General features: G+C 42.2%; 2 protein-coding genes and 1 non-coding gene across 4 annotated transcripts; 2 read left to right on the top strand and 1 right to left on the bottom strand.

Annotated features, from left to right (window-relative positions):
- Positions 1–14,656: 14,656 nt before the first annotated feature.
- On the top strand, positions 14,657–27,206 carry MFAP5 (microfibril associated protein 5). Of its 2 annotated transcripts, XM_036077528.2 has the most exons (10): positions 14,657–14,871; positions 15,403–15,469; positions 16,432–16,467; positions 19,514–19,558; positions 19,874–19,906; positions 20,517–20,552; positions 22,418–22,447; positions 23,149–23,236; positions 23,822–23,895; positions 25,332–27,206. In XM_036077528.2, exons 2-10 carry the CDS (start codon positions 15,412–15,414, stop codon positions 25,442–25,444), a joined length of 513 nt encoding a protein of 170 aa, XP_035933421.1. In that variant the 5' UTR covers positions 14,657–14,871; positions 15,403–15,411; the 3' UTR covers positions 25,445–27,206. The 2 variants fall into 2 exon arrangements, with proteins under 2 accessions (XP_035933421.1, XP_077931690.1); XM_078075564.1 differs by lacking the exon at positions 22,418–22,447.
- Positions 27,207–46,923: 19,717 nt separating this feature from the next.
- Positions 46,924–55,674, top strand: AICDA (activation induced cytidine deaminase). Its single transcript, XM_036077519.2, has 5 exons — positions 46,924–46,997; positions 52,365–52,512; positions 54,012–54,282; positions 54,519–54,634; positions 55,035–55,674. The coding sequence occupies exons 1-5, from the start codon at positions 46,954–46,956 to the stop codon at positions 55,086–55,088; spliced, it is 633 nt and encodes a 210-aa protein (XP_035933412.2). The 5' UTR covers positions 46,924–46,953; the 3' UTR covers positions 55,089–55,674.
- Positions 49,182–49,281, bottom strand: LOC118526320 (U6 spliceosomal RNA). The gene has a single exon (XR_004912551.2). It is a non-coding gene; the product is annotated as a U6 spliceosomal RNA (small nuclear RNA).
- Positions 55,675–71,211: the final 15,537 nt, after the last annotated feature.

Below are 71,211 nucleotides of genomic sequence, written 5' to 3'. Positions count from 1 at the left end.
TGTCCTAAAATAAAATTACTGTTCCAAGATGAAAAATGTAAGATGGGATAAAGCTGAACGGATACAGAAAATTGCAGAAAGTCTGTGGGAAAAGAACATTAAGAAAGGACTTTTACCTGTGGTCAAGCCAAGATCAGAATGGATTTATTTAAGTTAAAAAAGAAAAGGACATTTTTTTTTGTTTTTTTTTTTTTAAAGATTGTATTTATTTGACAGAGATAGCGAGAGCAGGGACACAAGCAGGGGGAGTGGGAGAGGGAGAAACAGGCTCCCCTAGGAGCAGGGAGCCCGATGCAGAGCTCGATCCCAGGACCCTGGGATCATGACTTGTGCCGAAGGCAGACGCTTAACGACTGAGCCACCCAGGCGCCCCGAAAAGGATAGTTTTAATATCAAAAGTACACTGCCGCAAAATTAGAATTGTTTCCTTTCTGTTAAAAATACATTTTCTTAGATTTTTGGTCTGCTCTTAATAAACTGTGAACAAAGGTTTTTCTTTATTTTAATAAATTTTGTCTTTAGCAGGTCTTTGATTACTTAAAAAAATATTGTCTTCTCTCCTAGAAAAACTAGGGTTTTTACAACCATGTAATTTTTATTTTATTTTTATGTTTTACAGTCATCTCTTACACACAACATGGGGCTTGATCTCCAATCCCAAAATCATGCTCTACTAAGTGAACCAGCCAGGCACTCCTGTCCTAAACTTTAATACATTTGAATGACAACCTGTCAGGCCTGTTGACTCATATGCCAGACTGGGGACCCCTGTCAAGGCACCCAATACTGTAAAGGTATGGAAGGTGCAAGAAACAGCCATTGTCCCAACTCTCACCATGGATCAATGTGCTATACTGCTGAGAACACCAGGTCTCATCATGCCTGAGAAAGGAATTATCTACTGGAATTTGCAATGGGACATCCCACTGGGATGAGTGAGTTACTTTGCATCCCTAGATAAAGGGGAACTACTCAATCTCTACAGGGAATCCCATTGTCCTGCTACAAAACCAGATCTGTAGAAACCTATAGCTAATATCATACTTAATAGTGAGATACTATTTCCCACTATAATCATAACAAGGCAAGGATATCTCAACTCGTCACTGCTTTTCAACATGCTGGAAGTTTAGCTATTGCAATAAGGTAAGAATAGCAAAGATGATGTGTATGCATTGAGAATGAAGAAATAAAATTGTCTTTATTTGCAGATGACATGATCATCTATGTAGAAAATGTTAAAGAATTGAACAAAAAAACCCTCCTGGACCTAATAAGGGATCACAGCAAGGTTGCAGAATACAAATTATAAAAAATTCATTTTTCCATATACCAGCAATGAACAACTGGAATTTGAAATTAAAAAAATACCATTTATAGGGTGCCTGGATGGCCCAGTAGGTTGGGAATCCAACTTGTGGTTTCGCTCAGGTGATGAACTCAGGGTGGTGAGATGGAGCCCTGAGTCGGGCTCTGCACTCAGTGTGGAGTCTGCTTGAGATTCTCTCTGCCCCTCACCCTGCTCACAAGCTCTCAAATAAACAAATCTAAAAAAATTTAATTATAGCCTGAAAGGAAAAGCTCCTGTTTCTTCTCTATTCACAACACTTCTGACAAATGTGTAGGGTTATTTAACTCAATTCTGAAACTCCAGCTGGGCATCCTACAGTTCAATTTGACACTGTCCACCTGGAGTTAAGGTCAGGTCCCACAAGTCAGGGGATCAATCCCACGGACGACTCCTATCTATCAACTGACATCCTGCCTCCTGTACTTCTAACAACTATAAATCAGGAGTCCGTCCTTGAGTTCAATAATTTGCTAGAATGGCTCACAGAACTCAAGAAAGTGCTTTCCTTATTACCGCCCACTTATTAATAAAGACTACAACTCAGGAGCAGCTAAATGGTAAGAATGCGTAAGGCAAGGTATGAGGAACGAGTGCAGAGTGATGAGGGAGCAGAAGGCTAGCTGAAGACAAAGCACAAAGTGACACCCCCCACACTCCTGGGTGGGGTATGTGAGACATTTTTCCAGGAATCTCCCAACGACCTCCCCCTCTTGCTAGAGGGGAAACATCCTTAATTTGACAATGGCAAGGCCTCCAGTATCTTGTAGGTATCTTGTAGGTGGGTCGTCTTTAGCATATGAAAGTTCTTTTGAAACCTCCCTTTTCCTTACTTCCCCCAACTCCACTCAAGATCCCGGTGCAGCAACCCTTTCTGCCCACGGGTCCTTTCCCCATGCTTTAATAAACCACCATTCTGCACCAAAGACGTCTCAAGAATTCTTTCTTGGTGGGACGCCTGGGTGCCTCAGTCAGTTAAGTGTCTGCCTTTGGCTCAGGTCATGATCCCAGGGTCCCGGGATCAAGTCCCGCATCGGGTTCCCTACTCAGTGGGGAGCCTGCCGCTCCCCCTGTTTGTGCTCTCTCTCTCTGACAAATAAATAAAAAAATCTTAAAAAAAAAAAAAGAATTCTTTCTTGGTCGTCCGCTCCGGACCTCACCCCACTGACCCTCACCTATATTCCAAAACCACATCAAGAGCTTCCATGTGATCCCAGGCTACACCGGCTTCTCAGCACTTGAATGTGTTCAACACAGCAGCTCTCCAAATCCAGTTGGTTAGAGTTTTTTATGGAGGTTTCATTACATGGGGGTAGTTAATTAAATCACTGGCCATTAGCAGTTACTGCTTCCCTGGAGGCAGGACTCAAAGTTCCAGCCCTCTGATCACATGGCTTGTTCCCCAGCAACCAGCACCCATCTTGAGGCCATCTATCCTGGAGCCCCCAACCACCAAGTCATCTCATTAGCATACAAAAAGACATGAATCAATTAGAAGGGTTTTAGGAACGGTGAGGAGGTAAGACCAGATATATATTACTTATGATGTCACAACACCCAACAAAATGAAATACTTATATATATAAATCTGAGAAAACTTACTATAAAGCTACAGGAATCAAGACAGTGTAGCATTGGCAAAAGAATAGACAAATACATCAAAGGAACAGAATTGAGAGCTCAGAAATAGACCCACATATAGTCAGCTGATCTTTGGCAAAGGATCAAAGGCAATACAATGGATCAAAGACAGTCTTCAACAAATCATGCTGAACTACTGGACCTCCACATGCCAAAAAAAAAAAAAAAAATTCTAGGAATCTAGATACAGAACTCACAGCCTTCTCATGACCTCAGGGTCATGAGTTCAAGTACCCATGTTGGGCATAAAGCTTATTTAAAAAAATAGGCAGAGCATTTTTAGGGCAGTGAACCGGTATATTCTAATGGTGGATACATGTCATGATACACTTGTCATAACCCACAGAACTTAAAACAGCCAAAGTGAACCCTAAGGTAAACTCTGGGCTTTGGGTGATAACGATGGGTCTATGTAGAGTCAGTGATATGGTTTTAGAAGATAGGTGAGGTTCGGTGGGGTGAGGTCCGGAGCTGATGACCAAGAAAGGATTCTTGAGACATCTTTATTACAAAATGGTGGTTTTATTAAAGCTTGGGGAAAGGACCCCTGGGCAGAAGAAGTTACTGCACCAGGGCTGTAAGGGGGGGGACCGATTATATACTTGGGAGTTGGGGGAGGTAAGGAAAAAGGTGGTTCCAAAAGAACTTTTATATGCTAAAGAGGACCTACAAGATAACGCTAAAGTGGACAAATTAAGATTGTTTTCTCCTCTAGCAAGGTATTTACATTAAAATAGCTGAGAGATTCCTGGAAGAATGTCACACATAATCCCACCCAGGACTGTGTGTGTGTATGTGTGTTGGGGGGGGTTTGCAGGGTGTCAGCTTATACTTTGTCTTCAGCTAGCCCTGTACACCCTTCATCAGTTGTAACAAATGCACCGCTCCGATAGTGGATGAGGATGTGAGCGTGGGGAGCAAAGGGTATATAGGAATTTTCTGTACTTTTCACTTAATTTTTGTTGTGAACATAATAATGCTCAAGTCTGTTAGAGAAAGAAAGAAAAGCAGTGGGCTTAAGATGAATCATGCTTCTCCAGGCATTTGAGAATTACTTTGGGTAGAATTAGCTGGGTTCATGGTGATCTTGCTCTTCAAACATGTCAGTCATTTAAGAGATTCTACCTTATTTGCACCCAATAACTAACCATTCCGCCATCCCTTTTTTTAAAGTAAGCTCTAGGCCCTACGGGACTTGAACCCACGACCCTAGAGATTAGGAGTCACATGCTCTACTGACTGAGCTGGCCAAGCATCCTCACTGCTCTACCATCTGAAGCAGTCATTGCTACTGATAAAAATGGGTCAAATCACTTGTTTCTTCCCATGTGAAGGAATAAAGTTCAGGATCACTTCTCTTTCCCACTAAATTGATTCCTTGAATGCAGGAACTGTGACTGATTCATCTTTTTTTTTTTTTTAAAGTAATTTCTACACCCAACGTGGGGCTCCAACTCATGACCCCAAGATCAAGAGTCACACACTCTACTGACTGAGCCAGCCAGGTGTCCCTGATTCATCTTTTTGTAATTACCAGTACTTAGTGAAGTGGCTGGCATTGAGAAACCAATCAGAATATAAATGAAGTACACGTCTGAGTCATTAGAAATCTTCCATCTCGGGGCGCCTGGGTGGCTCAGATGGTTAAGCGTCTGCCTTCGGCTCAGGTCATGATCTCAGGGTCCTAGGATCGAGTCCCGCATCTGGCCCCCTGCTCAGCGGGGAGCCTGCTTCTCCCTCTGCCTCTCTCTCTCTGTGTCTCTTATGAATAAATAAATAAAATCTTAAAAAAAAAAAGAAATCTTCCATCTCATTAAGCATAGCTCTAGAGTCGTCCTACATGAATATCAACAGACAGCTGGAAAAGTAAATGGGTCACAAGAAAAACCAACTGCCTAGCTGGCCTAAAGAAGTTATTTGCTGCCCTCTTGTGATCAGTTTTAGGAAATACAGCCTCTCCCCTTCACACTCGACACTTCCTTCTGATGCACAGAATGTTGAGTCTCTAGGCTGGTTTTGGGCATACAACAGTAAACAATCTGTCCACATTGAGCCACTCATTGTCGTGGAGACACTCTGGAAAACAGTCCATAGAGGTATTACCCAACCTGAGTTAAAAAGGTTGAGTAGCAATTAGCCAGCTGCACATAAAGATTGTGGGAAAGTAAGGATTATGGTTGGAGGTATGGCAAATAGAATGTAGCACGTACAATGGCTTAGATGCAAGAGAGTGCTTGCAGTTTTTCAGAAGTGCAAGTAATTCAGTATAGGTGGTAAGCAAGGTGCAAATGTCCTAGATACCGTGGGTTGGTTGGAGCACTGGTGATGAGAGATAAAAATATATTTTATTTATTTATTCGAGAGAGCAGAGGGAGACAGAGAGAGCACAAGCTGGGGTGGGGGTGGGGGAGGAGGGGCAGAGGCAGAGTGAATATCAGAGTCCTCGCTGAGCAAGGAGCCCAACCCAGGGCTCAGTCCCAGGACCAGGAGATCAGGACCTGAGCCGAAGGCAGATGCTTAACAGACTGAGCCACCCAGGCGCCCTGAGTGATAAAAATATAAATAGCCATATGTATGCATACTACGAATTCCATCCATACCCTAAGGATGAGGAACCTTTAAGGTCTTTAAGCCAAAAAGTGACTTAATCTGACCAGTGCTAGAAATAGGACTCTTGGGGCTTTGTGTTAGGAACAAGGGTGGAGAAACACTGAAACTGGGAGCAATGTCTGGGCTGAACTCAAGTGGTGATGGAAATAATGGACAGAATGGAAGGATTTGAAAGATGAAGGAATAAGATCTGTAGAATTTTGATGACCAAGGGTGTGTGGGGAGGACTCAGGGTTGAGGGAAAAGAGCAAGGGAGCCTGAGCATGACTGGCCATATTTCAATTTAGTAGCTGGGCAGATAATGGCAGCACAGTCCTAGGGTGGGATAGAGATGAGACGGTGCAGGGAAGAAGGTGACTCCACTTTAGACACTAACACATCATAATTTAGCTTAACATTTTTTAACATTTAAACATAATTTAACTTAACATTTATACCAACCTCCTTCTTGTGCACCTTCCTGCATTCCAGGGTGGACAACTAAAAACTACATACCCTAGACTCTCCTACAGCTGAAGTTGGGATGTTACTTAGGTTCCAGCAACCATGTGCCCTAGTAGAAGACTTGGAGTCAAAACCAAAATAAGTGAGGCAGAGCCAGGGTGGTTCTAGACCCTGAGTGGTGACATCTCAGTTTAGAAGGTACCCTTGTGGTGGTAGGAGCAGCAGTAGAGTCTCTTGGTGGTCCCTCCTGAAAGCTCAGCCAAAGTCTGCTCTTCAGCTTTCTCTCTTGCTCAGGTAAAGTCTGAATGACTCAGGGTGCCTGTCGGACGTCATCCAAATAGAGATATGCTGTTGGACATTCAGCTGTAGAGCTCAGAAGAGAGAGGTAGATGAGAGTGAGGTGTGGATCTGGGAGCATAAGTCTATAGATGGAAAATACAGACACGGGCGTGAAATGTGACCACTGAGGGATAGAGTGTAATAACGAGAGAGGACCGGGGCAAGCACCTTGACAACTACCAGTGTTTAAGCATGAACAGAAGAAAAAGAAATGTGAAAGAACACTGAATGAGGCAAACAGGGACAAAGGGATGAGATGTCAGAGACGCCAAAGGAAGAGAATATTTCAACAAGGAGGACTGGTCAACAGTGCCTAATGCTGCAGAAAACAAGAAAATGAGAGTGAAGTTCCTCTATAATACTGAGCTTCAAAAGAGGGCCTTGCGGGACAGCTGTCTTCAGCACTGTGAAGAGAAGTGAATGAGGTTTCCAGGAAAGAGCAAAATACAAATGTCACCCGAAGGCACTTACCTAGGCTGTTGGAAAGATTCACTGTAACCTCAGAGGCACTGTGGTAGATTAAAGATGGCTACGCATTTTCTGCCACTCCTCCCATGAAGAGGGAGTCTACTGCTCCTCCCCCAAAACTGGAGCTGACGCTGGAGACTTGTTTTGACCAATAGAATATGGGGGAGGGATGCTGGGTAACTGAGGCTGAGCCTTAACTGAGATCTGCTTCTTCCTTTGTTTCTTGGAATGCTCCATCTCAAACCATGGCTATGCTGTCGAAACCCAAATGAGTCAACGCTACATGGAGAACTGTTGCCGGCAACCGCGTCACAGATTCCTGTGGGCAGCTAGTACCAGCTAGCTGTTAGAGTGAGGCCATTCTGGATCTTGCGGCCAACACCACGTAAAGCAGAATTACTGCCTGACCGACACACCACATCAGGGAGAATAGTAAATTGTTGTTTTTAATCACTAAGTTTTGGCATGGTTTGTTAAACAGCACTACTAAGGGACCTGGGGAGAAGATCTTCAAGTGGAAAGATATCAACGGTTCATGATAATCAACTGGTATGCAGTGTTTGAATGCGTGGCATTGCACTCCCGCCCATCACCATCTTCCAGAAAGCTCTAAGAGCCCCCTTCACTCTTCTACCAGAAAATTTACAGGCCACCTGGCTGGCTCAGTCATAGAGCCTGCAGCTCTAGATCTCAGGGTTGTGAGTTCAAACCCCACATCGGGTGTGGAGCCTACTTATGAGGAGTTCCAACTTTAATGACCATCCAATCCATCATTGTTTCCAGAAATATATCAACGTTCAGTCACTAAAGAAGTCTAATCTGCAAAGAAAACATTTCCATAGCTTTCCTTAAGAAATGTAAGCAAACTAATGGCAAAATATTGCCCATTATTTCTACTATATTTCAAATGTCTATAAAAGAATGGCAGGAGTATAGGAAGTTCTCCATGTTTGTTGAATAAATATTTTATTTATTTATTAAAGATGTTTTTGAGTAATCTCTACACTTAAAGTGAGGCTTGAACTTGAAACCCCAACATCAAGAGTCTCACACTCGGGGCACCTGGGTGGCTCAGTTGGTTAAGCCACCAACTCTTGGCTGCGCTCAGGTCATGATCTCAGGGCAGTGAGATGGAGCCCCATCTGGGGCTCAGGGCAGAGTCTGCTTGGGATTCTCTTCTCTCCCTCTGCTCCTCCCCCAACCCACACCTGCTCGGGCCCGAACCCTCTCTCTCTCAAGTAAATAAATGAATCTTTACAAAAAAGTCATACAAATCCACCGACTGAACCACCCAGGCAAAGTGAATAAGTTTATTTTAATTACTTGTGGTCATTTATGCAGGAAGTCACTCCAACATATAAGCTAAACGCAAAAATAAATTCATTTTTACTGTGTCCTAATATTTGTGGAGGTGGTACATACAAATTTACCAAAATCTTCAATAGCACATTTAGAAATTTTTAAGTTCCTCTTCAGGTAAAATTACTTAAATTCCTTTAGTTCTTTCTTGCAAGCCAGATTTTCTAATTGTTCACTTTTTTCTTAAGATTTTATTTCAAAGACAGAGAGGGAGAGGCAGACTCCCCACTGATGAGGGAGCCTGACACAGGGCTTGATCCCACGATCACAGGATCATGACCTGATCCGAATGCAGAAGCTTAACTGACTGCGACACCCAGGTACCCCTAACGTTTTAAAGTAATCTCCACACTCAGCGTAGGGCTCAAACTCACACCCCTGCGATCAAGCATCAGACTGAGCCAGGCAGGTGCCTCAAACTGTTTGATTCTTTTTTTATGGTCTACATTTCAAGTAAATTGTACTGCTAAATTATATAAATTCATAGTGAATATTAAAGGATAATTCTGTTTTCCACATGAGTTCTCTCTCTCGCATCCTCTGCTTCCCTCTCCTTTTTTTCCTTCTTACTATCTGCATCTTTCCCTTCTCTTCTGTCCCCTCTCCATATCTGTTTCCTTTCATCTCTCTTTTCTCTACGCTTTCCTATGAATGCGCTAATTTCTAAAGGAGCATAATCATACTTTTTTTTTTAAAGATTTTATTTATTTATTGGACAGAGAGAGACACAGTGAGAGAGGTAACACAAGCAAGGGGAGTGGGAGAGGCAGAAGCAGGCTTCCCGCCAAGCAGGGAGCCTGATGTGGGGCTTGATCCCAGGACCCTGGGATCATGACCTGAGCCGAAGGCAGACACCTAATGACTGAGCCACCCAGGTGCCCCATAATCATACTTTTTAACACAGTGTCTAGCATATGGTCAATGTTCCATAAACATTAGTCATTACTATTAACTAGTAAGTATTAATAGCTAACGCATAATAATAGCTAATTTAGTCTTTCATATAATTGTAGCAATATTATAAGACATTATTATATACTATATACAGTTAGAAATATATAAATGTTGGGGCGCCTGAGTGGCTCAGTTGGTTAAGCGACTGCCTTCGGCTCAGGTCATGATCCCAGGGTCCGGGGATCGAGCCCCGCATCGGGCTTCCTGCTCGGCCATCCCTCTCCCACTCCCCCCTGCTTGTGTTCCCTCTCACGCTCGCTCTCTCTCTGTCAATTAAATAAATACATAAAATCTTTGGAAAAAAAAAGAAATATATAAATGTTATTTTATTATATAATAAATGAAATAGTTATGTATTATAGGATAGCACATATTACTTATCTATTTAGCAGCTTAAAGCAGCAAAAATCTATTTTCCAAGTTTATGTTGATTAGGAATGCAAGTACAGTTTAGCTGCGTACCTCTGGCTCAGGGTCTCACAAGGCTATCGTCAAGACGTTGGCTGGAGCTGTAGTCTTCTCAAGGCCCAACTGAGGGAAGATCTACTTCCAAGTTCATTCACATGGCTTTTTGCAGTCCTGAGGTTGCTGACTGTTGGCTAGGACATGCCTTCTTTCACATGAGCATTACTATAGAGTAGCTCAGAGCATGGCAGCTGGCTTTGTTCAGAGCAAACAGCAAGCAAGAGATCAAAAGAGAGCACTAAAGCTAGAAGCCAGTCTTTGTAATCTCATCTGGGAAGATACACGCCATGCCTTTGCTGCATTCTATTTGTTAGTGGTCCCTAAATCCAGCCCACACTCAAGGGGGTAAAGAACAGGAAGTGGGGATACGGGGAGGGAGGGGGTCCTGCAGGCTGCCTAGCACACACAATCTATAAAAATATAAATATGTATCATATAAATCTACCGAACTTACTAGCTATTGTTATTATATGCACTGAACTTTCCCATTTTTTCCCCCGTATCTGCAAAGTACAGACTTTCTGTTTTGTTTGTTTTCTGGAGATGGAGACTTCCTGCCCATTAATGAATATCTAGTATTTATCCTATTTTGTTTATAGCCAGTTTCATCAGTTATTTAAATTTTGTTGTTGTTGTGGGTTTCAGGAACCTTAACAGAATCCTGAACTGGGATGAAGCATTTTTCATCATTTTACATTTGCGTGGTCAGTAGAGTGTGGGTGTACTATGCAAGACCACCAGTGCGATCAGATTTGCCCAAACCAAAATGATGGGACAGAAGCACTAATTATTGTAGATATCAATTACATGTATTACATGCACTGACTTTACAGCCTTCCTGCCAAGATTCCTTTGTTTCTAGAATAACTGTTGCCCAATTTCTGGGCCTTTTTCCTTTTGCTCTAATTCCCTTCAGATCACTTCAATACAATGGCTTTTTGTTCCACTTACTACACTTCTTGTATATGCTCAAACTACTTTCTTCTCTAGAATTCTATCCTCTACTTCTTTACACCTGACTCAGTTTTTGAAACTTTTAAAAAAAAGATTTTATTTGAGAGAGAGCGCGCGCATGAGCAGAGGGAGGGGCAGAGGGAGAGGGAGAAGCAGACTCCTGGGGGAGCAGGGAGCCCAATGTGGCCTCGATGCAGGGCTTGATCCCAGGACCCTGGGATCTTGACCTGAGCCGAAGGCAGATAACTAACCGACTGAGCCACCCAGGCGCCCCAGTTTTTGAAAGTTTCTACGTGGAAACTGCAAGTTACAATTTTAAGTCATCATCTCAACTCAATTCGAATGACCAAATTTTGACTTTTTAGTGCTAATCATAATATTAGCCAGAGATGAGTAAGACCTCACCTCTGCAATCAAGGAACTTGGTCTAATCGGGAATAGAGACATGCAAATGAGCATAATAGAGTTGATGACATGATTATAAAAATAAAAAGGTAGCTCAGTAGAGAGAATGATAAGCTCTTTAGAAGCAGGGGGGGCACCTGGCTGGCTCAATCAGTAGAGCATGTGGCTCGATCTCGGGGTGGTGAGTTCAAGCCCCACCATTGGGTGCAGAGCATACTTTAAAACAAAACAAAAACGGGGGCACCTGGGTGACTCAGTTGGTTAAGCATCTGCCTTGGGCTCAGGTTGTGATCCCAGGGTCCTGGGATCGAGTCCCGCTTTGGGCTCCCCTGCTCAGTGGGGAGCCTGCTTCTCCCCCTCCCTCTGCGGCTCCCCCCACCAATGTCCCCGCTCATGCTCCAATTCTCTCTCTGAAATAAAATATTTAAAAAAACAAAAACAAAAAACAAAAAAAAAGAAAAAGAAAAAAAACTCTTAGAAGCAGAGGAGACCAGGAAAGGTTTGTGGGAAGAGACAGCATCTAACCTGGGTTTTTTTTTTTTTTTAAGATTTTATTTATTTATTTGACAGAGACAGACACAGTGAGAGAGGGAACACAAGCAGTGGGAGTGAGAGAGGGAGAAGCAGGCTTCCTGCAGAGCATGGAGCCCGATGTGGGGCTCGATCCCAGGACCCTGGGATCATGACCTGAGCTGAAGGCAGATGCTTAACGACCGAGCCACCCAGGCGCCCCTCTAACCTGGGTTTTGATGTACCTATGAGCATTTATTTACTGGAATTGGGAAAAGATGTGTCAGAAAGGAAGGAACACAAAGTACAAACTACAGAGGCATGAAGGGAGATACAGCAAGTCTGGGCTACTAAGAAGTGGGAAGTTGTCCGATGACATATGTTTGCTAGCTTCTAACTCCTACACTGAGTCCATCTTTTAACTTTGGCTGTTACTAGTTTATTGCTTCATTCCTCTACACACACAGCTCTCTGCCTTTTCTCCTTCCCCACCTCGTATAATCCTCCTCCCTTCTTGCTTTCCTTTTATGGGAATTTTTTTTTTCGCGTTTAGACCCTGGATTTAATTTAGTTAGATTGGACTGGAGTAATAACATTTCTGTACATTTGCCCAGAGGCCTTCAGCTAATGGGTGTATTCTTTACAGGCCAATAAACAGACGAATAGGACCTGTGAGCCAGTGCTGTCTTGCATGTCTGCCTCCCTTCTGTTTCCTTGCACTTTATACCCATCTTCCATTGACTGGAGACCTTTTGGAAAACTAAAAATTTTCCTAGGTAACTCAAACATTTCCTTGCGTGCACTAAGCGGCTTCTGCACCTGCCAGTTGGTTTCATGGAGGATCTTCCCGTTGCCGGAGAACCTGCTCTCTACCTACCCACAGGAGATCAGCCTGTGTTGGATGCGGGCACGCACCGCTGCCCCGAGAGTACCTTCCCCAGTGTCAGTGAGAACCTCAGAAAATTACAGTCTCAGGGCTCTGGGTGGCTGTTGCTCATTTCTGACCACTGCTGCTGATCGTGACGCCATGTACTTCAATGATAAACTGATGTCGGAATAGAGAGGCTGACCAAATCACCTTGAGAAAAGGAAATCTGAGGTTCTCCAAACCTGAGGTTCCAAGCCTAGGCTCTGAAAACAAGTGGGGAACAAGGCTAGAATAAAGGGGGGACCATAGCCACAAGGAAGAAAAAAATTCAGACTACTTTAAAACCAACTGCATTCTTGGGTGCCTGGGTGGCTCAGTTGGTTAAGCGACTGCCTTCGGCTCAGGTCATGATCCTGGAGTCCCAGGATCGAGTCCCGCATCGGGCTCCCCGCTCAGCGGGGAGTCTGCTTCTCCCTCTGACCCTCATGATCTCTCTATCTCATTCTCTCTCTCAAATAAATAAATAAAATCTTTAAAAAAAAAAAAAATAAAACCAACTGCATTCTTGAATGCCTATAAGCCCAGCACGAACGGATGACGGTTTCTGCTCTCACCAGTGCTTGCTGGATTTCCTCTCCTTTCCTTCTAAGCTGCTGCTGCCTGCCTGCCTGCCTTCTCCCTCTGCCTTACTCTGAACATTCTGTTCCATTTTCACTGCCCAGCTTCAGACTCCCTCCTAGGACCCCAGGAGAGCACCCCCTCCTACTGCCTGGGGAGGCTTTCCTACGCTATGGTCTCGAGCTGGGCCAGCGCGTTGAGGTCATTGCTCTCCCTGCCAAATGATTGGCCTGAGTTCAGTTTGTCCATCTGCCTGAGCTTCATGGAAAACATGATTGTTGTTCTAAGCTCTCTATTCTATGTCCTGCCTTAGCTCTGCTTTGCATCTGGCTTTTGTTTCTTTCCCCACCCCCACCTCCCTGCCTTTCCTTTCCCTGACTCTCACCAGACTAGAATCACATCTGTTTTCCACCTCTGCACTCTCGCTGCAGAGCAGATGGGCGAAGAGCAAGTTCTCGGCCAGGCAGATGAGAAAGAGCTGGGTTTGGTACTCAGCTTTGTTCTAGAGACTGACCAGAACCCATGGATCTTAGAGATGGAACATGTATTGATCGCTCCTTGGGCAGAGCCAAAGGTGCTGTTTCCTTATTTCTGATTATGTCCATTGCTCTCCCTTCCTCCCAGCTAACTAGCTTCCTTCCTTCCTCTCTTTCCCTCCTTCCCTTCTTTTTCTTACTCTTTTTCCTTTTCTAGTCTGTACTCTATTAAACATGATCTGCTCTGTCTACCTGTATTCTCCTCTAATTTAGCTCCTCAGGGAGTTATACAATGTAGACTCAAGGAGCTAACAGAGAACGTGAAACTTACACACCAGTAAATGCACATCAGGTCAATGATTCCTCAGATTTGCGTTTCTGTAATTTAAATTTATTCCCTTCAAAGTGGAAATATTTTTACCAGTCTAACCACTAGGTTTCAGTGAGTAAGAGCAAATACAAAGACTTTAAAACTCCTGGATCAGAGAAAGTGTTATCTACATATTACATGATGTGGGGGAAAGTACTGTTGGAAAATAACGCAAGCAAGGTGAGCTTGGCTCCCAATTTTCTTTAGACTTCTAATGGCATTTTGTCCTGAACATTCCAGAAACCAAGATTCTGAGCATAAACCTAAATAAAGCCAAAAGACAGAAGAAGGCTGACATGTCTTCTCACAGAGCTCCTCCACATTTCAAAAGGATTCAGAGGGTACTATATTTTTCAACTTTTTCTAACAGCCAAGCCTCCTCTTGGACAAAATTCATGTGGTGTCTGTGTGTCTCTGAATATGGAATAAATAGGATTGGGAGGAGGGGGACCACATTCTTAAAGAAATCCTCAAGAAAGAGGAAAAAAGAGAGACAAATACAGGGATATAAAGGAATTTGTTGGTGTTGAAGAGACAAATGTCGAAAAAGTGAGAGAAGATGGAAGAATGATTCAAACTTGGAAGATGGCCACAGAAGGGGCAGACTGTCCAAAGATGAGATGGAGCTATTTAGGTAAGAAGGAACCCAAGGCAGAGGTGGGCTGGGGGCTGGGGCCATTTTCCAAGAGGGAAAAGAAGCTCATGGAAGAAAGGCGTTTGTGAGCGGGAGCCAGGCCTCCCAGGGAATAGCAGTATCACTCACTGGTGTGGTCATAACCTTTGGAATGAGGGTGTGAGTGACTGCAAATCCCCAGCCCCTTCTCATTCCCGCCTCATCACACTCCTCTAGCCTTGCTTTCTCTCTCGCTCTCTCCCGCTCTCCCTCATCTCGTTGTTTCAGAGTACGGCCAAATTTGAAGTCCTTCCCAGGGAGTGGCCCTGTTCATCCTATTCTCCAGCCAAAGTAGAAACAGCGTGAGAAGGAGAGAGGCACATTCGGCAGCCAAAGGACTCGGTGGAAAGAGCAGAGGAAAAATACACAGTGAGTTCTCTGATTGTACAAAACCCTAGACAGACAGAGTGTGTGTGTGTGTGAGTGTGTGTATGTGTATGTGTGTGTATGTGTGTGTGTTGAAACTGAAAGCCAGAGGGGGGCAATGGGGAATGTCACTGACCTGGAATTGAGCGAATATCCCATTTATCCATGAAATTAGACAGACAAGACACCACCAAGATAAGCAGAGGAAATTAAAAGGCCAGATATCAAAAAGGAAGATCAGACACTGGGGGTGAAAGTGGCCACAGAATAGGGGCAAACACGCACCATTTAGACTATATAGTTTCCTCTGAATTGGCAGAAAAAAGGAATGCGAATGAGAGTAACGGTGAGGGATCAAAAAGAAGTGAATCTGAAGGAGAAATAAATGTTGGGTGAAAAGAGAAAAGGGCTGGCGTCACACGGGGGACCAGGAAAAGCCCTGGACAGACGAAGAGACAGGGGCCCTACAGGTATGCGTGCTTGGACTTCAATGCTGATGTGTCCCGAGCATTACAGCCTCCACTCTCCCAACAGCCGTTAGATATGCTGCTCTTGGGACCCAGGGTGCTGCTGTTCCTGACCGCACTCATCCTCCCCTCCGGTGAGTCCCGACCTTTCATCTTTCCTCCCTACGGTGCCTGCTCCTGGGTGCGCATGGCCGTGGATGTTACTGGAGGGCGGGATGCGGAAGGGGACCAGGAGCAGAGGTGCTTGCTACGGAGTTCTAGAATCGCTATTAAAGGACAGATTTGTGTCTGAAAAGCAAGGGCTGGGATGAGACCATCAGACTCGGGAAGTAACCGGAGAGTTATGAATATAAGATCCACACAAATAAATGCCTATTAACCCCAAACGAGGGTCACACACACATAAATGTACGAGCAAACAGAGGACAGAGAAGCTGATACACAAATGCCTTCTCAACCATATGGAGACAGCTAGTAAGAAACTGGACCAAATGCAATGCATGACAGGGAACAGTGGGACTATATACACTCACACCTACCCCACACTAGCTCCGGCATACACACAAATGTATTCACAGGCACACAAACCTGTGCCAAGCTATACGCTCAAGAAAAGCCATCACAGATGTCACAGAACGGAGCTGAAAGCCTCGCCACAGAAAGTGAATCTCGGGACTTCGAAGAAATCCTGCTCTATTTTCTCATTCTGCCAGATACACACTGTGAGAAAATCGTGTTGTGCCTTGTTCGGAGTGTGGCTAGTACGATGGCTGTGGGGCTGGGACGGGACACATTAGAAGGCTGCTGGGCCCTACAGCTGAACAGGACCCCACTCCTTCTGCTAGGGGATGAGGGGGAAAGGGCATCCCGAGGCGGGGCTTGGCAAAGCAGGGCTTTATTCTCAGGAACTCATTTTTCCTGAGTGTCTCCATGTCAGCACTAATGGTCTGAGTAATTTTGTATTGGATTATATAGAAAGAAAACGCAGAAAAATAAAGTACAACCATTTTCCCATCATTTTCTGGTTCATCCTATAAGAGCTTTGTGGCGTGTACAGCTGGAGTCATTTATCCCTCTTCTCTGTCCTTTGGTACAGACTGGACCCCACTAGGAGTCGGTGGTCAACGAGGAGGTAGGTAAACCTTTGGAGCTGGGCTCTTCTGTGGTTTTTTTAAAAATATATATTTAAGTAATCTCTACCCCCAATGTGGGGCTCGAACTCAAGACCCCATGATTCAAGAGTCATATGCTCTTCCAACTGAGACAGCCAGGCGCCCTCTCTGCTGGGGTTATCAAGATAATGTAGATGGTCAGAGTTAAAGAATACTGATGAATGGCCAGAGTTAAAGAATACTGATGAATGGCCAGAGTTAAAGAATCTGTAATATAACAGAGAGACACATTGCCAAAGTGTGGAAAACAGGATCTAACTCACCAGTTTCCACAATCCTATTATCCTGTTCACAAAATCTTCTTACTTTTTAACAACTGAAATACCTTGCCCCAAACCTCCTCTATGGCCATCTCTTATTTCCACTCTCCTATATACGGTTCTTATCTCACTCAGAAAATGCCACTAATCCTAACAGCTTTTTCCTATCCATGTAACAATGGAGAAGCTAACATGCAGACAGAATAAAAAGTCATCTCAGTACTGCAGCGAAATTCTGGCACTAAATGGACAGAACCCAAAAGTTTTGGCTTCCAAGCAGCCACTTCCTCCAGCTCAATGATGGAAACTCCAATCAAACATCTCCACTCTGCCTCCAGACATTCAACATTATTACAATTCATCTCTTACTTTTCCCAACCCTTGAGAGCACAGCAGTATGTAACCCACTAATGGACCATAAAATCAAATTAGCAGATCACAATGGTTAATTTTTAATGAATTAGTACAGACTAAAATAAAAATGGAGTACACTGCAAGTACACTGCAAGAGTAAAGCATTATCTTTTTAAACTTGTTTCAATTTTCTATGTGTGCATTGGGGCACAATGTAATTTCTTGCTGTGCATCCTGGTACAGAAGATAAAAATATAGAAACACAAATTTTTTTTTTTTAATCTGCTGTGGCTAAAGTGGTCTGAATCCCGAACTTTCTGAATCCACATCAGAGTTCAGCATTAGCAAAAAAATTTTTGCATTCGTTTCTCTAGGCTGGTTAAGGTCTAGTCCTTGTCTACAAGTTTGGGATGGTTTCCTAGCAGAAATATGATATTAAAATGACTACTTAAGGGGTGTCTGAGTGGCTCAGTCAGTTAAGCGTCTGCCTTTGGCTCAGGTCATGATCTCGGGGTCCTGGGATAGAGCCCCGCATGGGGCTCTCTGCTCAGCAGGGGAGCCTGCTTCTCCCTCTGCCCCCCACCCCCGCTTGTGCGCACACTCTGGGGTGCCCTCTCTCTAATAAATAAAATCTTAAAAAGAAATTGCCTACTTAAGATTTCTTTTCAGAGAAGATGAATCCTAGATAAGCATTTATACAGTGGTAGCTCATGGAAAAGGTGGATAATCTGAGGAATATACCGAAAACCAGTACTCTATCCAGAAATTCTGAGGTGACAGCAAGGACTCACTCTCAACCCCTCTGCTCTGCCCCTGGAGCACTTGTATTTCTGTACTGGAATGCAACTAGGGAGGAAGGGAACTGGAGGCACTGGGCTACACCCTGGAGAGGTTCCACGCCCCTCTTAACGGTTTTTGGAATGACTCGGGCTAGTGGTTTTTCAAACGTCCTGGGGGATGGGAACAGACTTGGATTTCTTTTACCAAAATTTCTTCTGAAATGCGAAAGCTAAATCTGATGACTTTCTACCTGGAATTTTTTTTTTTAAAAGAGGGTGATGTAAGCAGTTAGCAGGGGAAATTGCTTCAGCATATATTATTTGCGTTTTGCCTCTGCCACAATGATCCATAGCTCTGGCATGCTGTATAAAAATGCTATTTTCTCCAGACTAAACATGGCATTTAGACGCTGAAGTTTAAGGAAAAATTCAAAGCAAACTGAATTTGCTGACCCCTGGTGGGCGAACCAGATTATGACGATAAGTCATCTACAACAAAGGATAATTATAGATAGGATATTTATTAAATATTTAGATGTGAACACTGCATTGTTATTTTGCTTTTTAAAGCTGAGACAATTTGTTTCAGGTAGTGCTGTTATTTATAGTTTCAGATACAGTTTTCTTAGTGTATCTTAATAGATTCCACCTTAAGCCCTGGACCATTTATTTTTATTTCTCCTCCTGCCTTTACTTTCCAATGATCAACTACAAGGTATTCTCTACAAACATCCCCTCCCCTCTTCTCACCTCACTTCTGAGCATCAGAAAATCATCAACATCACCTTTGGTGAATATACTTTCATGTAAGCATATCAGCAAACTGATATCCAATTATTTCAAACCTGTCATTATCGAAATCAGTGTCTTTGGTAAAGACAGTTTTCACTTAAAATAAGTATTGCAAAGAAGTCATCAATCCATTGTACTTCCAACAAGCTGTATGACCTTGGGTAAATTATTTACTTGTCTGGTGCTCAATTGTATCATCTGTAAAAAACAGATTTTTTAAATAGTGCCTGGCATATAGTAAACCCAAATTAGCTATTATAGTATTATCTGGTAGGACAATGAAATATGTTATTCTTCTATTCCTAAACTTAAAAGTCTAACTGAGGAAGGGGATGCCTGTGGAGGATTATCTGATGGGCATATACGTAAAGGAGACAAAGGGAAAAGGATATTCTAGGCTAGGACAGTATGGGTATATTCATGGAAGTGGGAAACTGTGACATTGGGTTGTGGGGAAAGGACTCGGGTTGGGAAGCAAACAATGAAAACCAATTGTGGGATACTTGCTACGTGTTGGCAACTGTGATAGACAGGTTTCACTCACTGGGAGTACAAGAATGGGAGGGGGACAGAGAATGCTCAAAAAATATGTTTCCTGGGGTGCCTGGGCAGCTCAGTTGGTTAAGCGTCTGCCTTCAGCTCAGGTCATGGTCCGGGGATCCTGGGATCGAGCCCCAGATAAAAAGGTCCCTGCTCGGCAAGGAGTCTGCTTCTCCATCTCCCTCTGCCCCTCCCCCTGCTCTGGTTTTCTCTCTCATAAATGAATAAATAAAATCTTTTAAAAATTATTAAAAATGTTTTCTGCTTTTTTTTTTATTCAGATGATGTGACTCCAGTGACTCCAGAAGCATTCACAGAAGATCCTAGTAAGCTACCCTTTTTATTTCTTCGTTTTCAAACTGGGAATAGGATTGAGATGTCTGTACAAAGATAAATGAGGAGCAGAGAGACGTTAGTGGGCACTCTGAGCTCATGCAGACCCTAGCGTCTCGGATAGCACTGATGCTGTGAACATGTTTTCTCTCCCACTTCCTTCCTGAAAGTCCCCTACATGGGCCCAAGAGGCCATATCCTTTCACTTCAATCTTTCTTGCCTCCTTTTAGATCATCCCTTTATCCTGCTTCCCTTTCCCACTTTTTCTGCCTGTGTTTTTTTTATTCTTTGTGTTGTATCTTTGCAGATCTGGTAAACGAGCCCTCTACAGATGAAACAGGTAAGTTTTACTACCGCTTTTAAAATGGCATGATTGTTAATATCCACAATTATTTTTCCCAGCTTTTGAATTAATCCTGTATTTTTATCTAAGAAAGGGATAGAGGGATTGGGGGTGTTTTGTCCAGTGACAGTGGGATAAAAAGAAAGAGAGTCCCCATTCCTCTAAAAAGATGAAACAAAGTGGATGAATAGCTAAAATAAGGCATGTATAATAAAGTATAATGTCAGTAGGCCAAATATTCTTCAAAAGGAAATTTCACAATTACTTAACAATTAACTCTATTCCCTTGGATATAATACACAAACCCAGCCATAGCCTTGACTTTGCCCCATACCGCCATGCTCCCTTTTTTTCAGTCTTTATTTTTTATAGTGGGGGAGGGGCAGAGAGAGAATCCGAAGCAGGCTCCAGGCCCAGTGCAGAGCCCGACCCGGGGTTTGATCTCAAGACCCTGAGATCATGACCTGAGCCCAAACCAAGAGTCAGATGCCTAACCACTTAACCGACTGAGCCGCCCAGGCGCCCCTTCATTCTTCCTTTTTCTCCTGTGCCTTCCCCCTTGCCAATTCAAAGCCCTCCTCATACCTGCTGTTTTGTGCCTTTTCAGTTCTGGCTGATATCGAGCCTTCCACAGATGACCTGGGTGAGTTCAGATCTGCGATCCCAGGGCCACTGGGGCCACTTTGGGCTTTCCCCAGAGCCCATTACGGAAGGCAGTACAGCTGGTGAAGGATCCGATACAGACAGGACTACAGTTTATGTAGCACATTCTTCCAACAGTTCAATTTAAATTAATGACATTTTTGATCCCCTAACAAGCAGGGGCTGTGCTGGGTGTTTGACGTACAAAATACCAACGTGTCATCTTTTCCTCAAAGTTTCCAAGCCTGGGTGGGGAAAGGCAAGACAAATATATAAACAGATCAATGTTTGGGAAGCTAAAGGGAAACTTCCTAGAAGTAATGGTTGAACTGATTCTTGAAAAAAGAATTGGAGCCAGTCAGGCAGTCAAAGAGGGAACAGTATGTTCAAAGATTTGAACACAAAATAGAACTTGGCACATTGAGGAAATTTTTTTTTTTAATGAATAGGGCAAAATCTACAAGAAACGAGTGGTAGGATGTGAGAAAATGAGACAGAAACTAGATTTTGAAGAAATAGTTACTGCAAACCTACTACTGAGTACCGGGAATATAAAGATGAACAAAACTGGCTTCCTTTTACTTGATATTTTTTGTCTAATCCACAAGATAAACAAATGGGTAACTTTATTCAGTTTTACAAAATGCCGTAATCAGGGTAAGTAAAAGAAGCAACAGACGACTAAAAAGAGTCCCGGAGTATTCAGTGCTGGGGCTGAGGAAAGGCTTCTGTGGAGGGCATACTAAGTTGCTTCTTGAACGACAAGTAGAAGTGAATCGAGTAATGAGGGAGAAGAGCTTTTGGGTAAAGAAAACACTATGCGAGAAGGCTTAGGACGGAAATAAAAACCCATCAGAATAGCTTAGACAAAGAAAGGTTCCCATCAGATTTGTGAATTGGAAATCCAGCCAGGATGCTATTGCCCTAGTCCCAATAAAAGATGATGGCCTGAACTCACTGAGGTGGAGGTAGGGAGAATTAAGTGTGAGCTGTGAAAGAGGACTGTTGAGATGAGGTCCAGTGTCCTGTTGTGTAGATGGTGGGACCATTCACTGAAGAACAGTTTGAATCGGTGAAGGGAAAGATAGGACAGTTTAAGATGTTAGATTTGAAGGATCTTGGAAAAATCCACAAACTCTTCCATAAAATGTCAGGTGGCTTTTCTAGAAGTCTGGAGCTTAGAAGAGATCTGGGCTGGAAGGAGAAGTCTGAGAATTCTCAGGATTTAAGCCTGCAATTGAAACCAGGGGACAGATGAGATCACCTAGCATACTTCCCATAGTATTCTATCTATCGACAACTCTTCCAATGGCATTTTGACACATAACTCCCATGGTTAGTGTCTTCCCAAGATTCATCTTACTCCTTGACTTATTCATTCTACAAGTTAGGCCCATATTTAACTTGACCTTAGATTAAGTTTGGCTATGGCTGTGACCTTTGCTATTCTTTGCTGAGTAACTTTTATCCAAGAACTCATGATGACATATTTGATTTACAGAGAAGAAATTTTCTTTTATGAGTAAGAGCTTCTACAATCTTTTCTCCCTTAGCTGTAGGATGAATCTCTTCTGGGCATATGGCTCCTTGCCTTGTGTCCCTACTAAATTTGCTTCTTGTCAACAAAACAAAGACACAATGAAAATCAATTTTTCAATTTTAGAAGAGGAGAAAGGCAAAATCAGATTTCCTATCCTAAATTCTAAACCTCTCCAATTTTGTGAACAGCCCATTGTGGGTTTTCTGTTAGAAGTTGCTAAAGCTTAGCAACTCATTTGTTTTTTATTTATAAGTGAGGCGACATGACAGTTGTAGAGGTGTGACTACTAGAACTGGTAATAACTGAATAAAATTTCTGCCTTCCAGCTTCTCCTACTGATAAAAATACCACAACAGGTATGATTGCATGTCTTCTTCCTCAGCCTTCTTCTTGGGGATTCACACCTCCTTATTTTTGGAGGATACCTGGTATACCTTCTAGTTTGCTTCCAGTTCTTTCTCAAAGAATATTTTTAGTGCTCTTCATTCCTACTCTTTTTTTATGAGCTCCTATCTTCAATCTCATGGGGAAAAGATGGGACCACTGTTGGATGATCCTGAAAGAATCCTCTTCCTAAACTAGATTTGGACTTTCTGTGGTGGTTAGTGAGTTGGGAAGTAACTGCAAGGACCCAATATTACTTGAGTTGTCATGGCCAAAGTTGCTCTCTCTATTGTACTGATGATTCTGATGTGCATCTAGGACTGGAAACTACTAAAATAGAAACTATGACCCACCTAAGAATTTTGATTCTTTAGAATGGGGTTAAAAGCATCTCAATTTTATATTTCATACGGCCACCTGGAGAACCCTAGAAAGACTTTCCTAGAAGAACCCTCAAAGATTATTTTATCAACTTCTGCTTCCAGGTAGGAAAGCACCTAAATTTTATTTCAGCCAATTTCCTACCATTCTCTTTTGGTAAACAGGGAGGGCATTCCCCAAACTGCAATGATTCTGTGTAGAGACTACTTTGTATTTTTTCCCCATTTTATCTACCTTCTTCCATCTCTTGAATCCTTTGTTTATCCCTGTTTTCTGTGTTTGACTTCTTCAGATTGCCGGGATGAAAAATTCGCTTGCACGAGACTCTACTCTGTGCATCGACCAGTCAAGCAATGCATTCATCAGTTATGTTTCACAAGGTAAGGGATCCCAGGATATGCAGAAAGCATCATCCATGGTCATATTTTCATGTCAGTAACTGTTTAATGAGCACCCATCATGGGATTTCAGTTTTTGGTGGCACAGAAGTTCTTAACATGATCCTCCTAGCTATTCCTGCTGGTGCCAGATAGAACCTGGAGTCTGAATTGAGGTATATGGAGAACAGACTGACCAATAAGACTAGATGCCAGAAGGCAAGTGAGATCAGGGCTGGGGAAGGGACAGTCATGAGAGAAATACTGGCACAGTGAACCTATTACCTCAGAAAAAGGCTGAAGCAAAAGATCCAACTCTAAAGGTAGAAAATAGTGGGGAGGAGTATTAAACTTGACTCTAGGTGGAGTGCGTAAAGTATCACTAAGAATAATACCATTCCATTCCCTGCACTCCTCTGGGAGGGAAAAAAGCGATCCAAAATAATTAAGGAAATCCAGAGAGGAGGAGAACAGATAGGGAGAGTGGGGAATACAGGAGTTGAGCAGGCACCCTTGGCCTAGGCTAGTTCTCCCCCACAATGCTTTGTTCTATCTCCTTCCTTAACCATGTTACTGGGACTATGGCAGTTTACGACGTATGTACATCATCAACAATGAGATCTGCTCTCGTCTTGTCTGTAAAGAACACGAAGTTATGAAAGGTAAGATGATGTCTGGGTTTTAGTGGGGAGGGGCAGTTATGAGAGAGGTGAGTAGAAACATGGTCCTAATGGATCCAAGTTCTGGCTTCTGAGGAGGGCTTTAGACCACCTCCTTAAACCTCATCAATCCCTGCTCCACCCAGTTATGCTAAATAAGCAATCTAAGTAAAGAAGTATGCTTAATATATAAGAAAAGTATGCTTGGGTCTCTTTCCAGCTAGGTTGTAACCCCCAACCTCTCCTATACATAGAGCTTTCTGAAGCTCTGGCTGCTTTGAAGTTCACTGGGGTTCTATGTGAAAAGGGCAAGTCAGGGGCACCTGGCTGGCTCAGTCTGGGGAGCAAGCAACTCTTGATCTTGGGTTCATGAGTTTGAGCCACTCATTGGTTATAGAGATTACTGAAAAAAAATGAAAACTTAAAAAAAGGCCAAGTCAGCCATTACAAACAATAGACTAATAGTTGGAAGCCATGTTCATAAAGGAAAAACTTTGTAAAAAAAAAAAAAAAAAAAATCCACTAATTTGGAGACACTGATGTTTGTATAGAGCCTATAAGTAAGTAAAAAAAAAACAGACTGGATATTTAGAAGTTGGCAACATTTTAAACAGTCTACCAATGCCAGGAACCATTTAAATTACTTATTGTGAAAATTTAGAAGTAAACAAGGGTAGAAAAACTTTATAAAAACGATTACAAGGGTCCAAAGTGTGTGGTTATAAACCGTGCATTGTGGGAACAAAGATACTTCTCACCTCCCCTATGGCCAGCCCCAAACGATAAGTGTGGTTGGTGAAGGAACCACAGACACAGCCCCTTCTGACTCAGCAGCCCATCTTGCACTGAGCTCCTGAGTAAGAGCTGTAGTTAACTTCGCAGAAGGAAACTTGCTACTTGCCCCCATTGGCGTTGTGAAAGCCACCTGCAAGGGAAGCACCTTGAGACTGAGGATGAGTATTTGGGACTCTAGGCACTTTCAAATGTCTCAGGGGACTTAACTAAAATGAGCTATTTGCACACAGTAAACACTTAAATATATTGTGAATGATTGAATCTCATTTTTTTTTTTTTTTTGCTATTAATAAATCCATGATTATAAGAATTGGGAGCTAGGTATACAGAGGAAACTAAAATTTACTGGCCACCTGTGCTAGGTACTTTGCATACATTATTTCATTTTAATACTCACAACTACACTGTTGAGGCAGGTATTTCATGCTTATTATACTGGAAGGGACAGTGAGGTTCAGCAAAGTTAAGAAAAACTTTCTAGTAAGTAAGAAATAACCAGTAAGCTGCACATCTGGGGTTCTAGCCCAGATCTATTTCTCTTCAGTCTTTCACTACAGCACCCTAGGGTCTTCTCTTTCTCTTTAAACAGGAGCCCTTGTTATTTTTTTGCAATCCCACCCCATTATGCTCTGCTTCTCTTGTAGATGAACTTTGCCGTCAGATGGCTGGTTTACCCCCAAGGCGACTCCGTCGCTCCAACTACTTCCGACTTCCTCCATGTGAAAATGTGAATTTGCAGAGACCCAGTGGTCTGTGATCATCAAGGAAGAGGAAAGAAGAATGTGTGGGTGGGTGGAAGAGAATGCTCTAACAAGAGGGAACTCCTTCTTGTCCAACCAATATCCACTAACCCACAGACAGTAGTATTTCTTAAAACAATCCCTTTGCAGTGTCTAGCTTTTGCTTCCACTCCCTGATTTTTCATCCAGACTGATAACATAAAGTCTACATTATTGCATGGTTTTGCTGCTTCTCAATATCATAGACATAGATTAATGATAACCATGTGGCTTATATATAAGCACTCTACATACAATTTCAAAGGAAAATAAACCTTAGGTTAATATTTACCACCGAATCTGTCTGAAATAAATCTTAGGGTGGAAGAAGTTGTTGCTGTCCATTTTGGCTAGCCATTTTTTTGATTTTCAAGAGTTTCCTAGATTAACGCCTCATTCATTTACATAGCACTCTTTACTCTTATTTTAACTATTTTCTGGATTTGCCAGCTCAGATCTTCTTTGAGAAGAGTTATGGTAATTTTTGTAGTCCTAGACAATTCTCCAGAACCAAGAGTTACACAATCCTACTGGTAATATATAAAGACCCAAGATGAGGTCTGTTAAGTTTAGAGGCTGAGGATAAAGAGAGAAGAGTAGGCTATGTATGGAACTGGGACTCATTGGTTCCCTATTCACTTTTTCATGCAGTTGTCCAATTGGCAAGTAGGGGTACAAAGTCCCATTTACCTATTTTTGGTCATATGGGGGTTGCCCACCCTCGCAAATTAGATAATTTCATGTGAAATAATTTCTGACTTTGGTCAGAGTTTCCTTGATTTGTCGCTACTTCTTTCATTCTCATCACTAAACGAAATCTGTAGAGATTACCATGCAAATGGACTCTGGAATAGCCTGATTTGGGGCTTAAGAAGGGCATTCAGACCTAAATTTTAATAAGCAGACCAAGTTTACCTATTGGTTTATAAGAAAGAGTAAAACACAATATTCAGACAACCTACATTCTTATCCTGGCTCTAGCAGTAACCAGGTAAACCAGTAAGCCAGGTTTAATTTCCCATCTCTAACACGACAAGGTTAAATTTATGTTGGTTCTAAGGTATCTTTTCATTCTGTGATTCTTAAGATTTAAATGCATTATTTGAACTTCTTGAAGCCTAGATGCACTCTAATTCGTAACCACCATGTATGCTTCAAAACGGGAGAAATATATTAAGACAGGAGTCCACAACATAAAAGAAAAAAATCCCATTATAAGTTACCAATTACATACTATAGATCCTTCTATCTGAATAACTTAGTAACTTTCCAAAAAAGCCCACAAAAGTCAACTAAGATAAGAAATAGGAGACTTTGAGGCAAGTTACACACTCAGAATTCCTCTCTGCTTGGTAGGGTTGGATTCTTTTCCTATTGAAAAAAACTATGTAAATGAGCATCAGACTCTTGCTGTTAAGAAACAATTTAGTTTAATGGGATTTGCACAACTGATTAAAGAGAAATGCTAAGACCCAAAGCATGTAATCTCTGCTCTACAGCCTCTAAAAGTAAATATCCTCATATATAGATAGAGGTATTAAGTAGATATTATACCCACCGTAGAGAAATCTCATAGGCACAGAATTTCCAAGAATCATTTAAGAATCTCACCGTGAACATGATCCTCCTACCGTATATTGAATGAGGTGGCATTCCCACCACAAAGCACCTCAATCCCAGTATTGTGTATATTGCAAATTAAACATTTTAAAATAAATTTTTCTTAATTCCTTTGCAGAAGAGTGGTCTTTGATCTATTTCTTTTTCTCATGTTTAGAATGATGCCAATTTGTACTTTTTAAATTATTAAAAATTTTTTTCTTTTTAAAGACTTTATTTATTCATTTATTTGAGACAGAGAGAGTGCATGTGAGGGGGGTGGGAGGAGCAGAGAGAGAGGGACAAGCAGACTCCGGTAAGCGCAGAGCCGGATCCCAGGACACCGAGATCACGGTCTGAATGAAATCAAGAGTCAGTCCCTTGCTAACTGACTGAGCCACCCAGGCGCCCCTAAGTTTTTTTTTTTTTAAGATTTATTTTAGAGAGAGCACGTGCAGTGGAGAGGAGCAGAGGGAGAGAGAATCTCAAGCTGACTCTGCACTGAGTGCGGAGCCCGACTCAGGGCTCCATCTCACAACCCAGAAATCATGACCTGACCCAAAAACAAGAGTTGGAGGCTTAACCAACTGCACCATCCAGGTGCCCGCCCCCATTTATGCTTTTATCCCACTTTGCAAAAGGAACACCGGTATTGCTCTAGTCTACTATTCTCTATTGTATCGTTCCTCACACCACAATTTTGTCATCGGTACTCCAACGCAGCAAATTTACTCTCAATTCCTGGATTCATCAGAAAATTCTTTTTCTTTTCTACCCCTTTGGACCCAACAGTCTTGCTAGGTAAAGCTTCATGCTTTACTCTCACTTCTCTTCTACTGGATCATGTTCCAGTGTTTTCCCATTTCTCATTGTTCTTATGTTCTCTACCTTTTTTACTCTTGATACGTAAACCAACATTCCTAACTTGCTTCCCATTCTTTCCTTATGCTTCTAAATTCTTATTTTCCCCCACAACTTTTCCCTAAGGACAGTCCCAGATCAGTTTCAGGAGGTTGATTTGGTCCTGGTTTTCCTTTCTTTTTTTTTCCCCCAGATTTATTTATTTTAGAAAGGGGGGGGCATGGAGGGGGCGCAGAGGGAGAGAATCCGAAGCTGACTCCCTGCTGAGCATGGAGCCCTACAAGGGGCTAGGCTGGGATGATGGGGGTGTACATCTAACGACCTGAGCTGAAGCCAAGAGTGGGTGACTCAAGAGTCTGAGCCACCCAGGAGCCCAGTCCTGTTCTTTCCCTCTGTATTTTTTTTTTTTTTTAAGATTTTATTTATTTGAGAGAGAGAGAGCACATGCCAGAGTGCGTGTGCACTAGTGGGGGGTATTTGAGAGAGAGCACGAGAGGGGTGAGGGTCAGAGGGAGAAGCAGACACCCTGCTGAGCAGGGCCCAATCCCAGGACCCTGGAATCATGACCTGAGCCAAAGGCAGACCCTTAACTGACTGAGCCACCCAGGCGCCCCTTTTCCCTCTGTATTCTTGCCCACTGGCAGAATTTCATTTACCTCCTTCTAGTTTTTTACCCTCACCCCATTTCTGATGTTCTAGTTTTCATTCCTTGCTCCTCCCATGAAAGGATTTGAAAATCTTTTACTCTTTTAGGTATTAATATTATCCCTTTCTTGGTGAGCACAAATGATAACTCTCTTCAGTGAGGAATTTATATTTTGATGAAAAATTATTTGAACCCAAACAGTGCATCTTTAAACTTGGAACTAAAGGATTTGGTGAAAGTATCTGTAGGCAGGAGCGCTTGGGTGGCTCAGTCAGTTAAGCATCTGCCTTCGGCTCACCTTTGGCTCAGGTCATGATCCTGGAGTCCCGGGATCAGAGCCCCAGGTCTTTGGGTTCCCAGCTCAGTGGGGAGTCTGCTTCTCCCTTTCTCTCCGCCCCTCCCCCTGCTCAAGCTCTCTTGCTCATTCTCTCTCAAATAAATAAATAAAATCTTAAAAAAGAAGGTATCTTTAGGCAATTTTTGAGATTGAATGCCTCCTGGTACTTTGAAAGATAGCAGCTTCATCTGCCCACCCATGAGGTTTACTCCTGTTTTCTCGTCCAAAATTGAGCTGATCCTGCTCTGGGCCTAACTTTTTCCATACTGCATGCTTATGAAAATTCTCCTTTCTCCCTGAATGGGAAATTCAAGTGTGCACTATACTCTAAATATAGTTCCATGCACACTTTCTCTAAGTATTCTTTTGACTCACAGGCAGATGGTGCAAACCCCAGCTGGTCTCCCCACTTCTGGGCCTTGCTTTTGATGACATCAAGCGGTGGATGCTGCTAGCCACGGGCTCCTCCCTCCTCTGCCTCAGGGTGTTTGTGTCAAAGCAACTATGTTCCACCCAGGCAGAGGTGCAAACAACTTGCCACCTTTAAGGTTACCCTTCCTCTGGTACTGAAGCAGCTGTAAACCAGTGAAGAAAGAAATCTGAGAAGAAACAGAAGACAGAAGAGCACCAGAGAAGGGGAGTTAGCAGATGGGACAGTAATGGCAGGTTGGCATCAGGGCAGGGGACCAGGACACTGGAAGATGGGAATTCGCAGATCCGATGTGGAAAGGGAATTTGCAAAGTGTGGCCAAGAGGTCCCGAGAGACCTGGAACTTTACAGGGTAGAATGGGAAGACATCAGGAGCACAGCAGAAGAGAGGCAGGACTGTCCCCATAGTTTTGTCAACTCAGGGAGGTGGTTAAAAATACAACACTCCAATCAACATTGAAATTCTGTATCATTTAGCATTTTCACTAACCAAACATCAGGGAAAGTGACTTATTGAGATTCTCTGTGGTAGAGAAAGGAACATGTGGCCACAATTTTTTTCTTTCTTTCTTTCTTTTTTTTTTTCTAAAAACCAGTCAAGCAGAACCAGAAGCAGTGGTCAGACAACAACTTCTGGGCAGAACCTAAGATGGAAAAAGCAAATGCTGTTTATATAAATAGAAGTGCAGAGCCCATAGCTTCCTGTTGACAAATTGAGCTTCACTTCACCTCAAACCCTCAATTTTTTTTTTTAAATAGCCGATAAAGGGTTTTTTTTTTTTCTTTCTTTCAATTTGTCCCATCACTTTAGGAAGGTTCTGGGTTTTTTCCTAACCCACGGGGTCCTGCAGGTCTTTTCTCTATCTCAGCTAATTTTCTCCTTCCTCTCCCTTTTCCTTGCTTCTGCAAGTTTACCTACCATATGTGTAGCTTTGTGGGGTACATTATTAAATTTACATGATGAACCATGAGGACTGAATTCAGGATGGTCTTAAATTTGTGAGATTCGCCTCTTGCCTTAACCCGGAAAAAGAACAGATGAACTTTGAGCAAATGCAAGCTAACAGTTAAATGGAAAATAACCTGAATGACACTTAAGGGATTGATGTGCATTGAGGTATCAACTGTGTCATTATACATTGTTTCCTAATATGTTGTTCTGTCCCTAAGGGTCAAACACATGAGTTACGATGAAGGATAATGAGGACTGCCCAGAAAAAGTTTTCTTCCATTTGTATAAAATTACATTCATATACCTATCCATCCATCTCCCAAAAGGGATGCGATTTTCAGAAGACGGGAAAAAATGTTGTGTGTTTTTTTTCCCAAGATTTATTTATTTAAGTAATATCTACACCCAACGTGGGGCTCAAACTCACAACCCTGAGATTGAGAGTCACATGCTCCACTGACTGAGCCAGCCAGGTGTCCCAACAAAGTATTACTAATATAATAAGCTTATGAAAATGTGTAATGTTAACCTCAAAGTCAATAGGTGTTGAAAACAAAAATTACTTCGAAAATGTTCATATAAAATCATGAATGACAACTCCTCAACTGGTTATTCAGAGAAACCACTTTGCTGGAAGGTAATCTATAACTTGGTAATTTTTTTTTTAAGATTTTATTTATTTATTTGACAGAGAGAGACACGGCGAGAGAGAGAACACAAGCAGGGGGAGTGGGAGAGGGAGAAGCAGGCCTCCCGCGGAGCAGGGAGCCCGATGCGGGGCTCGATCCCAGGACCTTGGGACCATGACCTGAGCCGTAGGCAGACGCTTAACGACTGAGCCACCCAGGCGCCCCTATAACTCGGTAATGTTAAACTATGCTCTTATGTTGCCATTATTTCACAAAAACTGGGGAAGATCAGGCACATTGTAATAAGTGGTAATGTACAATAATTCATAAATTATAAACTATATGTGTAAGTACAGTTCATAAGAATCACAGTATATTCTAATGACACAGGGCAGGAATAATTTTTCTTGTCACATAGCAGCTAAAAAATATATGCATCTATGCATGGGGCACCTACACTCAAATCAACATGGTTCTAGGTATAATAAAATATATATTTACATCATCCTGTTCATTTCAACATAAAGGAATTCATGTTTCTTTCAGGGCCAGTCCTGATGTAGCACTCACTAGTTGTGTGTTCCTAAGTGAATAGCTGCTCACCTGTAAATTTATGGGAGTACATCTACCTTCGGAGTTGTTCTGAGAATGAACAAGATCATGTATTCCAAAGGGTCAGCACCTGTAATATTATATATTTAATATAACAGTAAGATTTTTTTTCTACTTAAATGGATTGGTTTCTCCCTAACTGTTCTTGAGTAGGTTTACTCTTCCTTCCCTTGCAACAGAATGAGATAACCCTTGCTGATTAGCCACTGAGCAGACAGGTGTGCAAACCTGCAAAGAGTGTAAATATCACCAATACTAGTTTGTCTCTAATTTAAATTTTTTTCCCCACCATCCAAAATCTTTAATAAGAGAGCAGGATCTCGGGTTAGTTTTTGTAGCCCCCCACAGGCCCCTCCACCTCTGGCACACGCGTCCCTTAGAATGTGCTTAGGGGTCTGGTGTGGCCGTGCCCGCTTCACGAGACCTTGCCCAAATGCCTGTACATCTCTCAGCCCTTTAGAGGACGGGAGCGCAGGTCGGGCTGGCGCCACAGCCCTTGGGGGGAGTCCAGGGCCAGCTGGTCTAAGGCGAGGATCTCATCTCTGCCCTTGAGGATGCGTCTCTGGGCGTGGCCATGCACACAGATACAGTTTGGCACCTTGGGCACACGCAACGTCCTCTGTTACTGTCTCTACAACCACAGCTGTTTTGTCATCTCGGCCAGGAAGCTTCATCTTCCAATGTTCCGCAGAAGGGTCCGAGGCGACTGGTTGGAGAGAGTCAAACCTTTTTGGCACAACTTGGTTGAAGGTGTGATTGGTTCATCCGGCCAGAAACCTGTTCAGCCTGCCCAGCCTTCGGTAGCTGCCCTAGCTCTTGGGGCCCTGAGCTCAACTTTCCGGTCCTTGTTGTGGATGGCGATTTGCATGAGGCCACCTCCTTTTCCAACTAGCCCAGATTAAATTTAACTTTCAAAATTTTTTTTATCAGGTTGTTTATTATGAATCTCGTATTTCATTCTAAGAGCAACCCCATGAGGTGGGCAGTTAAAGGGATTATTGCTCCCATTTTTCCTGACAGAGAACAAGGTTTTGAGCAGTGGAGAGGTGCCACCGACTTCATAAAATTTAGCGCAGTGGAACCACGGCCAAACTCACGCATGCTAAAACTTAGGTTAATGTTGGTTCCACTGCAAAAGGAAGATTTGAAGACAAAGGTGTTTTTTAAGGGTCATAAATGAGTTGCGAAAGGTTTGTAAGAGAGCCTAGACTTTTTAAAAATTGGAATTAAAAATACGGTAAACTGGGTGGTTCAGTCAGTTAAGCATCCATCTCTTGATTTCAGCTCAGGTCAGGATCCTAGGGTCGTGAGATTGAGCCCTGGGTCATGCTCCGTGTTCAGTGCGGAGTCAGCTTGTCCCTTCCCCTCCCTCTGATTGCTCTCTCTCTCTCAAATAAAATATTTTTTTAAAAGATTTTATTTTTACTTATTTGACAGAGGGAGACACAGCGAGAGAGGGAACACAAGCAGGGGGAGTGGGAGAAGCAGGCTCCCCGCGGAGCAGGGAGCCCCGATGCAGGGCTCGATCCCAGGAACCCGGGATCATGAACTGAGCCGAAGGCAGATGCTTAACGACTGAGCCACCCAGGCGCCCCATCTCAAATATTTTTTTAAAAAATTTAAAAAAAATAGTGGCGCCTGGGTGGCTCAGACGTTAAGCATCTCCCTTCGGCTCAGGTCATGATCCTGGGGTCCTAAGATCGAGCCCCGCATCGGGGTTCCCTGCTCGGCGGGGAGCCTGCTTCTCCCTCCCCCACTCCCCACTGTTTGTTGTTCCCTCTCTCGCTGTGTCTCTCTGTCAAAAAATAAATAAATAAATAAAAGATAATCAAATTTACTATTAGTCTGTTCCTGGTGGAAAAACAGCAATTTTTTTACACACGATTAGCATATCCTCAAAGGCTACCTTCAGACATCACCACTGCCAAAGATAGGTATAGAACTGTTTTTGCTAGAGGTCAGTAATTTTACAGGAGAGACTGAAGATTGTATTTGAGACTAGAACTAGAGATGGTACAATCCTACTTGTTTCCTTGTTTATCTCAGGGTGCCCAACACTTTTGCCTGGTGAGGGATGTGATGTGTGCTCCCATATTCAAATTTAAGGCTGAAAGCCCTTGTGCTTGCCTTCCCACGCTGCCATAGACTACCCAAGAACTAGGTTACTGGGGAATTTTTGGCAGACACCAAGTGGTTGAGAGCTACGAATCTGGCCAGAAGAACATTGGAAATGCCAAAGAGGTTTGTACTTTTTCCTCTCCTCAGAAGGATAAAGAGAATCCATATGTTTGCTGACTAGTCAATCTTTTAATTATTGTGTCTTTGATTCCTTCGGGAAATATAGCAAGTGTTTCAGAGCACAAACTCTGGAGCTAAACCACCTGGATGCAAATCCTAACTCCGCCATTATGATCCTAACCTTTCCGTGCCTCAGGAGAACTCAATGATATCAAACACTTAGGACCATTGTTTAGATTAAGTGGATTAGATAGTTAGAAAAAGAGTTGACAGGGGCGCCTGGGTGGCTCAGTCGTTAAGCGTCTGCCTTCGGCTCAGGTCATGATCCCGGGTTCCTGGGATCGAGCCCCGCATCGGGCTCCTCGCTCAGCGGGAAGCCTGCTTCTCCCTCTCCCACTTCCCCTGCTTGTGGTTCCCTCTCTCGCTGTGTCTCTCTGTGTCAAATAAATAAATAAAAAATCTTAAATAGAAGAGGAGCTGAGAGATCAGCAGCAACTTTTGACTATCTATGCCTGGCACCTTGCTGGGACTACAAAGTCAAGTAAGACACGGTGCCTTCCCTCAATGAGAGTAGAGTCACTTGTTACTCAACTTGTTTCTTTCTGCTTTGAATAACACCTTTTGTTTCCTGCAATGGCATACATTTTGTTTCTTTTCAGGTTTAATTTTTGATTAGAGATAAAGCAATGCTTTAATTTATACTACATATTGTGTTTCCTCCTGTTCAGAAATAAAGAGGTCCTTAATTTTGTACAGCCGTGCCCACAGCCTTCAGTTCCCATTAGCACCTACTCCCTAAGTGTTGGTGAACTTGCCATTTATATCTGAGTTCTTCCTTCCCATTCCCATTACTACTCCTCTTCTCTGTCCCAGGGTGTTAATCACCTTTGCTTTCTTCACTTCCAGACTTCCTCCTCTGCTTATACATACTCATTGCTAACATCATCCATGAAGAGAGAATAGACCTGTCATCACTCTCCTCCTTTTTCTGGCTGTTTGGTCCCTGAAGTCTGAATCAAGAATTTGAAATTCACTTAACATAAAACTATCTTGAAGAGTACAATTCAGCGACATTCAGTCCGTACATTGTACATATCTACTTACAAAAATTTTTTTTAAGTATACTCATTTAAGTAATCTCTACACCCCACATGGGACTCCAACTCACAACCCCAAGATCAAGACTCTCATGTTCTTCTGACTGAGCCAACCAGGTGCCCCCCTACTTCCAAAACTATCACCCCAAAAGAAAACTCCATATCCATTATGCAGTTATTCCCTATTCCTCCTCCTTCCAGTCCCTGGGAAACCACCAATCTGCTTTCTGCCTCTCAGAATTCACTTATTCTGGATACTTAATATAAATGGAATCATATGCTCTGTGACCTTTTGTGTCTGCCATAACCATGCTTGTTAAAATGATCTGTATGAAGGGGTGCCTGGGTGGCTCAGTTGGTTAAGTGTCCAACTCTTGGTTTTGGCCCAGGTCATGATCTTAGGGTCCTGAGTTCAAGCCCCATGTCAGATTCCGAGGTCAGCACAGTCAGCTTGTCCCTCTCCCTCCCCTCTGCTCCTCCACCTGCTTGCATGCAGGCACTCTCCCTCTCTCTCTCTCTCAAATAAATAAATAAATAAAATCTTTAAAAAAAAGGTTATTTCTTTGGGGCATAAACAACTAGTTACAGAGCATATCCAAGATAACTTTCTCAACAGGGAGAACTTTGACTTCTTCATATGCTGTAGCCATACCTCGTCTATGGAACCTGTGGACGGAGGTCTAAAGTAACCAAGATGTGTGGGAGACAGGACCATGCTGAATGAATTAACCAAAATGCTGAGTGCACTGGATGAGTTAGTGGTGGTTTTTTTTCTACTATTACTGATATAGTTTGGCTCTTCCAGTCTCTCTCTGGTAAAGGGAAGAGATCTTTGTTGGTACTTTTGGCCAATGTATGGGTGAATAGAGGAGGAGGGAAGATGTGAGGGTTGTGGGGGAAGAGAAAACCAGGCTACACACAATTTGGAGCTGCTGATATCAAGTAGCTGTTTCTCAAATCTCATCAGGAATACTGACTATAATAAAACCAAGAGGGTGTGATTTAATTATCAGTGACAGAACAATTATTGAGAAGAAAGGCAATAATCAGCACAGACTCTACAAAAACAGAGGAAGAATTTGCCAATATGGTGCCAGGACTTCCTTAGAGCAGAGGGTGATTTGATTTCAACTGTTCAGGATTATTTAGAGAGAAATAGAGGAGAATGGCAATTCCACAGGTAACATATTGTTTCTAATATGCTATGCTTTCTTTAGGAACTGTCCCTTATCCACTTCAGAGCAGTTTTGTCAAGATGGGAATCATCATTCCTTACATCACTGAGCAAACAAGTAACATGGAATTTGGTCTTTGGAATGTACCTTCCCACAAAAAGAGAAAAGATCTCCATGTTATTTGGAGCATCTCTAATTTTCCCTGGCATTTCAATTGGCTAAAAAGCAATGAAGCAAACACTCTCCAATTTTTCAAAACTATGTGAAGTCATATAAACACAAAATTGTAGAGCGAAGTCATACAAACACAGAATTTTAGAGCTGGGAGAGATTTGAGTTCAACTAGGCCAATATTTTTGAAAGTTAGGTTCCAACCAGACCACCTGCTTTGGAATGAATGGCCGCTTGTCAGAAAGTCAGAGAACCTGGGCTGCATTCCAGACTTACTGAATAAACTCTTTAGGGATTAAACACCAGAATCTGCAATTTTATACACTCACTGTCACTGAAGTGTGAGAACCTCAAAACTCCTCACTCACATTTTATTACTAATCAGAAAACCATGTGCTCCCATAACGTGCTGATGATCCCAGCTGATATTTTTAAAATATCTGACCTTCTAAATTTATCAGTTCCATAAGATATTTTATAAAACCAGTTCTTTATAGAATATCTGCCATGCACTAGGCATCGTGTGGCGTCCCTTGCTTACATTATCTTTAACAATCCTGCAGGATAGTTGTTTCATATCTGAGCTTCAGTGTTCATGGCTGAAAATTGGGGTAATAGTCCCCACCTCTTACACTTAATATATGCAACATGCTTGGCACAGAAGCTTGCATAAAGTATGTGCACACTAAAGATTAACTGTTATTACTTTTTTTTTTTTCCACATTTTACATGTGGGGAAACTGAAACAGACACATGCAGACACTCTGCTAGGAAGTGGCAGAGACGATTCAACTCAATGTGCTTAATTTCAAAACCCAACTTTTCCCACTACTCTGTACTATTTTTCATCATGTGCATGATCAATGAAGCTTCTTCCGTGACTTTTCCCATTGAAAATAACTTTCTTCAGCCCTGTGCCCAGCCCTAGGCTTTTGATGAATACTTGTTTGTTCTCTCAACCTCACTGAGACCTGGGCAGCTGCACAGCGGAAGGTGGATGAGTAATTCCTGTATATGCTTAAAGGTCTGTCCCTCAACTTGTTCATACCCCAGAGAAATTCAGTAATGTGTCTGGCAGCCAACTGAGAAAAACAAAAATCAGGAAATGCAGAAGTTAAAGCACTCCAAAAACCACACTTCACCCACACGGATCCCTTTTTGGGCTTTTTCAAAAACAAGAAAGTATCATATTGAACAATCTACCTGGTGCCCAAAAATAGTGGCCTGGGGAGTCATTATCTGAGCATCTTGGCTCACAGACCCAGGAATGTGTGCCCTGGAGGATTCCCAGGGGGCCTTTTGGCCTCACACGCTGGCCAGAATGAAACCTCACCTCGGGCTTCCCATGATGAAGATCACCAGTGGTGAAGTCCAGATGTCCAAAACTTCACTCAGCCACCGGAGGCATAATTTCCAAGTCATGTTGTTTTTGTTAAAAATAAACTAACCAGGTTGTCCTGTGGTTTTTCAAGGGAAGTTAGTGAGGGGAGAGGGTAATTAGTAAGGAAAATAAGTTTTAAAAATAGCAAAATGAAACCTCAAAAAAATAGTCTTTTTAACTGCACCAACTCCAAATGCCCAGGAAAAAAAAATGCTATTGTAATTATAAGAGATGTAATTTTCCTTCTTTTAAAAGAAAGGGAAGCAGGGAATACAGCCTCTGGGGGAAAAAAAAATTATTTTCTTATGCTGAACAAATCATGCCTCTTCAATAGCTTTTTATTTATAGTCGTTGTGCAAGGTATAGAACTCTCTACTTTGTTCGAAAGCTTGCCTTAAGAAACTTACATGAGGGGTGCCTGGGTGGTTCAGTAAGTTAAGTGTCTTTCTTCGATTGGGGTCATGATCCCAGGATCCAAGGATCGAGCCCATTTCGGGCTCCTTGCTCAACGGGGAGTCCCGCGTCTCCCTCTCCCTCTGCCCCTCCCCCCATGCTCGTGCTCGCGCACTTGTGCACGATGGCACACTCTCTCTCCCTCTCTCACAAATAAATAATAAATTTTATTTTATTTTTTTTTATTTTTTATTTTTTATTTTATTTTATTTTTTTTTAAGATTTTATTTATTTATTTGAGAGAGAGAGAATGAGAGAGAGCACATGAGAGGGGGGAGGGTCAGAGGGAGAAGCAGACTCCCTGCCGAGCAGGGAGCCCGATGTGGGACTCGATCCAGGGACTCCAGGATCATGACCTGAGCTGAAGGCAGTTGCTTAACCAACTGAGCCACCCAGGCGCCCTATTTTATTTTTTTTTAAAGATTTTATTTATTTATTTGAGAGAGAGAGAATGAGAGAGCACATGAGAGGGGGGAGGGTCAGAGGGAGGAGCAGACTCCCTGCAGAGCAGGGAGCCCGATGCGGGACTCGATCCAGGGACTCCAGGATCATGACCTGAGCCGAAGGCAGTCGCTTAACCAACTGAGCCACCCAGGCGCCCTAAATAATAAATTTTAAAAAAAGCTTACACGAAATATGAATACCATCTCAATTTTATCTGTCGTCATTGTTTTGTTATGAGCCATCACTCAAACCAAACTAAACTACTCATTGTTGCTAAAACACATCCACACAGTCCCTGCCTTTGCTCATGGGGCTTCTGTTACCTGGAGAGAGGATGGTTAAGTTTTTAGCAGGCATATTCCGCATATTCCAAATACCATGCTTTCACATTCACACACAGTAGCCACCTGAGCTCATGGAAGTGGGTGATGTATGTCCTGTTATTGGAATTATACAAGAGGTTAGTAGACAACTGCTTGGGATGCTTTAGGATTCATGCTTTCTATGGAGAATTAGAGAACCATTGTTATTCATATTTCCCCCTATAAAAGAGTAAAATGGGCCACCTGGGTGGCTCAGTCGGTTAAGCGTCTGCCTTTGGCTCAGGTCATGGTCTTGGGATCCTGGGATCGAGCCCCAAGTCAGGCTCCCTGCTCAGCGGGGAGTCTGCTTCTCCCTCTCCTTCCATGTGCTTGCATGCATCTCTTTCCCTCTTTCAAATAAATGAATAAAATCTTTAAAAAAAAAAGGTAATAAATGCTGATGATCTGAGGATATAATCCCAAACAACCCACATTAGGCTGAAATTTCCCTGGAATCTGTTTTATTCTTAACATTTACATGATGCTATATTAGCAATCACACTTGTGAGCCTTCCAGATGTGGGCTTACTCTACCTACAAGGGAGAATCATCTTTGAAATCTTCCATGTTTTGAGAACTCTTACTTTTTACATGAGGGTGGGAGAGGATATTGGGGAAAAGCCATATAATGTAAGGAAAATGAATGTGCATATTATATTCTACTTTAAATGTTTGCTTTTTTTATTAAACGTAATCCAAGGTGGCCAGGATTCTTTCATACACTGTGAAGTTTGTTTTTTTTTTTTAAAGATTTTATTTATTTATTTGACAGAGAGAGAGAGGCGAGAGAGGGAACACATGAAGTGGGGGAGGGAGAAGCAGGCTCCCCACTGAGCAAGGAGCCCGCTGTGGGGCTCGATCCCAGGACCCTGGGATCATGACCTGAGCCGAAGGCAGACACCCAACGACTGAGCCACCCAGGCGCCCCATACACTGTGAAGTAGACATTGCCAGGATGAATCTTTCACAAAAAAAATTTTTTTCAGTATTTAGTAGTGAGAGATATTAATGCATTAATGGTAATACATTTCTCATTTAATGTAAATTGAGAATGTTTTTCTAGTTGTTTATGACTGCTGGCAACTTAGTAAGTTTTGACAATTGTTTAAATATGTAACGTTAAGCTTAGATTTAAAAAAGTAAAGCTGGTAAACTAGGTCTTTGTCATTTGCTTTAAAAATGCAAGGGGTATTTGGGGCATTCTTTCCTGAGTGGGGCCTGTAAAAATAAATAAATAAATAAAATAAAAAACCAAAATTGCTGTTTCCCCCTAATGTCTGGAAAGCTTTTATGTTCTAGGATAGCACGACATATTTATCCTGCAGTTTTGATCTGATATACGGTCATGCACTCATATTTAAGTGTATCTCCAAATAAGCATATGTCATTTTGAGAAGCATAGGGCTATATATACACTAAAGTTCCTCAACTCTGAAGTATGATTCCGTAATTTTTATTTTTATTTTTTATTTTTTAAAAGATTATCTGAGAGAGAGAGTGTGGGGAGGAGCAGAGGGAGAGGGACAAGCAGGCTCCATGCTGAATGCCAAGCCCAATACGGGGCCAAATCCCATGACCCTGAGATCACCACCAGAGCCGACCAAGAGCTGGACACCCAACCAAGTCAGTCACCCAGGTGCCCCTGGTTCTGTAATTTTTAGATTTGTCTTCCATTGATATTTAATTCTTTTATATTGTCATGTAAGTATTTTGTCTAGCTTTAAAACTTCAAACAAAATTATGAATTCTTTGAAGAACTACAATGTGCCTCATAAGCTCAGCCTTATGCTTTCTCATAGTAGGCCTTCAATAAATATTAATTCAATGAATTTCAGTTTTCTAAGATTTTATTCATAACTTACAAGAGTACTTTTTAAATTGCCCTCAAAGCAGAACATCAAAACATTTTCTCTCCAGAAACTTCATTTTCAATTCAAGTAATAAATATTTAAAACTTTTACATCTGTTGGAGAAATCTTTTTATAGTCTATACACTGCAAAGATTTTCAAGCAGGAGATATACAAGAATGTACTTTTTTTTTTTTTTTTTTAAAGATTTTATTTATTTATTTGAGACAGAGAGAATGAGAGAGAGAGAGCACGTGAGAGGGGGGAGGGTCAGAGGGAGAAGCAGGCTCCCTGCCGAGCAGGGAGCCCGATGCGGGACTCGATCCAGGGACTCCAGGATCATGACCTGAGCCGAAGGCAGTCGCTTAACCAACTGAGCCACCCAGGCGCCCTACAAGAATGTACTTATGTTGTGTTCATAGATTTTGCCAACATCGTATCAAATCTGCTTTAGAGATGAAGTAAATATCCACAGGTAACTCTGCCTCAGAAACCAATTTGGAGGGATTGACTCCATAGCCATCTTTTTAAAATTAATCTCCACACTCAACGGGGGGCTCAAACTTACATCCCAGACTGGAGATCAAGAGTCATATGCTCCACCAGCTGAACCAGCCAAGTACACCCATAGCCACCTTCCTATATTCTCTCCCACACCCCCATTCTTGTATGGTTCCCAGTGGTGCCTGGCTGAGACTCATGCCGCATCACTGAACTGAGAGATGAGAAAAACATTCTGGCTAAAAAGGTGACCCACAGATACTGTTGATAAAAATAAAGAGCTCCAAAATGCATGTTTCAATTAGATTTAAATTCCCTGCTAGACACTTACATGTTTTATGTGGGAGAGAAATTCTATCTTCCATTAAGTAATTCATTGAGTTTGCCTGACATATCTAGCCAAACCGACTTCTAAGTGATACAGTAATACAGGGGGAAAATCCTTCTCTGTAGCTCTGATAAAGATTGCTGAGCTGGTATGTTCAACCTGATTACGGTTCTGTGGGGTTGTTTTTACCAGCCTGATAGTGTTGTATGGACAGTATGGAAGAACGGCTGACTTGGGTTCAGAAGTTATGTGTAGCTTTTCTACTTCTCAGCTATTAAATGGGCTTGTGAAAAGTAGAATGAAAATCTCTCCCCAGCCAGAGGCTGAGCAGAAAGGAGGGCCCCTATGTGAGGAGCCGTTGGTCTTTTAAAGTGATCACAGTTTCAGCCAGAATTATTTTTTCAAGATTTTACTTTTTTCCTAATGTCTACACCCAACGTGGTGCTCAAACTCACAATCCCGAGATCAAGAGTCGCACACTGTACCAACTGAGCCAGCTAGGCACCCCTCAGCCAGAATATGTGTGTGTGTGTGTGTGTGTGTGTGTGTGTGTGTGCACACGCACGCGTGTATGTCTATGTCATTCAGAAGGTGACTCCACTTCTAGTTTTGAAAACAAGGACTCAGGAGCGCCTGGGTGGCTCAGTCAGTTAAGCCGCTGCCTTCAGCTCAGGTCATGGTCCTAGGGACCTGGAATCAAGTCCCGCATCTGGCTCCTTGCTCAGAGGGAAGCCTGCTTCTCCCTCTGCTTGTGCTCTCTTTGTCTCTGTGTCAAATAAATAAAATCTTTAAAAGAAACCAAAAACAAGGACTCATGCTGTATGCAAATCTTCATTGCGACACTATGCACAATAACCAAAAGGTGGAAACCCAAGTGTCCAGATGCATGGATAAGTAAAATGTGCTATATACATACAATGGAACATTATAAATGTATAAACTATAAAAAGGGATGATGTTCTGATACATGCTGTAACATGAATCTTGAAAACTGACCAAGTGAAATAAACCAAACACAAATGGACAAACCTTGTATGTTTTTCACTTACATGGAATATCTAGAGTAGGCAAATTAAGAAAGTAGATTAGAGGTTACCAGGATGTACGAGGGAATGGTGAGTTATTGCTTAATGGTTATGAAGTTTCTTTTTGGGGTGATGAAAACGTTTTGGAAACAGACAGTGGTGATGATTGTACAACACTGTGAATACAATTAACACCACTGAATTATACACTTAGAAATGATTAAAACTGCACAAAATGAAAACAAATCAAACCAAAACCAAACAAAGAGGCACGTGGATCAGCAATGGGCCAGTTTTCTTATTTCTGGCTGGAACAAAGGGGTATAATTTGATGAGAGAATACATAACGGGAACTAATACAGTTTGGCATAATCATGAAAAGTTTTGGGCCGTTGGGAAATTTCTAGTTTTTGGATTTGGAGATACTACCATCTCTAAAAATTAATATTTATCTTTTGGGAGGATGTGTGTGTGTGTGTGTGTGTGTATAATTCTCTGGACAATTGGAATAAAATATGGTAAAGGCCCAACTCTTATCTGAGGAGACAATTTAAAGGAATCAACTTGCCTGTGGCCCTGCCCCACTGTGGTCTCTGCAGAGGAATTTGTGAAGTGTCCTTCCCTCTGCCCCCACCCATCTGTTCCATGGAATTCAGAGCGCCAAAGGTCACTTTCTGGTGCCCTCAGAATCTTTTTCAGAAATAAAGACTTGGAGAAATAAATGTCTAGATAGGAAATGGATCCATGGGTGAGAATAATCCAGGAGAATCCAAGGTCGAGATTCCCTGTGGAAGTGAGAAATAGAGGCTTTTTGACCAAGAGGAGTAGACTGGAGGGCAGGAATGAGTGTAGTCTTGAGAAGAGTCCTGTGAAGAGCCTAGTTCTTTTGAAATTCTTTCTTAAACTATAAAAAGCCAAAATTAGCCTATTAATTTATGACTTCTTTCACGTGTATTATTCCCCTGGATTTCTCCAACACTTCAGTGAAATCTGCTGTACTTTTGCATTTTGGTGTGGTTTATTGGAGGCAAGTGAGAGATAGCCTCGTAAAGCTTAGTGAGGCTTCCCTGCATTAAATCCACTCCCTCCTTAAGAGAGTCCTGAGAGTGAACTAGCATCAGGTGATCCTTGGCTGGGTACCCACCGTGAAGCAAAGCAGAATTTGCAATCTATAGAATCAGTGACCAGGAGCACAACTCAGGAGCATACAAGAGACTTTGTCCCACCACAGTTTTCCTAAATACGTTTACTTTGTCTTTAAAGTGCTTAGTATAATGTCTAACCATAATAAGCTCTCAAAACTACTAGCTGTTCTATGCATTAACCCACTTCAGAAATTTCCCTTAATGTCCCAGGTTTGATAGTGTGAAGGGAGGAGTAGGGCAAATCGGAAAGTCTAAACTTCTATGGTTTAACAAAGGATGTAATTATAAAGTTTCTGGGTCAGAGCATGGAATGTTAAAGATGAAGTAGTGAATACTGCCTTTCTTCCATAACCCAACCATCAGAGAGTCTCGGACTGAGAAGGGAGTTAAGACATTGTCTATTACCATCTCCCAACCAGGAGTCCTTCCAGTGATCATGGGCTGGCCAGTTTCTGGTTATGTGATGTGTACTTTTCTTTCATAGTAAACATCTGTTTCAATGACGTATTTACAGATTACTTGATTATTGTTTCCCACTTGAATGTAAGGTCCATGAGATCCTTCTTGATTCATCCATTCTACATTCATTCAGTGTCTACTATAGGCCAACCAGGTACTAGGTACTAGTGATATCGTCATGGGGGAAAACAAAGACAAAAATCCCTCCCCTCATAGAACTAAGATTCACTGAGGAACAGAGATCACAGCGCATTTTGTGAGAAGTAGTAAAAAGAAGTATGAATTAGGGAAAGAGGAAATGTGAGGATTGTGGGCTACAGTTGAAATTTTAGATACATGGTAGCTAGGAAAAGCCTCAACTACAAGGACATATTTGAGTTAAGACATAAATAAGGAAATCAAACTGTAATGATAGAACACCTGAAACTAATACAACAGTTAGCTATACTAGAATTAAAATAAAAGCTTAAAAAAAAACCCATAATGAGATACAGGGAAAGATCACTCCAGGCAGGGGGATCAGTAAGTGGGGTAGGAGTGTGTGTTCCTTGTGTAAGCAAGGGAGAGAATTAAAGGTGATCATTTTTTAAGATTTTATTATTTATTTATTTTTATTATTTATTAAAGATTTTATTTATTTATTTGACAGAGAGAGAGAGAGATAGAGTGAGAGGGAACACAAGCAGGGGGAGTGGGAGAGGGAGAAGCAGGCTTCTTGCCGAGCAGGAAGCCTGACGTGGGGCTAGATCCCAGGACGCTGGGATCATGACTTGAGCCGAAGGCAGATGCTTAACAACTGAGCCACCCAGGCGCCCCAAGATTTTATTTTTTAAAGTAATCTCTACACCCAACTTGGGGCTCGAACTTATAACCCCTAGATCAAGAATTGCAAGCTCTACCAACTGAGTCAGCCAGGTGCCCCTGAAGGTAAAATTTAGAGGTAAAGCAGGGGCAGATGGTAGAGGGTCTTGTGAGTCATGTAAGGATGTTGGCTATTACTGAGAGAATGGGGAGACATGGAAAGTATTGACAGAGGAGTGACATGATCTGAAGGGTTTCAATGGTGCGCCTCGGTGGCTCAGACCATTGAGCGTCTGCCTTCGGCTCAGGTCATGATCCTGGGTTCTGGGATCAAGCCCCACATCCGCCTCTCTGATCAGCAGGAAGTCTGCTTCTCCCTCTCCCTCCCTCCTCTCTCTCCTCTCTCTCAAATAAATAAAATCTTAAAAAAAAAAAGGGGGGGGTTGTTGAAAGGATTACCCTGACTCCTGTGTAAAGAATAGACTGTAATTTAAGGAGAGTGAAACGGGAAGAGCAGTTGGGAGGCTAAATGCAGCAATCCAGGATGCTCGGACCTGGAGGTGTTGAAAAGTGGTCAGTTCTGGATTTATTCTGCAAGTAGAGTTAACAGGATTTGCTAATGGACTGGACTTTAAAAGGAAGAGAGCAATCAAGGAAGACTGCCAGGTTGGCCAGAGCCGTGGGAGGGATGACATCACCACCAAGATAGGAAAGATGACAAAAGGAACGGGTGTGTTGAGAGAGAACAGGTGCTCAGTTTGAGGCATGTTTGAGATGCCCATCAGATATTTAAATGGAGATGCTGAGGCAGAAGTGGTTTGCATTTGTCCTGAGTTCAAGGAAGTAGTCCAAGCTGGAGCTAGAGATTTGGGAATCAATGTATAGATGGTATTTAAAGCCTTGAGGTAAGAAGGGAGCTGAGACCCTAGCTGCTTTACTCACCACTGTATCCCCAGTACCCAGTTTCCATCATGTAGTTAGGTATTTTCTATTGAATGAAGAAATGGAATGCATATAGACTGAAGTTGGAGGGAGAAGCCAAATCTTTAATAGACCAAATCGTATGAGGGCAGGGATTTAAAGCCTTTTATTCGAAAAGCCCAACCTGTGTTCCAAGTTCAACGCAGTCATTTAGATGCCGATTCTGTCTGATGAAATAAACATTTCTTTAATGGTTTGGGATTGCTGCTGCTTCTGAATTCAGCATATATGACTTTCGTGGAAAAGACAGCTTTTGCAAAATTCTCTTGTGCAATCATCTAGTCTTCTAGCAATTCTTATAATGCAATCAGAAAGGGAAAAAAATCATTGGTTTAGGATGCAAAATTTCTATTCCTAAGTCCTATATAATTGACTTGAGTTTACTTGCTTGGCCACAAAGCAGGAACTATAAGTGCTGGTCGAGAGACAGCGTGCACTTAAGCAAGGGAATAGATACTTTAGCTAACAGGGTGCAATATGCTACTTGAGTGAACATTACTATTATTATGCTTTTAAAATTAAAGATACGGGACACCTGGGGGACTCAGTCGGTTAAGCATCTGCCTTTGGCTCAGGTCACGATCCCAGCGTCCTGGGATCGAGTCCCTCTGCCTACCGCTCCCCCTGCTTGTGCTCTCTGACAAATAAATAAAATCTTTTAAAAAAAATTAAAGATATTATTTGTCATCAGGAATACAATTTCCAAAGTGTCTATGGCTACTCTCTCCTGATCTTTGTTGCCTGTGGAGCATAGACTGGATTTTTAGAAATGTAGCCCTAAAGGAACCTATACATTAAGCAGAGTGGCCCTCAGTCATTTACCCATGTGACTCTGTATGACAGCCCCGCCCATCTTTTTTGGACCCAAACAGGAGGAAGGCTGTTGGGGTACCTGATGGTGATGATGCCTGGGGGGAGGAGCCTAGGAGGGTAAGCTCAAATTTGAATGTGTGGGGCCAATGCCTTGCCAGACAGAGTTCAGTGAAGCAGCAGGACTTGAGGCAAGCCTCCCATGCCTAAGACTAAGAAAGACACTCTGGAATCCACTATGGACAGGTAAAGCAGTCTCCTTGTGGGTGCTTGCCCTGGCTTTTCTCTCAGAGCACATCTGAGTTTTCAGATCAGGAGCTATCCCTTTCTCTCCTCTCACTATCTGACTCACTGCTTGGTCAATATGCACATTTATTTTTCTGGATCTGTCTCAGCTGTTCAGATCTTACATGCTCTCTGCCTAATTCTCTCTGTTCTGTCTCTCTTCCACACCCAAAAGAACTTTTATGGGCCATGTATGGCCATGTACTGCAGTTAGGACTAGTTTATGGTAATATTAACATAGCAGATGTTTAAAGATTCAAATCATGAAAAGGTAATAGCAATAATCTAGTATACTAAAGACACTTGTGGAAATTGTAATACTAATTTTGTAAATATTCAACTGCAAAAGGACTTTGTAAACTTTCCTGGGGAGCCTTTACTGAATAATTTAGCTACATAGTAAGGAAAATATTTTTTTAATGCCAATATTAAAAACTGCTTGAAAGTCACTATGCTGGTATATACCTATTACAGGAAGAAAAATTCAGTCAAGTTATTTAATGTTATAGTTCCCATCACTAGGCAGTTAATGGCATTTTTACTATTTACTTAGTCTTTCAATTTCTTCAGACACTGCTAACTTATTTCTTAAAATGTATTTTGTAAGATTTACACAATATTTTCACATGCAGTTTATGACGTTATTATCACAACTTACTTTATTCCTACTTTTATGATTACTACAAATATGAGAATACCTAATCCATATACTTTATCTCAATTTAACTTTTATAAAGAATTTAGACTACAGAATTAAGATTTTATTTTTTAAAATCTTTTTGAAGACTGTATTATTAAGTAATCTATCTGTATACCCAATGTGGGGCTCGAACTCACAAACCTGAGATCAAGAGTCGCACGCTCCACCGACTGAGCAAGCGAGGTGTCCCCAGAATTAAGATTTTTAATGGAAGACTCAATGTTCTTCAGAAAATTTTCTTGAGGGCAAAAATGTCAACTGTCTGCTCAGCTTGCAATGAGATTTTGAAAATTCATCTGAGGTCTAAGTCAGAGGTAAAGGGTTCAATGAAAATATCTGTATATAATAAAATGCAAAGCAATAATTAATAGTTGAAATTCAAAGGCAACAAGGAGAAAAGATGAAACGGAACAGGAGAAAAAGGGAAATACATAATTATCATTAGGGAAAAGAACATCTGCAGAGGGCATTAGTGATGGCACAGGACAGGAGAGGACTCGGTCATGACTATTTTTACCCATCTGTCTCCGGTTTGCATTGCTGGGGATGCAGCGATGTTCTGCCTCAGGGAGCACAGCTGTCTAGGGCAGCTGTCGACTTGTGAGCTTGAAAAACTGCCCCTACAAAGTCCTTCGTACCCAAAAGAGAAACTAAGAGAAGAGGGTACTTGAAACGGGCTCCTAGCTACAGTTAAAAGTGATGGACCAAGAAAGTTAATTAAAAGGTCACCATCAAGCAATTCGCTTCACTGTGACTGGTCACTTCTGATAGAAACAGGAACTATGTATTTTCTTTTTTTTTTTTTTTAAAGATTTTATTTATTTATTTGAGAGAGAGAATGAGAAAGAGAGAGCACGAGAGGGGGGAGGGTCAGAGGGAGAAACAGACTCCCCGCTGAGCAGGGAGCCTGATGCGGGACTCGATCCCGGGACTCCAGGATCATGACCTGAGCCGAAGGCAGTCGCTTAACCAGCTGAGCCACCCAGGCGCCCTGGAACTACGTATTTTCATGTGAGCAGAAGGCAAAAGTCCATCTGAATTCTCTTACCTAAGCCATGTCCTTTCCTATACTCCCAGAACACCTTTGCTTTCTCCCAGCAGCAGATCCCCACCTAATGCCTGTGCATGACACAGTACCCCCCTCCACCCCTTTCTCAGCTGGACAGCCCAGGAGGGCAGGTTAACTGTTTAGAGAAATTTATCAGTAAGGAATGATGCTTAATCTGTTTAAAACTGAGCCAAGAGATTTTTTTCCCCCTTTTACTTCAGTATTGATTAAGCACTTATTATGTATTCAATTTATATATGCTAATGACTATATGCAAATTATGTCACAACAGTAATAATGATGGTGGTAAGTGCTATGATGATTACTATAAAATTATTTTATTTTTTGCTATATGAAAATGTCATGTTTTCACCATCAAAACTTACGATCTTGGTCAAAAAATATGGAACACTTCATGAATTTGTGTGTCATCCTTGTGCAGGCGCCATACTAATCTCTGTATCGTTCCAATTATAGTATATGTACTGCCAAAGCAAGCAATAAAATTGTCATTTTAAAGTAAAGCCAACAATTATTAGATCTTTGTTAGCAATTATGTCAGATTCCTGCCAATTTTTAATTCTAAAATAATATGATTCAACAATTTTTATACTGTTTGGTATAATGTGTATACTGGTGATAAATCTAGTTCTCTGCCTAAAGTGTATTTCAACAAGCTTCAGGTGTGTGAAGCGCGACATTTAAATTGAGACAGCTATAAAAAACTCATCTGTGTTTACCTAACTCTTAAGGTTGATGTTTGGGTATTTAACTTTTAACTTCACGGTCTATCACATGTACTGCATTAAAATTAATTCTCAACATATGTCCTCCCCAAAACCGGTACATGTTTGTAGAAGCTGTCTTCACAACAGCCCCGAAGTGGCAACAATCCAAATGTCCATCTACAGGTGGAGGGATAAATGTGCTATGGCCATGCAGTGGAATATTACTTTGCAGTAAAAAGGATCAAACTACTGATACATGCAACGCAAATGAATTTCAAATTCATTATGCTAAGTGAAAGAAGTTGGACACAAAGTAAGAGATAATGTAGGACTTATATGGGATTCTAGGAAGTGGATAGTAATGTAGAGTTACAGAAGGCAGATTAGTCGTTGCGTAGAGGGTTGAGGAAGAACTGACTGAAAAGGTGAATGAGCAAATTTGGGGGAAGGGTGCCCTGGAAATGTTCTGTGTCCTGATTGTGGTTGCAGTTTTGGGTGTTTACATTTGCCAGGACTCATAAAATCGCACGTTTTAAATGGGTGAGGTATGTAAATTATACCTCAATTCTTAAAAAAAAAAAAAAATAAAGGTGAAAAAAGTTTCAATTCTCTTGCCAGCAAACCGTATTCAAATCCTTGCCTAGGTCTTTACTTTTACAAGTTTACTGCACTTCTGCCCACTGCCATTAGGTGGCAGCATGATCTCCACAACTTGATGAATACATTTCTGGAAAAGACTAGGGACAAAAACGAGAGAGACATCATTAGTGCTTTGGTATCAACCACGTGTATAGCTTGTTTTATGGCCACAACTGCAAAGAAACTTCAGTTAGCCAAGAGTATTTCCACAAATTCAATTCAATTTAGTGCTTATGACATGCAAAACACTGCTAGGCATAAGGAAACCAGAGCAAGTCCCTGCATGTGAGCTACACAGAGTAATAGATTATATTGCCAAGCTAAAAAAGCAGCAGGATGCAAAATTGCATATGAAATCAGTATAATCAAAATCATGTAAACATGCCTATAAGAAGACCAGAAAAGTTTTTTTAATAGTAATTGTTATTAGATACTATGTCGAATTATTTGACACTGTATCCTAAATTTTAAATTTTTTAAATTTAAATTTTGTTTAATATTTAAAGAGTGACGTGCATGCAAGTTGGGGGGGCAGAGGGAGGGAATCTTAAGCAGACTTCCCATACTGAGGGGGGAGCCCAATGCGAGCTCACTCTCACAACCCTGAGATCATGCATGACCTGAGCTGAAATCAAGAGTCAGATGCTTAACCCACTGAGCCACCCAGGTGTCCCTAAATTTTGATTCTTTAGTATTTTTACATGTAAAACTTTCAACTTTTTGTATTATACAAGTTAACAAATATTACTCTGATATTAAAAAAAATCTTTTCTCATAAAGTGATACTTTCTGCCTCAAAACACAAAAAATCCAATTGGGGAGACAGAGATGTCAGTGATCAATTGGTAACAGAGGATGAGGGCTTTGACAGAGATAAACTGGAGAATGAAGGGAAACTACAGGAGGGGTTTTTGTTGCTGTAAGTGTTCGATTTTTTGCCTAGAAATGTTGGGATAGTGGTGGTGAGAAAGAAGAGTTGAACTGTGAACTGGCTTTGAAGGATATGTAAGTTTTGTCCAGTGGAAAAAGGTAGGAAAGCATTCACTGAGAGGAAGCGCAACAGCAAGGTGACTGGAAAGAAAAAGCCACAGGATCCGACACTAGCACCGGGGGATCAGCTGCATAGGCCTTGAAGATAGGGAGGGGAAAGGAAAAAGTAGCAGGAGAGGAAGCTAGAAATGCAGATTTGATGATCAAATGTAAAAACTGGCCGAAATACCATCTTAGAGCTTGGGATTTATCCTGTGGGCACAGGAGATTCAACTGGGGATTTTTCAACATAGAAATGACATGGTCACGCCTGGGCTTTTGTGAGATCACTCTGGCACAGCACGGAGAATGTTCTTTTGGAGGGACTGGGGGCAGACAGACCAGCTTAGAGGCCAGGACAAGAGATAAGCCGAAAGGTGAGGGCTTTGAGAGTAAGCAGAGAACAGAGGGAATAGCGCAGGTACAAAGACTCAAGAAATATTTGGAGGTTTAAAAAATAAAAATACTGAAAAACAAAAAAGAGATTTGAATCAATAAATTTAGATCATTAAATACGAAGAAGAATCAAAGATGAGCCAAAGCTTTTCACCTGGTTACTTGAGATGGAAAAGTAAGGAGAGACAGGATAGTCAGTACAGAGGACATTTTAGGAATTACCGTTTTGGTCAGGTTGGGTTGAAGTACATATTGGACATTTAGGTAGAGTTTAGAGGGGAACTCTGAAAAAATTATGGAACTGAGGAACAGGTTTGTAAGTCCAAGTCGTCAGCATCTAACAGACAGCTGAGAGGAGACCGTCCTGCGAGTTCATACCATTTGGGGGTTCTGGCTACCTCTCAATTTTTTTTTTTTTTTTTTTTAAGATTTTATGTGTCAGAGAGAGTGAGTGAGCACAAGCAGGGGGAGCTGCAGCCAGAGGGAGAAGCAGACTCCCCACTGAACAAAGACCCAATGTGGGACTTGATCCCAGGATGCTGGGATCATGCTGAAGGCAGACGCTTAACTGACTGAGCCACCCAGGAGCCCCTCAATTGGTCTTAAATATAAGCATGAAGAGGGTTTTATAATGGATTCCAAGTTCAGTAAGTCTCAGGCATCCAGTGAAGTAAGGAAGAGGATCTTCTCTGGTTTGGCTCAAGTCATTATAGATATTTTTAAAAGCTGAAGGAAAGCCAGGAGAATGAGCGCTGCTCCTGAATGTTCCTCCCTCTCCTCACCCACAGCCTCCTGATGAAGCAGAGGAAGTTTCTTTACCATTTCAAGAATGTCCGCTGGGCTAAGGGTCGCCATGAGACCTACTTGTGCTACGTGGTGAAGCGGCGGGATAGCGCCACCTCCTTTTCACTGGACTTTGGTCACCTTCGAAACAAGGTATCAATTAGTTGCTTCCAAGCTAGACTTCGGGCACTTTCAGAACCATATGCAGATGGTACTACTTTCAGCCTGTTTCACGTTTAGGTCTCCACCAGATTTCTCAAATCTCTTTCTTTTTTATATCCATGAAACCACAACAGGTATGCCCCAAAGCATGCCATTTCATGTCCTCCCCGATCATGCTGGGCACATTACTGTGACACCCTGCTTCAATGCCAAGAGTAACTGCCCCCAAACTTTCCTTCCCTTTCCCCAGCACCTGAATTGCCTTTGAGATTAAGGAAATCAAATATAAGAGCCTTTTGATTTGGAAGAATATTGTCAGCTCATTCAAGCTAAATTTAAATGTGAAAAACAAATTTTCTTTAGAATTTTTGGGAAAATTAAGAAAAAAGTAGGAAAAATTAATGACTCAATTCTGTTTCCCTAATGATTTCTAGTCCCTCCTGCTCACATAGATCATAGGCCAATGAGTACATTCAGCATGGTGAGACCCAGAATACTCAGGGAAGCCTCAATTGGTCGATTAATTAAATCACCTCTCAGCATCTAGATCAGAGAATTATATTTACAAGCGACTTCACCATCCAGATGGGTTTGCATAATCTGAGTATTTCATGTCTCAAAACAGGCAGTGAGATCTGATACTGGTGGGATCCCAGGGAAGAATCCATAGGTGGAAGGACATTGTCTGGCTCACTGTTAAGTGTTTATTTTATGATTCAGTTTCCTTTGCCTCCATTTGTATTGTGTAAATTATCTCACTTCAGTTGTTTTACATTCTAATCTCTTTCCTGTTTGGTGATGTGACACATTCTAAGTAGAGAAGGGTTTGCTGTCACGAACCCTTTCTTTCCTTCTCCTTTAATCCTCACGATCGATACCAGGCCATTTTATTGGTGAGGACTTAGAAGATCCAAGAGTTGGATGAGTTGTCCCAGTCACCTGAGTGGTGATGCCAGGAAATGAAACCTAGATCTTTCAGATTCTAGGACTAATGACTTTTCGGCAATACTATGCAGATTTGCTCTATCTCATTATTGCGCAATTATTACAATCACAGGGATCATAGGATGAGCAATCACATTATTTAATTGTTCTGAACCCATAGCAGTCCTATCACCTCTCCTACAACACCCCTCTGTTGGCCTTAGCCTAATCTCTTTTACCCCTTCCAGTCCTCAACCATGTTTCCTACCTCCCCCTAGTGGTCTGGTGTATTTCCACAATGTTACAGCAACAGGCCATTTTCTTTCTCCACAAACGCGCCAGAAGTAACTTCGCGAACACAACTCAAAACTCTGGAACACTGTGATGCTACTTCAGCCAGACTCATCGCATCCTCCTGCTTTTCTGTTCTGTTGTAACCTAAGGCCCAAACTGCAGACACGCTAAAAAAGATTACTGGGGGAGGCAGATGAATTAGTGACCATAAAGCTGCCGGCACCGCAGTAAAGGTCACTAAACGCCACCTAAGTCCTCTGCTCTGTCCGCAGTCGGGCTGCCATGTGGAGTTGCTCTTCCTCCGCTACATCTCCGACTGGGACCTGGACCCTGGCCGGTGCTACCGCGTCACCTGGTTCACCTCCTGGAGCCCCTGCTACGACTGTGCCCGGCACGTGGCCGACTTTCTGAGAGGGTACCCCAACCTCAGTCTGAGGATCTTCACCGCGCGCCTCTACTTCTGCGAGGACAAGAAGGCTGAGCCCGAGGGGCTGCGGCGGCTGCACCGCGCGGGGGTCCAGATCGCCATCATGACCTTCAAAGGTGTGAAGGGGACCTCGTTCAGGATTGCAGTTCAGAGGAGAAAAATCGGGGGGGGGGGCGGTGTGTGCGGAATTCAGCCAAAAATTGACTAGAATAAGAGGAAGAGAATTAAGGCTTGGACACTAGGCTTTGTAGGAAATGAGATTTAAAAGTGGGGTGGGGGGAAGGGTTTTCTTTCTTTCCTCTCTATTTGGGATCTGAGCTATCTGCTACCCCATGCCCTTCCTTTTTTAAAGATTATTTTTATTGCTGGAATACGTTTGTGGAAAATCGTGAAAAAACTTTCAAAGCCTGGGAGGGATTGCACGAAAATTCCGTTCGACTATCCAGACAGCTTCGACGCATTCTTTTGGTAAGGGGCTTCTTTGCTTCTCATTTTCTTTCTCTCTCCAAAGTCATCTTTTCCTGGAGCTACTTAAATTTTCCTTTAGCATATTTTTTACATTGTCTGTGCATGTGTGTGTAGGTATCACTCTCATTTTTTCTCTGATGAAAGCCGTACTGTGTCTTTTTTTTTTGTTGTTATTTCTCCTACATTTGAGTTTGCTCTTTTGTTTCACAATTCAGAGCCCTCTGCTGAGATGCCCTTCCCTTCCCCTCTTTCATCACCCACAACTCTCTCCGTTAGACTCTCCTCAGGATTCTGTTTTCCTTCAGGTAGAATTCCTTCCTCTCCTCTTCCTACCCCTCCCAAGTTACTTTCTTCCACGATGTTGCAAATACATCCACTCAGCTTCTTTCTTTCTTTACAGCCCCTGTATGAGGTTGATGACTTACGAGATGCATTTCGTACTTTGGGACTTTGATATCAACCTCCAAGAATGTCACTTAAAATTAACCACCTCTGAAGACAGTGGGTAAAAGGACAATCTTTCAAGAATTCTGTTTTTCTTCAACTCTCATTTTCTTAAGAGTTTAGAGAGAAAATATTCATTACAGGACTTTGTAAAAAAAACCGTCTTGAAAGTACAGAAGGAACACAGGCCCACCAGGGTAATGCTGCAACTGGTGCAGCTTTTAATGCAACAGCGCCCCCTACTGGGAAATGACAGAATTGCAGGGCCTGGGAGCACCTAAAGTCTCGCGTTCTATGACTGAGGGAGGAAACAAAAGGTAAATCTGTAAAAGCATGGTGAGAAGATCAAATGTTTTTATAATATGTATCCTTTATTATGTGATTCATACGGAGTTTTCAATGATATTAGTGATATATTTTTCTACTCTTTTCCTTTGGGGTTCCCTTTCAAGTGAACAAACTTGTACCAGTCCATGATCTATACAGAACCTCTTAATGAAAGGAACTGGGTAATTGTAACCCCAAAACATCTTCCCAAGGCATTAATATCTAAGCATGTACTGTATGTTTTCATTGTCTGAGGTATGTTTTTATGTTTGTACATAAGACAATTTTTTTCTTGGTATGAAATATGCATGATCACCTTCAGGCTATTTTATAATAAAGGATCTTAAAATGAATGAGGACTGTGAAGAAGACACTCTAAAAGTTAGTTGATGCCTCAATTAACACATCTGGAAACATAGATCCTTTTAAAGAAGTCCATAGGTCAGAAACCACAACCATAAATTTCACATTTAATTAGGTAACACTTGGAAAGGACTTGCTTCAGTGTTGAGAAAAGAAAAATCTGTCCTCTCCAGTGGGTCTCGTAACTTGAACAGTGTCAACCAGGCCAACATTTCCGACTTTTTGTATGTATGCGATGCTCCTCTCAAAGAAATGTTCACTATGTAGGACAGTGTGAAAAAAAGAGAGTAACATTTGGAAAGGAAGGATGACAGAGCATTCATTACAAAGAAATAGTGTTTTCTCCAGCAAAATGTAGGGAGCCAACATGGCAGAAAGTGCCTCTTTGTAACAACTCTCTTTGACTAAGAAAAATATTAAAAAATAACCATATCACTGTGCAATTATTACCTAGCAACCCTTGCAATGCAGATAAATAGATCTGCAAGACAAGTTGAATGCACAATTGCGTTGTTTTACAACTACAAATGGGTGCCAGGACTAATCAATAGGAGAAACAATAATCCTTTGCAACAAACTGTGCTGGGACAACTGGATATCTATATGCAAAAGAATGAATTTGGATCTCTTACCACATACCACATGCAAGAACTAAAACTATAAAACCCTTAGAAGGAAACACAGGTGGAAATCTTCATGACCTTGGATATGATCAAGTCCCTTAAATATGACAGCAAAAGCACAAGCAACAGAAGGAAAAAAGTGAGAAATTGGACTTCTTTAAAATTAAAAGCTTTTGTGCATCAAAAGAAAAGCAAGGAAGTAAAAAGACAATCTGCAAAATGGGAGAAAATATTTACAAATAATATACCTGGTAAGAGTTTAGTAGACAGAATACACCAAGAACTCTTACAACTCATAAAAAAAAAACCCAACAACCTAATTTTAAAATGGCCAAAAGACTTGAATAGACATTCCTCCAAAGAAGATACACACATGGCTAATAAGCACACGAAAGGTACTCAACATCCTTAGTCTTTAGGGAAATCAAAGCCACAGTGAGATACTACTCAGACTATTAGCATGGCTATCAACAACATCAAAAACAATCACAATCGTTGCTCAAGATGGAGAAACAAACCTTCCGTATGTTAACTGGTGGAAACGTAAAATTGTGCAGCTGCTATGGATAACAGTTTGGTGGTTCCTCAAAAGCTGGACACAGATATCATCCAGCAATTCCACTTCTAGGGATACGTCCAAGAGATTAAAAGCATACGTTGAAACAAAAACTCTTCCGTGAGTATTTATAGCAGGAGTATTCGTAATAGCCAAAAAAAAAAAAAAAAAAAAAAAAGGAAACACCAAATGTCCCATCAAGTGATGGGTGGATAAATAAACGTGCTATATCCATACAACAATATTTTATTCAGTCATAAAAAGGAATGAAGTAGGAACATGATACAACATGGATGAATCTTGAAAACATTGCGCCAACGGAAAGAAAGCCAGACACAAAATGCCATATATTTTATGATTCCGCTCATATGAAATGTCCAGAACAGGTAACCCCACAGAGACAGACAAAAAGATTAGTGGTTGCCAGGGGCAAGAGGGAGAAGGGCATGGGAGTTACTTAATGCATATGGAGTTTCTTTTGGGGGTGATGAAAATGGTCTACAATTCAGTGGTGATGGTTGCAAAACATTCTGAATGTACTAAAACCCACTAACGTGTATTTTAGAGTGGCTAAAGTTTACATGTGTGTGAATTGATAAATGAATTTATAAATGCAAATTTTATGTTATGTGAATTTTATCTCATTTAAGACAAGTCAATATGACTTGAGTCAGGCGACCCTAAATTTGAATTCTGTTTCTATGCGACAGTGGGCAAGATACATTTAACCTCTCTACAGCTTTAGTTCCCGATCTCTACATGGGTATGATAATATGAACTTTTCACAATTTTGGTTAAGTATTAAATTAGAAAATAACACAAACACAACTATCTTAGTGATTAGCATTGCTACCCTTTCTGTTTGCCGGACAAACCTAGAAATCACCCATGACATCACCGTCTGCCCCCATATCGGGTCCTTACACTTTGTATGCTAAATACTTCTTGCATTCACTTTTCTCTCCCTCCTCTACTAGTACCTAAGAAAGGGGGTAAAAAACGAAAACAAAAAATAGTCTGATAGTTGAAAGCAGGCCTGACACTTTTAGCCAGGCCATTATTATTTTCCTGTTGGACATAAACAATCTCACAGAATAACAACCTCAGACAGGATTACTCAGACTGATATGAGAGAAAGCAAAACCATTTCATAATTTGTCTGAGCCACCCCACAAAATACCAAACACCACCTCTCTTGGCTGGAAGGAATGACTGCTACTTCCTTACCAGTTACAGCTTTATCCGTGTTCTAGTCAGCCCTCCAGAAAGATGGGACACACCCGATTATAGAACTGACCTAATTCCCTCACAATATCTAATCTAACACAAATTCCCATTTTCTTAGCCCCTCCCCCAAATCACCGAACCAAAGCCCAAATTCTGTAATTAAATTCATAGTCATGACGTGTCTCAGTGAGAGAAACGCCCTCTTACTGACTAGACACTTCATGGCTCATGGCTGCCCATAATGTTGGTTCTCCCTCACGGCAAGAGTAATAAATCCCACTTGTTCAACTACAGGAGGCGAGTTACTTATTGTCTTTGGATGGAGGCCATTGACACATCTTAGCTGGAGCTACCGACATCTTAGTCTATTGTAATAGTTATGATATTCACTAATTCTTGTAACATTTTACTGACAAGTGTAGAGGCCACTTTGAGTGAACAGGCTTGAGCAATGGAAACAAGAGCGAGGCAAAAGGGCCCACAGTGACCACCCAGCTGACACACAGGCTCGTTAAGTGACTCACCTCGGAAATCGCCATAGGTCCTAACTAACCAATGGGCTACTTACAACCAGGCAGTTACCAAAAAAGGGAAAATTCCATACATTCCATACCTTCTCACTCCACCCTGTAACTGTGGTACCTCACCACCGTTTTGTGGCAGACAGTCTCCCTTGCAATGTATTCAATGAACTATCTCTTTTGTTCTGCCCTGGGTGAATTCTTTTGCAGTTGGCCCCCTCTCAATCAGGATGCCCCACGAGAAGTATTCTGTGGTGGTGATGATATGGTTGGTTTTAAGAAAATTTCATGAGAAATAAATGCTGAATCTGCTATTTAATCATTCATTCTCCTTAATACTTACTGATCAACTACTAGGTGCATAGCAGTGTGACCAGCATATATGTATCTACATCCATGTGTTCAAAAAGCTTACATTCTGGCCAGAAAGACAATCCATGTGCATGAAGAAAATACTACATATGTTTTTAAATGTGAGTTGGGGTACTTTTTGTTATAGAAACTGCTAATTATAGTATTTTAGAATTTAAATGTTCAACTTATTAAAGATGCAAATTTAAGCACCTAACTTTTAAGCCTTTGTTTCAAACTTCAAAATTATTTTATGATTTATAAGTCTAATTTTGTATTAAATAAGAGCAACCACTTTCACTTGCTCTTTTTTTTTTTTTTTACCAAACCCAGTATTACTTGCTCTTTAATATTAGAGTAACCTAAAATAGCAATTAAACTTAAAAACCGTCCTATTCACAAATATGATTACACTACTTTTACCATTTTAAGTTATGTATATTCATGGGGCTGCTTTTTAACCACCTTAAATGCTTGACAGGGCAGCCAGATTTATAAGCAAGTCTAACAACAACAACCAAAAAAATGCTATGAAATGTCAAAACAAATTTTGTTAAATATTCCAAACATCTCAATATTCATTACAGGCCTGACCAAATTATCTTAAACCTTTCAGCTTAAAATGCTAAGATCTAATATGTGAAGATTCTTTAAATCACATCTGCACACATATTATCCTTAATTAAAACCAAAGGTATTAATATAATCAGTCTCATCTACTTTATTATCTATAGATTCAAGTCCAGACTTTAATAGGATTGCAAAGTATTTAATATCTAAGATGGGCTGGAAATTCAGGGTAATAATACAGTTGCGTATCCGTTGCAGGGTTTGAGATTGCAGACCAGCCATGGAATCTGAGAACTACAAAACTCCAGGTTTATTCTGTTAAAAGTAGGAATGGACTCTTTTATAGGGCCGATTTGTCAACAGATTCCCCAAGTACTCTCAGCCTCTAAATGGTAGTTACCCAATTTGGGTAGATGGAATTTGACCCCCCTACACCATGTTGCAGCTAACTTCCTTCACTACTTGATTGGATTTATCTAATCTCTTCACTAATTTGAATTCTTTCCATAGTCTTGGCCACAATTTTTTTTAAGATTTTATTTATTTGGGGGGGGGCAGAGGGAGAGGGAGAATTATTATTTTTTAAGATTTTTTTTTATTTTTTTATTTTAGAAAAAGAGCGCAAGCTGCGCTGGAGCAGAGGGAGAGGGAGAGAATCTCAAGCGGACTCTGCAATGAGCTCAGAAAGTAAAAAAAAAGGATACTGTGGGGCGTCCTGGGTGGCTCAGTCTCTTGGGTGTCCGACTCTTGGTTTCAGCTCAGGTCATGATCTCAGGGTGGTGAGACTGAGCCCCTAGCAGCTCCTGCTCTACCTGGAGTCCGCTTGAGATTCTCTCTCCTCCTCCCCCCACTTGCATTCTAAATAAACAAATTCTTCAAAAAATACTGTAAAGCTACATAAATGCATATAGAAAAGGCAGAGGACCCGCCTGAGCCTCGGTCGTGGAGCTGCCTTTGGCGGTCTCTGCAAGTGGGCTCTGTGTCCCAGCGCCCGACCGGGTCCCCGCCACCCCGGTCCTGCGCGGAGGCCGCGAGGGGGCGCCCGAGATTTCCACCAGCGCACAAGCGACGGCATGTCCTCTATCCCCTCCAGGGGCTCGCAGTGGCCACCCACGACCATTACCCGAGCCGCGGGGGTTCTACTTGCAGTAACAGCTCCTGCGGAAGTGCAGGGCATCCTGGAGAAGTTATCTCTCAGCATCCCCGTCTCCCCAACGCTGACCAGGGTCCCTAGTGGCCAAGCTTCTTTTTCCGCAAGTCCACTCTCCGGTTCACGGCTATAGTGTTGGAGTCCCCAGAACGCTGAGCCTCTCCTAGGACTCGAGGGGCTCGATCACCTGCGACTTGGCTCCGGAAGCCATGAAGAAGTAGCCTGGTGGCCAGCCTGGCAAAGCCAACACCGAGCCCCAATCCTGAGTGGCCACCACCAGCCACCAGGCTTCAGAAGGTGCTAGGCTCATGAGAACCCCTCCTCTCTCTCCCGGTAGACCAGGCAGGCTGCCGCGCGCAGACGCAGTCGGGTTCTTTTATAGCAAAACATCAAAAAGGGAGTTGAGAACCCCACTCCTTACTATCCAAGCCACACACAAGCCTTCCTGACACCCTGTAACCATGTGTCTTGCACCACGTAGAAAATAAACTCTAAGCAGCCAGTAAAAAAGAAAGAAAAGACATAGAAAAATATCCAAAACATATTACTAAGTGAAGAAAAATTGTTTTAAAACTTTGTATAGCTTGATCTCATTTATGCTTTCATAGGTATGTGTATATGTATACATAAAACTTTTACATATACATATTCATATAGATATACGCTCAGCAAAAATGCTGAAGTGATAAAATCCAAACCATCAGCTGCGGTTATATCCAGAGAGAAAAACTGGATGGGAGGAAGAAGGCAGGAGAGAGGGGACTTTCACTTTCACTCTAGCAGAGGCATGGATCTTTCTTTGAATGTCCAAAAGCTTTCTTCCTCCTCCTACCAATGATTTATGAAACACTTTTTAAGGACTGAGTAATCTGTACGCCAGAGTCTATTAGGCAGAATTCGCCAAGAGAAAGAGAAATGGAGATATCTGGTCAGGGGTTGGCTTACATGATTGTAGGCGTCTGCAGAACAAGTCTGGAGTCTGTGTTGGCTGCCAGGAAAACAGGCCGGGGCTTTAGGGAAGGACCTGATGCTTTCGTGCTCAGGTGAAATTTCTCTGTGGAAGCCTCGGTTCTGTTCTTACATCCTTTAAACTAATTGAATCAGGCCCACCCATATTATCTAAGAATCTCACGGTGAACTGATTATGGACTTAAGTCTTATCAATGGACTATCCCAGAGTAACACCTGGGTTGGTGTTTGATTGAATAACCGGGGCCTAGGCAAATTGACTCATAAAAACACGTCACAGTATGTCTATGTAAAGAACAAAAAAAGACATATCAGAGTCACTATTTTTAAGTTTTTTAGAAAAGATTTTTAAAAATGTATTTATCTGAGACAGAGAGAGAGTGCACGCACAAGCAGGGGGAGGGGCAGAGGGAGAAAGAGGACTCCCCACTGAGTGTGTAGCCCTATGCAGGGCTCGATCCCAGGACCCTGAGATCCCAGGACCCTGAGATCATGACCTGAGCCGAAGGTTTAACCCACTGAGCCACTCAGGTGCTCCCACAGTAACCATCTTTGAGTGCAGACCTTAGGCCTGTCGTGGGGCTAGTTGCTTGACACGTTACCTCACCTGGTCATACCGTATAGCCCCACGGTCAGGGTCAGCTACCAAAGTAGACTTAAATTTAGGTACCTGTGACTCTGAAGTTTATTTGAATTAATGTAGCTCATTCAGTTGCAGAGACCGGCTCAATTTACACATTAAAAGGAGACTTCTTTCATAGCCCCAGGTAGACTAACTGGAAAAGTGAGATGGTTTTACTAGCAACTGATACGGTTCTCGTGACTGATTACTTTTTCTTTTTTTTTTTTTTAAATTTTATTTATTTATCTGACAGAGAGAGACACAGCAAAAGAGAGAACACAAGCAGGGAGAGTGGGAGAGGGAGAAGCAGGTTTCCCGCCGAGCAGGGAGTCCAATGTGGGGCTTGATCCCAGGACCCTGGGATCATGACCCAAGCCGAAGGCAGATGCCTAACGACTGAGCCACCCAGGCGCTCCCTGATTACTTTTTCTGTCTCAATACTCTGGTTTCTCTTCAGATCGCATAATCTTTCACCTTTTACTTTTTCTGTCTCTTTTTCAGGGACCACATGACCTCTGTCTCTATTAAGAGAGTCCCCTTTTTTTCCACTAAGGGTTCCCTCTGTTCACCTCCCTTATTTATTTCTTTTAAGGCTTTATTTTTAAGTGAGCTCTACACCCAAGGTGGGGCTTGAACTCACAACCCCAAGATCAAGAGTCACACACTCCAGTGACTGAGCCAGCCAGGTGCCCCTGTTTACCTCCCTTCTTAGCTTACTTCCTCTGCTTACTCCAAGTTGCAGTTCCATAATACTTGAACTTGTGTATAATCCCTCATGGATGCTCCCATCTTCTCTACTTTTTTATTCGTAAATATTATGGGTAATTGGCAATTTTTTCAAATTGCCCAAAGAGGGACAATTTAAATTGCCTCAACTATCTTTTGGGCTGTTCAAAACATGTTCCTACTAAGGTGGTATCAGTGGGAGTTAGAAATGAGAGGCGTGAACCACTTTATAGACTTTGAAGAGATGAGTGATTAGATATGAACGTTGTAATGGGAGAGTGAATTAAAAGCAAATCACAGGTTTCTACATTGACTGGAGTATTGCTCCTTGAAGATAGCTGTATTTGAGAGAAATACATTGCCTGAGTCCCTAGGTCTCACCCAGTGGCGCTGGTCCTTGCCTAATCGCCTGTCTCTCCATCCCCTGATCCCATAAGCCAGTGTGACGCATGCAGGAACCTAACAGCCCTGCAATTGGACACTCAAAGCCCAATGCCAGCTTGTGTTTCTCACCATCACCAGGACACCCTTGGCTTATGTCTGTCCTGTCTGTCCTCTAAACTCAGTGTCACTGAGTCACCCCAATTCTAATCTCTGTTGTTCTAGGCTTTTAATCTGTGTCTATTCCTGGTATTTCCATCTTGATTCTCCTCTACTCAATCTTCGCTTAACTCTTCAGTTTCTAGTAAAAACTGTTGATTTTGGTAGGAACAGAGCTCTATCTCAAAACTCAGGAATCGAATTCCATCTTCTAGTGACTATGACTGGTCAGGCTGGCCATGTCTCCTTCAAAACAGAGGGAGGGGAGACTTCTGTTTCTGTATCATGTATCTTTTGAGCACCTACTATTTTGGCAAACACTGGTGAGTACTCATGCTCCAAGATAAATGAGAAATAGTCTTTCCCCTAAAAAGCTCCTAGAAAAGAGAGAGGCTAACAATCCACAATTACACACAATTTGACACAAGTATGCAGACATACATGTGGAGGAAGTTGTTTTAATTAGCTTGAAGTTCCAAAGAAGGCTTCCCAGAGCAGAATATCCAGGAACTTAATATTTTTAAGTTTTAAATAATTTTTTAATTACAATATTATGCACATAGAGAAAAGTGCATGAATCAGAAATGACACTTTGAGAATTTTCAAGAATGTATGACAAACACCAAGATCAAGAAATAGAACATTACTAGCATTCCAGAGCTCTGCTTATGCATCCTCCCAGTCCTCTTGCTTACATTAAAAGAAGTTAGGAGTGAAAAGTGGTAAGGATATACTTGGCGAATAGAATAGCATGTCTAAAGATTAAGAGGTTTAGGGACGCCTGGGTGGCTCAGTCAGTTAAGTGTCTGCCTTCAGCTCAGGTCATGATCCCAGGGTCCTAGAATCAAGCCCCACGTCGGGCTCCTTGCTCTGCCTGCCACTGTCCCTGCTTGTGTGCTCTCTCTCTCTCTGACAAATAAATAAAACCTTTAAAAAAAATAAAGACTGAGAGGTTTAAAGTAGTGCAGAAGGTAGAAATTTGTGTGACTCAGGTAGTAGGAGAAGGGGGTGGTTGGAAATAAAGCTGATCTCTATAAGCAGGAGCCTGATCCTGAAAACCCTTGTCTTTTTTTTTTTTTTTTTAAGATTTTACTTATGTCAGAGAGAAAGAGAGCACAAATGGGGGAGACAAGCCAAGGGAGAGGGAGAAGCAGATTCAGGGAGCCCGGTGTGGGACTCGATCCCAAGACCCTGGGACCATGACCTGAGCCAAAGGCAGATGCTCTACACAGATGCTCAACCGACTGAGCCACCCAGGCGCCCTGGAAGGTTTCTTAAAATACTATTGCAGTTAGGCCTGGATAAAAGGGATGGAGACTTTAAGGCAGGACTGGAGTCATGGATGAGGGAGGGAGCTGGTGAATGTTAGGGAGTAGCATCTGCCTTAGCTAATTAGTTGTGGAAGAGGTTGTGGTTGAGGGTAACTGCTAGGTTTCCACTTTGAAAATGACTTGATGGTGATCTCATCACCAAGAGAGAAAACAAAGGAGGGAAAAAAGAACAGGGTGATAAAGACAACGGGTTTATGGTTTTTTTTTTTAATTTTTTAATTTAAATTCAAGTTAGTTAACATATAGTGTAGTATTAGTTTCAGAGGTAGAATTTAGTGATTCATCAGTTGCATATAACACCCAGTGCTCATTACATCAAGTGCCCTCCTTAATGCCCATCACCCAGTTACCACATCCCTCCCCCCCAACCTCCCCTCCAGCAACCCTCAGTTTGTTTCCTATAGTTCAGGGTCTCATGGTTTGCCCCTCTCTCTATTTTCATCTTATTTTTCCTTCCCTCTTCCCCTATGTTCATCTGTTTTGTTTCTTAAATTCCACATATGAGCGAAATCATATATTTGTCTTTCTCTTAGTTTTGCTTAGCATAATACCCTCTAGTTCCCTCCACATCGTTGCAAATGGCAAGATTTCATTCTTTTTGATGGCCGAGTAATATGCCATTGTGTGTGTGTGTGTGTGTGTGTGTGTGTGTTCTTTATCCATTCAAAATCTGTCGATGGGTATATGGGCGCTTTCCACAGTTTGGCTATTGTGGACATTGCTGCTATAAACGTTGGGGTGCAGGTGCCCGTTTAGATCACTATGTTTGTATCCTTTGGATAAATACCTTGTAGTGCAATTGCTGGGTCATAGGGTAGGTCTATTTTTAGCTTTTTGAGGAATCTCCATACTGTTTTCCAGTGTGACCGTACCAGTTTGCATTCCCACCAATAGTCTAAGAGGGTTCCCCTTTCCCCACATCCTCGCCAATATCTGTTGTTTCCTGAGGACAGTGGGTTTATGTTGAGACATGTTAAAGCAGGAAAATGGTTCATTTAAAGAAAAAATAGATTTGGTAGCTATCAGCCTTATACTTTCTTAAATAGATCCATGCACGTGTAGGAGGTCCACAAGAAGAAAGTATATAAAATGCAAACAAATGAGAGAGAACTGGGGAGCACAGACATGTAAGGTGCAGAAAGGGAAAGAAGAATCTAAGAATGAGTCTCAGAGGAGACATCCAGAGGAAAAAAGGGAAACCAAGGGAGCAGCATCCATGGAGGCAACAGAGTAGGGAGTTTTCAGAAAGGAGTGGTTAGAGGCAGATAAGATGATAAGTACTGATTGGATTTAATGATGTGGAGGTGAACAAGGGCTTCAGTGGGACGTGGATGTGTTCCGTTGAAAAAACAATGAGCAGGAAAGACCTGGGGATCAAGAGCACTAATCAGAAATTGTTCTTTCATAAAGTTTGACTGTATGAGGGAGAATTATAGGATTTGTATTCTTTTGGCCATCATTGTCTTAGAAGATCATCTGAAACATGATAGACCCTTGATACATATGTTGTTCTGACTGACTGCATCTTTTTTTTTTTTAAAGTGAGAGAGAGCATGCGGGGAGGGACAGAGGGAAGGCGGGGAGAGAATTTTTTTTTTTTTAAGATTTTATTCATTTGAGAGAAAGAGAGAGCACACAAGCAGGGAGGAGGGGCAGAGGGAGAGGGAGAAGCAGACTCCCTGCTGAGCTGGGTGCCCGATGTGGTGCTCAACCCCAGGACTCTGGGATCATGACCTGAGCCAAAGGCAGACACTTAACCAACTGAGCCACCCAGGTACCCGGGGGAGAGAGAATCTTAAGCAGACTTCATGCTCAGTGCATAGCCTGACATGGGGCTTGATCTCAAGACCCTAAGATCATGACCTGGGCCAAAATCACGAGTTGGACACTTAACCAACTGAGCCACCCAGGTGCCTGATTGATTACATCTTCAACTGGGGTACAGGTCAAACTCATCAGCAGATTCTTAATTCTACTGAGATTGCCTTCAACCAGGCTACAACTTCTCTTGCCTGGGAGGCACAGATAATAAATACCTGCTGTTTGGATGGAGAGCAGACAGTTTTATCTTTTCTGTAGAGAATCAGATCAGTTGATGCCTGGTATCACAGCAAGCCAAGGATTGCAAGTGCATTAGTCAAGGGTGCATTTGTCAGGTCTTACTGAGAGGACGGCTGATATGATATCCATCACAAGTTGAGATTACCACAACCAATCCCTCCTGAAAAATGTGAAGGTAGATTAAAGGACATCAGGAGATTTGGTAAACTAGGTTATGGCCTGAGCTACCCTAGGCCTTATAAACTTTCCAGAGGTCTAAAAACTATCTGAGACCTAAAAGTGAACACCTCTAAAATACCCAGCTACCCATTGCCAAATTCCTGAAAAGTAAATAAATGTTTAATTAAATACCAACAAAACATAATATGCCAATTGGCCAATAGTTACTTAACTCACATATAAATTTTTTTTTTTTTTTTTGCGAGAGAGAGAATGAGAGAGAGCACGAGAGGGAGGAGGGTCAGAGGGAGAAGCAGACTCCCTGCTGAGCAGGGAGCCCGATGCGGGACTCGATCCCGGGACTCCAGGATCATGACCCGAGCCGAAGGCAGTCGCTTAACCAACTGAGCCACCCAGGCGCCCTAAATTTATTTTTTTTTAAAAGATTTTATTTATTTATTTGAGAGAGAGAGAGAGCAAACGAGCAGGGGCAGAGGGAGAGGGAGAAGCAGGCCCCTCACAGAGCAAGGAGACCGATGTGGGACTCGGATCCCAAGACCCTGGGATCATGACCGGAGCCAAAGGCAGACGCTTCATCTACTGAGCCACCCAGGTGCCCCTAAATTTAATATTACATATAAACAACTGATACATAGTAGGGTCCCCCGTGTTGTACATATTTTTTTAAAGGTACTCTTTTTTTTTTAAAGATTTTATTTATTTATTTGACAGAGAGAGAAAGAGGACAAGCTGGGGGAGCAGCAGGCAGAGGGAGAGGGAGAAGCAGACTCCCTGCTGAGCAGAGAGCCTGGCGTGGGTCTCAATCCCAGGACCCTGGGATCATGACCTGAGCCCTGAGACACTTAACTGACTGAGCCAACCAGGTGCCCTGTTGTACATATTTTTGTTTAAAGATTTTATTTATTTGAGAGAGGGGCAGAGACAGAGAGAGAGCATGAGCAAGGGGAGGGGCAGAGAGAGAGGGAGAAGCAGATTCCCCACTGAGCAGAGAGCCGGACACAGGGTTTGATCCCAGGACGCTGGGATCATGACCTGAGCCAATGGCAGAGGCTTAACCCACTGAGTCATCCAGGTGCCCTGTTGTACATATTTTTAAACTTTTTCGGGGTATTATATCTTAACACCTTTAAAAGGGTCATGTGGCTGGCCCAGTCAGTAGAGCATGTGACTCTAGATCTCAAGGTCCTAAGTCTGAGCCACATGTTGGGCCTAGAGATTACTTAAAAACAAGCAACAAACTAAAAAACAAAACACAACACAACAACCTTCTGGCTGGGAAGAGGCTGCCCCTCCAGAGGCTAGCCAATTCTTAGAGATAGCAAGGACCCAGCATGTCCTTGACGTGCAAACTAACAAATCCACAGCCATACCTCCCCTAGCTGACCATATGCCCCTGGAGGTAAAATTCCTCTTCCTTATTCATCCCAGGGCCAGATACCAGGCAAGGAGGGACCATCTCTATAGGGTAGAGCCCAACAAAATTATTCCAACTAGATAGTCCTAAACTGTTTACCCTACCCTGCCTTGCCTTTCTCCTTGGAAACTCCAATGGAGGCTCTCCCCTAGACCTTCGGCTCCCACCAGTCTTCTGCTTCCTGACCACTCTGATGTTCTTTCATGGGGCCCTGTATCACATGCTGTGTCTCCTGTCTCTACAACCTGCGAACAGAGTAAATTTTTCCTGAGTGTCTCTGTCTCCTGTTATGGCTGCACTTGATCATCTCATAAAAGAATATAAAGCATGCCCCAACACAGGACTGCTTCAGGCCTACAGGTCTTAAAATAGTTCCTAGTGATCTCCTTGACCCACACTCATGATTGTATCTTACACATGCCTCTTTTCCAAGGCCCTGAGTGCAGGTAGTTGGTGAACCCGAGAATGACCTCACCCCCAACCCAGGTCATATACTGCACTGGGTAGTCCCTTCAACCCCTGACAGTGTCTCTTGTTTTATCAAACATATATGGCAGACTCTTGTCATTCTCAAGTTTAACATTTTCTGGTTGAAGGAGAACAGAACATGCCACCCCCGAATATGCCACCTGGGCATATTGATTGTTGTGAATCAAAGGCTCTTGAGAAACAGCTGGTGCAAGAAGGACACTCTGACCCTGCTTGCCCTCCTGGAAGCAGGAGATAAATCTGCCATGGGAAAGGTACCTTCCCTGTACCAGGAAGGTGGAGGCATCCTTCTCACCAGAGACAGGGAAGTTAGGACTGGGAAGGCTGTATAAACAAGTCTTGTTACTTCTTCACCATTTCACCGTCTGAAGCTCAAACACCGTTGTCTTGCCAAGTCTTCACAAATTTGTGTTTGTCTAAAAGTTTCCTTCCTTCCTTCTCTGAGTCTCATATTTTTATGGGGCTCCTGTACATATAAAATTAAATTTGTTTTCTTCCCGTTAATCTGCCTTATGTCAATGTAATTATTACACTAGCCAAAAAACGGAGAAGAATGGAACATTTTTCCAACCCTACCTGGTTTTATTATTTCCTTAGACGATGAAGTTTCTATGATATGCAATGAAATACTTTTTATTTTTTTTTTAAAGATTTTATTCATTTATTTGAGAGAGAGAGAGAAAGAGAGAGAGGAAGCAGCGGACTCCCCGCTGAGCAGAGAGCCCAATGTGGGACTCAGTCCCAGGACCCCGAGATCACGACCTGACTGAAGGCAGCCGCTTAGTCAGATGACCCACCCAGGTGCCCCTGCAATACCTTTTTAATTTGTTCATCAACTTTAAGGCTGGTGTAAAGGAAGTTGGCAGCCTAGAATCTATATTTCATTATGGTTTTATTATTCTTTATTTATCATATAGGGGATATATGTTGTTTCTTTGTAGGAAAAAAAATGACTTGAAGTAATATATAAAATTTTACTGAAGGCTGAAAAGTTTTTATTACCTTGTGGTATAAGGATGTTCTTAGGAAGCATGTGACTCTCCATGGAAATGTGATTTGGGATACAGCTAAGAAAACTGTACAAACATTTCCCTCTTCAGGGATTTGGATGTTCAAGAAGACACAGGGTAATTTTCCTTATTATTTTAAGACTCTAGATTATTCTACCTCTATTGCTTACCTGACTGTATAATCTCTCATGCAGCTCTCATTTTAGATAGTTATTCTACCAAACACTGTGCAAGTCCTCTACTTAACGATTGGTCAGAACCCTGGAGAATGTCTCTCTGCCCTTTATCTCTCAGAGAATGTGATTGACTCACCAACCTTACCTTCAAAGAAATCCCATAGAAGAATTCACTCTTCCACCAAGAGTATACCATTCTTCAGCAGCTATGGCTTTATCCTAGGAACTTGCTCAAACCACTCTGCACCATCACAAGCCCGGGAAGAGCTACACTCCCTCCACCAGCTTTTCTAAGATATTTGATAAGTTGTAGCATAAAGTGAAAGCATCAAGTACCAGTAGAAAACCCAAGCTAGAGAAGTTGACTGGTTAGCTTCTTGATATGTCTCCCCTACCTCCAGCCCAAGCTGGAAGACTGGCCCTTCCTTTGAAAGCTCTATGGTGATAGAGTTATTAAACCCTTTAGATTCTCATCTCCAACAACCTTTGTCTATTCAGATACACCCTTGCCGAAACTTCTAGCTCACAAACCAGCATCCAGCTCCAATAAAAATGAAGAAGAGTAGATACTTGAGAAACTGCCAGCCTTCCTCCGAGTCCTTGGCCATCTGCAATACTTGAGGCAGTGGGAAGACCATGTGACCCAAAGACAGGATCTGGTTGCTTGCACTGCATAAGTGGGTATACAAGAGGCCGGTATCCAAGTTAAGGGCTGGTGTCTCCTTTATTCCTGGCTCTGTAAGCCACACCAACAAACTAATACTTGCATCCACGCGCTGGTTCATAAAGACAATCACCAAATAATTGCCAGTGCCTACAAACCTGGGAAAAGCAAGAATGTAAAAAAAAAAAAAAAGAATGTATTTCCTGTTAATTTCATAAAAATGGACAGAATCCTGGCAGCAACAGATGGCACACTTTAACTAT

The sequence above is a fragment of the Halichoerus grypus genome, chromosome 6, assembly GCF_964656455.1.
Source record: "Halichoerus grypus chromosome 6, mHalGry1.hap1.1, whole genome shotgun sequence".
Taxonomy (NCBI): domain Eukaryota; kingdom Metazoa; phylum Chordata; class Mammalia; order Carnivora; family Phocidae; genus Halichoerus; species Halichoerus grypus.
Note: the sequence above shows the minus strand (reverse complement) of the source record. Positions and strands in the feature narration are given on the sequence as shown.

Coding starts and splice junctions, on each gene's coding strand:
- AICDA (XM_036077519.2), top strand. CDS start 46,954: ATGCCTAAGACTAAGAAAGACACTCTGGAATCCACTATGGACAG. Junction 46,998..52,364: donor CTGGAATCCACTATGGACAG/GTAAAGCAGTCT, acceptor CCTCACCCACAG/CCTCCTGATGAAGCAGAGGA. Junction 54,635..55,034: donor AGCTTCGACGCATTCTTTTG/GTAAGGGGCTTC, acceptor CTTTCTTTACAG/CCCCTGTATGAGGTTGATGA.
- MFAP5 (XM_036077528.2), top strand. CDS start 15,412: ATGCTGCTCTTGGGACCCAGGGTGCTGCTGTTCCTGACCGCACTCATC. Junction 19,559..19,873: donor AGCATTCACAGAAGATCCTA/GTAAGCTACCCT, acceptor GTATCTTTGCAG/ATCTGGTAAACGAGCCCTCT. Junction 22,448..23,148: donor TGATAAAAATACCACAACAG/GTATGATTGCAT, acceptor TGACTTCTTCAG/ATTGCCGGGATGAAAAATTC.